This window comes from Tachypleus tridentatus, chromosome 7 (assembly GCF_004210375.1).
Source record: "Tachypleus tridentatus isolate NWPU-2018 chromosome 7, ASM421037v1, whole genome shotgun sequence".
NCBI classification, from domain to species: Eukaryota; Metazoa; Arthropoda; class Merostomata; order Xiphosura; family Limulidae; genus Tachypleus; species Tachypleus tridentatus.
This window is the reverse complement of record NC_134831.1, coordinates 177,863,307-177,935,395: the sequence shown is the minus strand read 5'-3', so window position 1 is coordinate 177,935,395 and position 72,089 is coordinate 177,863,307. Positions and strand designations below refer to the sequence as shown.

Below are 72,089 nucleotides of genomic sequence, written 5' to 3'. Positions count from 1 at the left end.
TAATACCTGTTCATCAGAACTTCAAGTAAGTGTAAGGAATTTCTGATAATAACTGTTCTTTAGAACCTGAAGTAAGTGTAGGGAAGTACTGATAATACCTGTTCATCAGAACCTGAAATAAGAACCTGAAGTGAAGTGTAGGGAAGTACTGATAATACCTGTTCATCAGAACCTGAAGTAAGTGTAGGGAAGTACTGATAATACCTGTTCATCAGAACCTGAAGTAAGTGTAAGTAAGTACTGATAATATGTTCATCAGAACCTGAAGTAAGTGTAAGGAAATACTGATAATACCTGTTCATCAGAACCTGAAGTAAGTGTAGGGACATACTGATAATACCTGTTCATCAGAACCTGAAGTAAGAGTAGGGAAATACTGATAATACCTTTTCATCAGAACCTGAAGTAAGTGTAGGGAAATACTGATAATACCTGTTCATCAGAACCTGAAGTAAGTGTAAGGGAAGTACTGATAATACCTGTTCATCAGAACCTGAAGTAAGTGTAGGGAAGTACTGATAATACCTGTTCATCAGAACCTGAAGTAAGTGTAGGGAAATACTGATAATACCTGTTCATCAGAACCTGAAGTAAGTGTAGGGAAGTACTGATAATACCTGTTCATCAGAACCTGAAGTAAGTGTAGGGAAATACTGATAATACCTGTTCATCAGAACCTGAAGTAAGTGTAGGGAAGTACTGATAATACCTGTTCATCAGAACCTGAAGTAAGTGTAGGAAAAATACTGATAATACCTGTTCATCAGAACCTGAAGTAAGTGTAGGAAATACTGATAATACCTGTTCATCAGAACCTGAAAGTAAGTGTAGGAAAATACTGATAATACCTGTTCATCAGAACCTGAAGTAAGTGTAAGGAAATACTGATAATACCTGTTCATCAGAAACTGAAGTAAGTGTAGGGAAGTACTGATAATACCTGGTCATCAGAACCTGAAGTAAGTGTAGGGAAGTACTGATAATACCTGTTCATCAGAACCTGAAGTAAGTGTAGGAAATACTGATAATATGTGTTCATCAGAACCTGAAGTAAGTGTAGGGAAATACTGATAATACCTGTTCATCAGAACCTGAAGTAAGTGTAGGGAAGTACTGATAATACCTGTTCATCAGAACCTGAAGTAAGTGTAGCGAAATACTGATAATACCTGTTCATCAGAACCTGAAGTAATGTAGGGAAAATACTGATAATACCTGTTCATCAGAACCTGAAGTAAGTGTAGCAAAATACTGATAATAACTGTTCATAAGTACCTGAAGAAAGTGTATGGAAATACTGATTATATCTGTTCATCAGAATATGAAATAAGTGGAAAGAAATACTGATAATACTTGTTCATCAGAACCTGAAGTAAGTGTATGAAAATGCTGATAATACCTGTTCATCAGAACCTGAAGTAAGTGTAGGGAAATACAGATAATACCTGTTCATCAGAATATGAAGTAAGTGTAGGGAAATACTGATAATACCTTTTCCTCAGAACCAGAAGTACGTGTAGGAAAATACTGATAATACCTGTTCATCAGTACCTGAAGAAAGTGTATGGAAATACTGATTATATCTGTTCATCAGAACATGAAGTAAGTGGAAAGAAATACTGATAATACTTGTTCATCAGAACCTGAAGTAAGTGTATGTAAATGTTGATAATACCTGTTCATCAGAACCTGAAGTAAGTGTAGGAAAATACAGATAATAACTGTTCATCAGAATCTGAAGTAAGTGTAAAGAAATACTGATAATACCTTTTCCTCAGAACCTGAAAAACATGTAGGGAAGTACTAAAAATTCCTGTTCATCAGAACCTGAAGTATGTGTACCGAAGTAATGATAATAACTGTTCATCAGAATCTGAAGAAATTGTTGGGAAATACTGATAATACCTGTTCATCAGAACCTGAAGTAAGTGTAGGGGAGTACTGATAATAACTGTTCATCAGAGTCTGAAGTAAGTGTAGCGAGATACTGATAATACCTGTTCATCAAAACCTGAAGTATGTGTAGGAAAATACTGATAATACCTGTTCATCAGTACCTGAAGAATGTGTATGGAAATACTGATTATATCTGATCATCAGAACCTGAAGAAAGTGGAGAGAAATACTGATAATAATTGTTCATCCGAACTTGAAGTAAGTGTAGGGAAATACTGATAATATCTGTTCATCAGAACCTGAAGTAAGTGTCAGGAAATACTGATAATACCTGTTCATCAGAACCTGAAGTAAGTGTATGGAAGTACTATAATACTTGTTCATCAGAACTTGAAGTAAGTGTATGGAAATACTGATAATACCTGTTCATCAGAACCTGAAGTAAGTGTATGGAAATACTGATAATACCTGTTCATCAGGACCTGAAGTTTGTGTACGAAAATACTGATAATACCTGTTCATCAGAACCTTAAATAAGTGTAGGGAAATACTAATAATACCTGTTCATCAGAACCTGATGTATCTGTAAGGAAATACTGATCATACCCGTTCATCTGAAATTGAAGGTGCAGAGTATACTGATTATACCTGTTCATCATAACCTGAAGTAAGTGTGAGGAAATACTGATAATATCTGTTCATCAGGACCTGAAGTAAATGTAGGGAAGTAATGATAATACCTGTTCATCAGAAACTGAAGTAAGTGAAGGGAAATACTAATAATACCTGTTCATTAGAACCTGAAGTATATGTAAGGAAAATACTGATAATACCTGTTCATCAGAACCTGAAGTAAATGTAGGGAAATACTGATAATCCTGTTCACCAGAACCTGAAGTAAGTGTAGGGAAATATTAATTATACCTGTTCGTCAGAACCTGAAGTATGTGTAAGGAAATACTGATCATACCCGTTCATCAGAAATTGAAGGTGCAAGGCATACTGATAATATCTGTTCATCAGAACCTGAAGTAAATGTGAGGAAATACTGATAATACCTGTTCATCAGAACCTGATGTAAGAGTAGGGAAGTACTGATAATATCTGTTCATCAGAACCTGAAGTAAGGGTAGGAAAGTACTGATAATACCTGTTCATCAGAAACTGAGGTAAGTGAAGGGAAATACTGATAATACCTGTTAATCAGAACCTGAAGTAAGTGTAGGGAAGTACTGATAATACCTGTTTATCAGAACCCTAAATAAGTGTAGGCACATGCTAATAATACCTATTCATCAGAACCTGAAATAAGTGTAGGGAAGTACTGATAATATCTCTTCATCAGAACCTGATGTAAGAATAGGAAAGTACTGATAATACCTGTTCATCAGAACCTGAAGTAAGTGTAGGGGAGTACTGATAATAATTGTTCATTAGAGTCAGAAGTAAGTGTAGCGAAATACTGATAATACCTGTTCATCAGAACCTGAAGTAAGTGTAGGAAAATACTGATAATACCTGTTCATCAGTACCTGAAGAAAGTGTATGGAAATACTGATTATATCTGTTCATCAGAACATGAAGTAAGTGGAGAGAAATACTGATAATACTTGTTTATCAGAAAGTGAAGTTAGTGTAGGGTATTAGTGATAATATCTGCTCATGAGAACCTGAAGTAAGTGTAGGGAAATATTAATAATACCCGTTCATCAGAAACTGAAGTAAGCAAAGGGACGTACTGATAATACCTGTTCATCAGAACCTAAAGAAAGTGTAGCGAAATACTGATAATACCTGTTCATCAGACCCTGAAGTAAGTGTAGGAAAATACTGATAATACCTGTTCATCAGAACCTGAAGTAAGTGTAGGGAAACAATGATTGAACCTGTTCATCAGAACCTGAAGTGAGTGGAGAGAAATACTGATAATACTTGTTCATCCGAACTTGAAGTAAGTGTAGGGAAATACTGATAATATCTGTTCATGAGAACCTGAAATAAGTGTCAGGAAATACTGATAATACCTGTTCATCAGAACCTGAAGTAAGTGTATGGAAGTACTGATAATACCTGTTCATCAGAACTTGAAGTAAGTGTAGGGAAATACTGATAATACCTGTTCATCAGAACCTGAAGTAAGTGTATGGAAATACTGATAATACCTGTTCATCAGAACCTGAAGTAAGTGTAAGGAAAATACTGATAATACCTGTTTATCAGAACCTGAAATATGTGTAGGGAAATACTAATAATACCTGTTCATCAGAACCTAATGTAAAGGAAATACTGATAATACCTGTTCATCAGAAATAAGGTGCAGAGTATACTGATTATACCTGTTCATCAGAAACTGAAGTATATGTAAGGAAAATACTGATAATACCTGTTCATCAGAACCTGAAGTAAATGTAGGGAAATACTGATAATCCTGTTCATCAGAACCTGATAAAATGTAGGGAAGTACTGATAATACCTGTTCATCAGAACCTGAAGTAAGTGTAGGGAAATACTGATAATACCTGTTCATCAGAACCTGAAGTAAGTGTAGGGAAGTACTGATAATACCTGTTCATCAGAACCTGAAGTATGAGTAGGAAATACTGATAATAACTGTTCATCAGAACCTGAAGTAAGTGTAGGAAATACTGATAATACCTGTTCATCAGAACATGAAGTAAGTGTAGGAAAATACTGATAATACCTGTTCATCAGTACCTGAAGAAAGTGTATGGAAATACTGATTATATCTGTTCATCAGAACCTGAAGTAAGTGTAGAGAAATACTGATAATACTTGTTTATCAGAAAGTGAAGTTAGTGTAGGGAATTACTGATAATATCTGTTCATGAGAACCTGAAGTAAGTGTAGGGAAATAATGATTATACCTGTTCATCAGAATCTGAAATAAGTGAAGTTGAGTACTGAAAATAACTGTTCATCAGAACCTGAAGTAAGTGTAGGAAAATACTGATAATACCTGTTCATCAGATCCTGAAGTAAGTGTAGGAAAATACTGATAATACATGTTCATCAGAACCTGAAGTAAGTGGAAAGAAATACTGATAATACTTGTTCATCAGAACCTGAAGTAAGTGTAGGGAAATACAGATAATACCTGTTCATCAGTACCTGAAGTATGTGTAGGGAAATACTTATAATACCTTTTCCTCAGAACCTGAAATACATGTAGGGAAGTACTAATAATACCTGTTCATCAGAACCTGAAGTATGTGTATCGAAGGAATGATAATAACTGTTCATCAGAATCTGAAGAAATTGTTGGGAAATACTGATAATACCTGTTCATCAGAACCTGAAGTAAGTGTAGGAAAATACTGATAATACCTTTTCATCAGTACCTGAAGAAAGTATATGGAAATACTGATTATATCTGTTCATCAGAACCTGAAGTAAGTGGAGAGAAATACTGATAATACTTGTTGATCAGAACCTGTAATAAGTGAAGGGAAGTATTGATAAAATCTGTTAATCAGAACCTAAAGTAAGTGTAAGGAAGTGTTGATAATACCTGTTCATCAGAACCTGAAGTAAGTTTAGGGAAATACTGATAATACCTGTTCATCAAAACCTAAAGTAAGTGTATAGAAATACGGATAATACCTATTCATCAGAACCTGAAGTAAGTGTAAGAAAATACTGATATATCTGTTTATCAGAACCTGAGGTAAGTGTGGGAAACTACTTTTAATAGTTGTTCATCAGAACCTGAATTAAGTGTAGGGGAGTACTCATAATATCTGTTATTGAGGACATAAGATCAGTGAAGGGAAATACTGATAATACCTGTTGATCAGAACCTGTAATAAGTGAAGGGAAGTACTGATAAAATCTGTTAATCAGAACCTAAAGTAAGTGTAAGGAAGTGTTGATAATACCTGTTCATCAGAACCTGAAGTAAGTTTAGGGAAATACTGATAATACCTGTTCATCAAAACCTTAAGTAAGTGTAGGGAAATACTAATAATATCTGTTCGTCAGAACGTGATGTAAGTTTAGGGAAATACTGATAATACCTGTTCATCAAAACCTGAAGTAAGTGTAGGGAAATACTAATAATATCTGTTCGTCAGAACGTGATGTAGGTGTAGGGAAGTACTGATAATACCTGTTCATCAGAACCTGAAGTAAGTGTACGGAAATACTGATAATACCTGTTCATCAGAACTTGAAGTAAGTGTAGGGACATACTGATGATAACTGTTCATCAGAACCTGAAGTAAGAGTAGGGAAGAACTGATAATAACTGTTCATCATAACCTGAAGTAATTGTTGGGAAATACTGATAATACCTTTTCATCAGAACCTGAAGTAAGTGTATGGAAGTACTGATAATACCTGTTCATCAGAACCTGAAGTAAGTGTATGGAAAAACTGATAATACCTGTTCGTCAGAACCTGAAGTAAGTGTAAAGAAATACTGATCATACACGTTCATCAGAAACTGAAGGTGTCAGGTATACTGATAATAACTGTTCATCAGAACCTGAAGTAAGTGTAGGGGAGTACTGATAATAACTGTTCATCAGAATCTGAAGTAAGTGTAAGAAAGTACTAATAATAACTGTTCATCAGAATCTGAAGTGTAGGGGAGTACTGATAATAACTGTTCATCAGAACTCTAGGTAAATGAAGGGAAATACTGATAATACCTCTTCATCGGAACCTGAAGTAAGTGTAGGGTAATATTGATAATACCTGTTCATCAGAACCTGAAGTAAGTGTAGGGAAGTACTGATAATATCTGTTAATCAGAACCTGAAGTAAGTGTAAGGAAGTACTGATAATACCTGTTCATCAAAACCTGAAGTAAGTGTAGGGAAGTACTGATAATATCTGTTAATCAGAACCTGAAGTAAGTGTAAGGAAGTACTGATAATACCTGTTCATCAAAACCTGAAGTAGGTGTAGGGAAGTACTGATACTATCTGTTAATCAGAACCTGAAGTGAATGTAGCGAATTACTGATAATAATTGTTCATCAGAACCCGAGGTAAGGGTAGGAAAATGCTGATAATAACTGTTCATGAGAACCTGAAGTAAGTGTACGGAAATACTGATAATACTTTTTATCATTACCTGAAGTATGTGTAAGGAAATACTGAAAATACCTGTTTATCAGAACCTGTAGTAAGTGTAGAGAAATACTGATAATACCTGTTCATCAGAATCTGAAGTACATGTAGGGAAATACTGATAATACCTGTTCATCAGAAACTGAAGGTGTAGGGTGGACTGTTAATACCTTTTTTTCACAAACTGAAGTAAGTGTAGGGAAATACTGATAATATCTGTTCATCAGAACCTGAAGTAAATGTAGGGAAGTAATGATAATATCTGTTCATCAGAACTTGATGTAAATGTAGAGAAATACTGAAAATACCTATTCACCATAACCTGAAGTAAGTGTAGGGAAATACTGATTATACCTGTTCTTTAGAACCAGAAATATGTGTAAGGAAATACTGATCATACCCGTTCATCAGAAACTGAAGTTAGTAAAGGAAAATACTGATAACACCTGTTCAATAGACCCTGAAGTAAGTGTCGGGTAATACTGATTATACCTGTTCATCACAACCTGAAGTAAGTTTAGGAAATTACTTAAACTCCTGTTCATCAGAACCTGAAGTAAGTGTAGGGAAATAATGACAATACCTGTTCATTAGAACCTGAAGTAAGTGTAGGGAAATACTGATAATTCCTTTTCATCAGAAAACTGAAGTAAGTGTAGGGAGAAACTGATAATACCTGTTCATCAGAACTTGAAGTAAATGTAGGGAAGTATTGATAATATCTGTTCACCAAAACCTGAAGTAAGTGTATAGAAATACGGATAATACCTATTCATCAGAACCTGAAGTAAGTGTAAGAAAATACTGATAATATCTGTTCATCAGAACCTGAAGTAAGTGTGGGAAACTACTTTTAATACTTGTTCATCAGAACCTGAAGTAAGTGTAGGGGAGTACTTATAATATCTGTTATTGAGGACATAAGATAAGTGAAGGGAAATACTGATAATACCTGTTGATCAGAACCTGTAGTAAGTGAAGGGAAGTACTGATAAAATGTGTTAATCAGAACCTGATGTAAGTGTAAGGAAGTGTTGATAATACCTGTTCATCAGAACCTGAAGTAAGTTTAGGGAAATACTGATAATACCTGTTCATCAAAACCTGAAGTAAGTGTAGGGAAATACTAATAATATCTGTTCATCAGAACGTGATGTAAGTGTAGGGAAGTACTGATAATAACTTTTCATCAGAACCTGAAGTAAGTGTAGAGGAGTACTGATAATAACTGTTCATCAGAATCTGAAGTAAGTGTAGGGAAATGCTGATAATAACTGTTCATAAGAACCTGAAGTAAGTGTACGGAAATACTGATAATACATGTTCATCAGAACTTGAAGTAAGTGTAGGGACATATTGATAATACTTGTTCATCAGAACCTGAAGTAACAGTAGGGAAGTACTGATAATATCTGTTAATCAGAACCTGAAGTAAGTGTAAGGAAATACTGATCATACACGTTCATCCGAAACTGAAGGTGTCAGGTATACTTTTATATGCAAAAACGGCTCGTTTGGGTTGAGAAAATATTTTACCTAGAAGAGCGAGCAACGTTTCGACCTTCTTCGGTCATCGTCAGGTTCACAAAGAAAGAGGTAACTGACCGGAAGCTGACCACATGTTTGAAAGGGTTTGTTTAACTGTGTGTCGAAATGTAGAGGGCAGTATTAGATGTTTGAATCTATAATTTTATTTATTTTATTATATTAATATAGGTATAAAGGCGTTCCTTTATATTGGTTTATTTTGGGTTTGAGTTGTTGTATAAGTAAGGCTTCTTTAATTTTGCGTTTGTTTATGTTTGTTTCTTTATTTAGTATTTGAGTGTTTTCTATGGTTATGTTGTGTTTATTTGACTTGCAGTGTTCGAAAACGTGTGAAGGTGACGTTTTATGTTCTTTGAATCTGGTTTCCATTTTTCTACTTGTTTCTCCAATATAGAAGTCGTGGCAGTTATCACATTGTATTTTATAAATAATGTTGGTGTGGTGTTTGTCAGTGTAGTTTTACATAGTATAGACCTCATTTTGTGCCGGGTTTTGAATAAATTTGGTATTAACTGGAATGTCATATTTTGTTACTAATTTTTGCCAAATGTTGGTTATTTGTTTGCTGATGTCAGGACTATATGGTATACAGCAGTATATGATTTCGTGGTTTTTTGATTCGGAGCTGTATTTACTTTAGTTGGTTGATTTTGCTTTCTGTGTAGGTGTGTGCTTATAATGTTTTCTGCGGTTTGTGGAGGAAACTTATTGATGTTGATGAATTATTGTTTTATTTTGTCTAATTCATCGTTAATTTTATCTGGTGAGCATAGTTTTATGGCTGTGTTTATTTGGTTTCTTAGTATGTTGAGTTTTTGTTTTGTTTCATGTGCTGAGTCCCAAGGAATGTATAGTCCAGTATGGTTGATTTTTCGGTGGATTTCTGTTTTGAATTGTGTGTCAGTTCTTGTAATTTTGAGGTTAAGAAATGATATTTGATTGCTTTCTTCCTGTTCACATGTGAAGTTAATGTTGGGATGTATAGAGTTAATGTGATTGAAAAAGTTAAGTATGTGTTCTGTAGATCTGAATCCCGCAACCGTGTCATCTACATATCTGTACCAGTATAGTGGTGGATGTAATGCTGTGTTAATTGCTTGTGTTTCAACTTGTGTCATAAAAATATTGGCTAGGACTGGTGATACTGGGAATTCTATGAGGGTTGCTAACTGGTTACTGGGAATTTCTATAGTTGGGTTAGGGTCTCGGATATAGAGTTCTAAGGCTATCTTGCAGGCTTCAGTGGTTGGAACTTCTGTAAAGAGGGATATAACATCGAAACTGCCCATTAAGGCTTTATGATTAAGTTGATTTAGATTAGACTTGAAATTAAAAGAGTCTTTGATGAATGAGCTGGCTGATGTTACATATTTGGAGAATGCTCATGCTATGTATTTGCCAAGATTGTAATTAAACGATTCATATGTGGACATTATTGGTCGTAATTGACAATCTGGTTTATGAGGTTTGGGGATGCCGTATATTTGCGGTGTGCGTGAGTCGGTTTTACGTAGGTAGGAATAAAGTGTTTGCGAAATTGTGTTGGCTTTTTTCATTTGTAGTAGTAATTTGTTCAGTTGTGTCTCGTGTGTCTTTGTTGGATTTGTGTTTATTTGTTTAAACTTGTTCGTGTCTGATAGGATGTTATTTATTTTTTGGATGTATTCATTCGTGTTCATTATGACTATAGCGTTACCTTTATCTGCTTTTAGAATTTTTTTGTTTTTGTCTTGTTTTAGGTTTTTAATGGAATTAATGTCTCTTTTTGTAAGGTTGTTTTTTAGTTTTCTGTTTTGTGAAATTATGTTGATGGTTTTGTGAGAAAATTCTTTGAAAAAATCGTTTAAGATGTTATTTTTAGGTGTTTCTGGAAAATATAAATTTGTAATTTTACCTGGGAAGTTTAGCTGTTGGATGTCAATAAAATTATCTAAGTTGTCTTCTTTCTGTTGGTTGTGTTTGGTTGTTTCCTTGTTTTTCTTCTCTGTAGAAAGTATCACAAGTCTCCTGGCTAGGTCTTCTAAACATGTTTTGATTTCCATGGTTGGAATATACCTAGGTGCTATTGCGAAGTTGAGTCCTTTGTTAAGTAGTTGTTTCTCGTCTGTGTTTAATTGACGGTCGGATCTGTTAATTATGAGGTTAGTCAACGGTTTGTAGTTTTGGTGTCTTTTCTGTTGTTTGCATCTTAGTTTTTCTAGTTTTTTTGTTGTGGCAGATCTTTTTGTCTCTGTCGTTCTTAGTATTGATTTGGTTTATGTTTCGTTGTATAAGTCCGTAAATCTCTGGTTTAATGCAGCATGCCAGTTGATGGTCTAGGTTCATTTTTTGTTTTTGTAAGTCATGTAGTTCTTTGTATTTTGTGTTCAACATGGCTTTAAGTAGTTTTTTCTGTAAATTTTGGATAATGTTTGTGTATGTATTAACATTTTTTGAAAATTTACCTTTACAAAATTAGGGGGTTAGTTGTTGTTTTCTACATTGTTGAATAAAATAAATGTCATTTCTTCTATTAATAATTCGTTGGTTTAAATTTTTTAGTTTCTTAACGATCGTGTGAGCGTGTACTGTTAATAGTGGTGTACGGTATACTGGTTCAGACAAAATGTTAACAGGTAAGTACAAATACACTGAGAAAAACACAAAAACTTACACTTCTCTTACAGTCGCCGTGATGAAATAATAATCAGTGATGTCGAGAAACCCACTTGATCAGAAATTTAGATGCAAAAACGGCTCGTTTGGGTTGAGAAAATATTTTACATAGAAGAGCGAACAACGTTTCGACCTTCTTCGGTCATCGTCAGGTTCACAAAGAAAGAGGTAACTGACCGGAAGCTGACCACATGTTTGAAAGCGGTTGTGTAACTATGTGTCGAAATGTAGAGGGCGGTATTATATGTTTGAATCTATAATTTTATTTATTTTATTATATTAATATAGGTATAAAGGCGTTCCTTTATATTGGTTTATTTTGGGTTTAAGTTGTTGTATAAGTAAGGCATCTTTAATTTTGCGTTTGTTTATGTTTGTTTCTTTATTTAGTATTTGAGTGTTTTCTATGGTTATGTTGTGTTTATTTGACTTGCAGTGTTCGAAAACGTGTGAAGGTGACTTCTTATGTTCTTTGAATCTGGTTTCCATTTTTCTACTTGTTTCTCAAATATAGAAGTCGAGGCAGTTATCACATTGTATTTTATAAATAATGTTGGTGTGGTGATTGTCAGTGTAGTTTTTACATAGTATAGACCTCACTTTTGTTTCGGGTTTTTGAATAAATTTGGTATTAACTGGAATGTCATATTTTGTTACTAATTTTTGCCAAATGTTGGTTATTTGTTTGCTGATGTCAGGAATATATGGTATACAGCAGTATATGGTTTCGTGGTTTTTTGATTCTTGTCAGGTATACTGATAATACCTGTTCATGAGAACCTGAAGTAAGTGTAGGAAAGTACTGATAATAACTGTTCATCAGAACGTTAAGTAAGTGTAGGGGAGTACTGATAATACCTGTTCATCAGAACTCTAGGTAAATGAAGGGAAACACTGATAATACCTCTTCATCGGAACCTGAAGTAAGTGTAGGGAAATATTGATAAAACCTGTTCATCAGAACCTGAAGTAAGTGTAGGGAAGTACTGATAATATCTGTTAATCAGAACCTGAAGTAAGTGTAAGGAAGTACTGATAATACCTATTCATCAGAACCTGAAGTAAGTGTAGGGAAATACTAATAATATCTGTTCGTCAGAACGTGATGTAAGTGTAGGGAAGTACTGATAATACCTGTTCATCAGAACGTTAAGTAAGTGTAGGGAAGTACTGATAATACCTGTTCATCAGAACCTGAAGTAAATGAAGGGAAATACTGATAATACCTGTTCATCAGAAACTGAAGGTGTAGGGTGGACAGATAATACCTATTCATCAGAACCTAAAGTAAATGTAGGGAAGTACTGATAATATCTGTGAATCGGAACCTGAAGTAAATGTAGGGAAGTAATGATAATACCTGTTCATCAGAAACTGAAGTAAGTGAAGGGAAATACTAATAATACCTGTTCATCAGAACCTGAAGTAAGTGTAGGGGAGTACTGATAATGAGTGTTCATCAGAATCTGAAGTAAGTGTAGTGAAATACTGATAATACCTGTTCACCAGAACTTGTAGTAAGTGTACGAAAATACTGATAATATCTGTTATTCAGTACGTGAATAAAGTGTATGGAAATACTGATTATATCTCTTCATCAGAACCTGAAGCAAGCGTAGAGAAATACTGATAATAATTGTTCATCAGAACCCGAGGTAAGTGTAGGAAAATGCTGATAATAACTGTTCATGAGAACCTGAAGTAAGTGTACGGAAATACTGATAATACCTTTTCATCAGAACCTGAAGTAAGTTTATGGAAGTACTGATAATACCTGTTCATCAGAACTTGAAGTACGTGTAGGGAAGTACTGATATTACCTGTTTATCAGATCCTGAAGTAAGTGTAAGTAAGTACTGATAATAACAGTTCATCAGAACCTGAAATAAATGTACCTGAGTACTGATAATATGTTCATCAGAACCTGAAGTACGTGTATGGAAGTACTGATAATACCAGTTCATCAGAACCTGAAGAAAGTGTAGGGAAGAACTGATAATAACTGTTCATCATAACCTGAAGTAATTGTTGGGAAATACTGATAATACCTTTTCATCAGAACCTGAAGTAAGTGTATGGAAGTACTGATAATACCTGTTCATCAGAACCTGAAGTAAGTGTAAAGAAAAACTGATAACACCTGTTCATCATTACCTGAAGTAAGTGTAGAGAAGTACTGATAATACCTGTTCATCAGAATTTTTGGTAATTGAATAAAATATTGATAATACCTGTTCATCAGAACCTCAAGTAAGTGTAGAGAAGTATGGATAATACCTGTTCATAAGAACCTTAAAGTAAGTGTAGGAAAATACTAATAATACTTTTTTATCAGAACCTGCAGTAAGTGAAGGGAAATACTGATAATTTCTGTTCATCAGAAACTGCAGTAAGTGTAGGGAAGTACTGATAATACCTGTTCATGAGAACCTGAAGTACGTGTAGGGAAGTACTGCTAATACCTGTTCATCATATCCTGAAGTAAGTGTAAGTAAGTACTGATAATAACTGTTCATCAGATCCTGAAATAAGTGTACGTGAGTACTGATAATATGTTGATCAGAACCTGAGGTAAAAGAAAACAAATACTGATAATACCTGTTCATCAGAACCTGAAGTAAGTGTAGGGACATTCTGATAATACCTGTTCATCAGAACCTGAAGTAAGTGTAGGGAAATACTTATAATACCTTTTCATCAGAACCTGAAATACATGTAGGGAAGTACTAATAATACTTGTTCATCAGAACCTGAAGTAAGTATAGGGAAGAACTGATAATAATTGTTCATCAGAACCTGAAGTAATTGTTGGGAAATACTGATAATACCTGTTCATCAGAACCTGAAGTAAGTGAATTGAAATACTGATACTACCTGTTCATCAGAACCTGAAGTATGTGTAGGGAAATACTATAAATACCTGTTCATCAGAACCTGAAGTAAGTGTAGGGAAATACTGATAATACCTGTTCATCAGAACCTGAACTAAGTGTTGGGAAATAGTGATAATACCTTTTCATCAGAACCTGAAGTAAGTGTATGAAACTACTCTTAATACTTGTTCATCAGAACCTGAAGTAAGTGTATGAAACTCCTCTTAATACTTGTTCATCATTACCTGAAGTAAGTGTAGCGGAGTACTCATAATATATGTTATTGAGGACATGAGATAAGTGAAGGAAATTACTGATAATACCTGTTGATCAGAACCTGAAGTAAGTGTAAGGAAGTATTGATAATACCAGTTCATCAGAACCTGAAGTAAGTTTAGGGAAATACTGGTAATACCTGTTCATCAAAATGTGTAGGGAAGTACTGATAATATTTGTTAATCAGAACCTGAAGTAAGTGTAAGGAAATAATGATAATACCTGTTAATCAGAACCTAAAGTAAGTGTAGGGAAATACTGATAATATATGTTCGTCAGAACGTAATGTAAGTGTAGGGAAGTACTGATAATACCTGTTCATCAGAACCTGAAGTAAGTGTAAGAAAGTACTGATAATAACTGTTCATCAGAACCTGAAGTAAGTGTAGGGAAATACTAATTATACTTGTTCGTCAGAATCTGAAGTATGTGTAAAAAAATACTGATAATACCTGTTCATCAGAAACTGAAGTAAAGTAAGGAAATACTGTTAACACCTGTTCATAGACCCTGAAGTAAGTGTCGGGAAATACTGATTATACCTGTTCATCAGAACCTGAATAAGTGTAGGGAAGTACTGATAATACCTGTTCATCAGAACCTGAAGTAAGTGTAGGGAAGTTCTGATAATACCTGTTCATCAGAAACTGAAGGGTGTACTTATAATACCTATTCATCAGTAAAGTACTGATAATACCTGTTTATGAGAACCTTAAATAAGTGTAGGCACATACTAATAATACGTGTACTTATAATACCTGTTCATCAGAACCTGAAGTAAGTGTAGGGAAGTACTGATAATACCTGTTCATCAGAACCTGAAATAAGTGTAGGGAACCTGAAGTAATAATAATAATACCTGTTCATCAGAACCTGAAGGAAGTGTAGGGGACTACTGATAATATGTGTTCATCAGAACCTGAAGATAAGTGAAAGGAAATACTGATAATACCTGTTCATCAGAACCTGAAGTAAGTGTAGGGAAATACTGATAATACCTGTTCATCAGAACCTGAAGTAAGTGTAGGGAAATACTGATAATACCTGTTCATCAGAACCTGAAGTAAGTGTAGGGAAATACTGATAATACCTGTTCATCAGAACCTGAAGGAAGTGTAGGGAAATACTGATAATACCTGTTCATCAGAACCTGAAGTAAGTGTAAGGAAATACTGATAATACCTGTTCATCAGAACCTGAAGTAAGTGTAGGGAAGTACTGATAATACCTGTTCATCAGAACCTGAAGTAAGTGTAGGGAAATACTGATAATACCTGTTCATCAGAACCTGAAGTAAGTGTAGGGAAATACTGATAATACCTGTTCATCAGAACCTGAAGTAAGTGTAAGGAAATACTGATAATACCTGTTCATCAGAACCTGAAATAAGTGTAGTAGAAGTACTGATAATACCTGTTCATCAGAACCTGAAGTAAGTGTAAAGAAGTACTGATAATAACTGTTCATCAGAACCTAAAGAAAGTGTAGAAAATACTGATAATACCTCTTCATCAGTACCTTAAGTAAAGGTAAAGAAATACTGATAATATCTGTTCATCAGAACCTGAAGTAAGTGTAGGGAAATACTGATAATACCTGTTCATCAGAACCTGAAGTAAGTGTAAGGGAATACTACTGATAATACCTGTTCATCAGAACCTGAAATAAGTGTAGGGAAGTACTGATAATACCTGTTCATCAGAACCTGAAGTAAATGTAGGGAAATACTGATAATACCTGTTCATCAGAACCTGAAGTAAGTGTAGGGAAGTACTGATAATACCTGTTCATCAGAACCTGAAATAAGTGTAAGGAAATACTGATAATACCTGTTCATCAGAACCTGAAGTAAGTGTAGGGAAATACTAAAAATACCTATTCATCAGAACTTGAAGTAAATGTAGGGAAGTATTGATAATACCTGTTCACCAGAACCTGAAGTAAGTGTATAGAAATACGGATAATATCTGTTCATCAGAAACTGAAGTAAGTGTAGGAAACTACTCTTAATACTTGTTCATCAGAACCTGAAGTGAGTGCAAAGGAGTATTTATAATATCTGTTATTGAGGACATGAGATAAGTGAAGGGAAGTACTGATAATATCTGTTAATCAGAACCTGAAGTAAGTGTAAGGAAGTACTGATAATACCTGTTCATCAGAATCTGAAGTTAGTGTAGGGAAATACTGATAATACCTGTTCATCAGAACCTGAAGTAAGTGTAGGGAAATACTGATAATACCTGTTCATCAGAACCTGAAGTAAGTGTAGGGAAGTACTGATAATACCTGTTCATCAGAACCTGAAGTAAGTGTAGGGAAGTACTGATAATACCTGTTCATCAGAACCTGAAGTAAGTGTAGAGAAATACTGATAATACCTGTTCATCAGAACCTGAAGTAAGTGTAGGGAAAATACTGATAATACCTGTTCATCAGAACCTGAAGTAAGTGTAGGGAAATACTGATAATACCTGTTCATCAGAACCTGAAGTAAGTGTAAGGAAAATACTGATAATACCTGTTCATCAGAACCTGAAGTAAGTGTAGGGAAGTACTGATAATACCTGGTAATCAGAACCTGAAGTAAGTGTAGGGAAGTACTGATAATACCTGGTAATCAGAACCTGAAGTAAGTGTAGGGAAAATACTACTGATAATACCTGTTCATCAGAACCTGAAGTAAGTGTAGGGAAGTACTGATAATACCTGTTCATCAGAACCTGAAGTAAGTGTAAAGGGAAATACTGATAATACCTACTCATCAGAACCTGAAGTAAGTGTAGCGAAATACTGATAATACATGTTCATCAAAACCTGAAGTAAGTGTAGGAAAATACTGATAATATCTGTTCATCAGAACATGAAGTAAGTGTAGCAAAATACTGATAATAACTGTTCATAAGTACCTGAAGAAAGTGTATGGAAATACTGATAATATCTGTTCATCAGAATCTGAAGTAAGTGGAAAGAAATACTGATAATACTTGTTCATCAGAACCTGAAGTAAGTGTATGAAAATGTTCTGATAATACCAGTACATCAGAACGTAAAGTAAGTGTAGGGAAATACAGATAATACCTGTTCATCAGAATATGAAGTAAGTGTAGGGAAATACTGATAATACCTTTTCCTCAGAACCAGAAGTACGTGTAGGAAAATACTGATAATACCTGTTCATCAGAACCTGAAGTAAGTGTATGGAAATACTGATTATATCTGATCATCATAACATGAAGTAAGTGGAAAGAAATACTGATAATACTTGTTCATCAGAACCTGAAGTAAGTGTATGTAAATGTTGATAATACCTGTTCATCAGAACCTGAAGTAAGTGTAGGAAAATACCTACTGATTATATCTGTTCATCAGAACCTGAAGTAAGTGTAGGGAAATACTGATAATACCTGTTCCTCAGAACCTGAAAAACATGTAGGGAAGTACTAAAAATTCCCTGTTCATCAGAACCTGAAGTATGTGTACCGAAGTAATGATAATAACTGTTCATCAGAATCTTAAGTAATTGTAGTGAAGTACTGATAATACCTGTTGATCAGAACCTAAAGTAAGTGTAGGGGAGTACTGATAATAACTGTTCATCAGAGTCTGAAGTAAGTGTAGCGAGATACTGATAATACCTGTTCATCAAAACCTGAAGTAAGTGTAGGAAAATACTGATAATACCTGTTCATCAGTACCTGAAGAAAGTGTATGGAAATACTGATTATATCTGATTATCAGAACCTGAAGTAAGTGGAGAGAAATACTGATAATAATTGTTCATCCGAACTTGAAGTAAGTGTAGGGAAATACTGATAATATCTGTTCATGAGAACCTGAAATAAGTGTAAGTGGAAATACTGATAATACCTGTTCATCAGAACCTGAAGTAAGTGTATGGAAATACTATTAATACTTGTTCATCAGAACTTGAAGTAAGTGTAGGGAAATACTGATAATACCTGTTCATCAGAACCTGAAGTAAGTGTATGGAAATACTGATAATACCTGTTCATCAGAACCTGAAGTAAGTGTAGGAAAATACTGATAATACCTGTTCATCAGAACCTGAAGTAAGTGTAGGGACATACTGATAATACCTGTTCATCAGAACCTGAAGTAATGTAAGGAAATACTGATAATACCTGTTCATCAGAACCTGAGAGTATACTGATAATACCTGTTATCAGAACCTGAAGTAAGTGTGAGGAAATACTGATAATACCTGTTCATCAGAACCTGAAGTATAAATGTAAGGAAAATACTGATAATACCTGTTCATCAGAACCTGAAGTAAATGTAGGGAAATACTGATAATACCTGTTCATTAGAACATGAAGTATATGTAAGGAAAATACTGATAATACCTGTTCATCAGAACCTGAAGTAAGTGTAGGGAAATACTGATAATACCTCTTCATCAGAAGTTGAAGTAAATGTAGGGAAGTAATGATAATACCTGTTGATCAGAACCTGAAGTAAGTGTAGGGAAATACTGATAATACCTGTTCATCAGAACCTGAAGTAAGTGTATGGAAGTACTGATAATACCTGTTCATCAGAACCTGAAGTAAGTGTAGGGAAGTACTGATAATACCTGTTCATCAGAACCTGAAGTAAGTGTAGGGAAATACTGATAATACCTTTTCATCAGAACCTGAAGTAAGTGTATGGAAGTACTGATAATACCTGTTCATCAGAATCTGAAGTAAGTGTAGAGAAGTACTGATAATACCTGTTCATCAGAATTTTTGGTAATTGAATGAAATACTGATAATACCTGTTCATCAGAACCTGAAGTAAGTGTAGGAAATACTGATAATACCTGTTCATCAGAACCTGAAGTAAGTGAAGGGAAATACTGATAATACCTGTTCATCAGAAACTGAAGTAAGTGTAGGGAAGTACTGATAATACCTGTTCATCAGAACCTGAAGTAAGTGTAGGGAAGTACTGATAATACCTGTTCATCAGAACCTGAAGTAAGTGTAAGGAAGTACTGATAATACCTGTTCATCAGAACCTGAAATAAGTGTACGTGAGTACTGATAATATGTTGATCAGAACCTGAGGTAAGAGAAAGGAAATACTGATAATACCTGTTCATCAGAACCTGAAGTAAGTGCAGGGACATACTGATAATACCTGTTCATCAGAACCTGAAGTAAGTGTAGGGAAATACTGATAATACCTGTTCATCAGAACCTGAAATAAGTGTAGGGAAAATAACTGATAATACCTGTTCATCAGAACCTGAAGTAAGTGTTGGGAAATACTGATAATACCTGTTCATCAGAACCTGAAGTAAGTGAATTGAAATACTGATACTACCTGTTCATCAGAACCTGAAGTATGTGTAGAGAAATACTAGAAATACCTTTTAATCAGAACCTGAAGTAAGTGTAGGGAAATAGTGATAATACCTTTTCATCAGAACCTGAAGTAAGTGTATGAAACTACTGATAATACCTGTTCATCAGAACCTGAAGTAAGTGTAGCGGAGTACACATATAATATGTTATTGAGGACATGAGATAAGTGAAGGAAATTACTGATAATACCTGTTCATCAGAACCTGAAGTAAGTTTAGGGAAATACTGATAATACCTGTTCATCAAAATCTGAAGTAAGTGTAGGGACGTACTGATAATATCTGTTAATCAGAACCTAAAGTAAGTATAGGGAAATACTGATAATACCTTTTCATCAGAACCTGAAATACATGTAAGGAAGTACTAATAATTCCTGTTCATTAGAACCTGAAGTACGTGTAGGGAAGTACTGCTAATACCTGTTCATCAGATCCTGAAGTAAGTGTAAGTAAGTACTGATAATAACTGTTCATCAGAACCTGAAGTAAGTGTAGGGAAATACTAATTATACTTGTTCGTCAGAATCTGAAGTATGTGTAAAAAAATACTGATAATACCTGTTCATCAGAAACTGAAGTAAAGTAAGGGAAATACTGTTAACACCTGTTCAATAGACACCGAAGTAAGTGTCGGAAAATACTGATTATACCTGTTCATCAGAACCTGAAGTAAGTGTAGGGAAGTACTGATAATACCTGGTAATCAGAACCTGAAGTAAGTGTAGGGAAGTTCTGATAATACCTGTTCATCAGAAACTGAAGGTAAAGGGTGTACTTATAATACCTACTCATCAGAACGTGAAGTAAGTGTAGGGAAGTACTGATAATACCTGTTTATGAGAACCTTAAATAAGTGTAGGGTAATACTAAAAATACCTATTCATCAGAACCTGAAGGAAGTGTAGGGGACTACTCATAATATGTGTTATTGAGGACATGAGATAAGTGAAAGGAAATACTGATAATACCTGTTCATCAGAATCTGAAGTAAGTGAAAGGAAATACTGATAATACCTGTTCATCAGAATCTGAAGTAAGTGTAGGGAAACACTGATAATACCTGTTCATCAGAAACTGAAGTATGTGTACGGAAATACTAATAATACCTGTTCATCAGAACCTGAAGTAAGAAAAGGAAATACTGATAATACTTGTTCATCAGAACCTAAAGTAATTGTAGTGAAGTACTGATAATACCTGTTCATCAGAACCTGAAGTAAGTGTAGGGAAGTACTGATAATACCTGTTCATCAGAAATTGAAGTAAGTGTAAGGAAATACTGATAATACCTGTTCATCAGAACCTGAAGTATGTGTAGGAATATACTGATAATACCTGTTCATCAGAACCTGAAGAAAGTGTAAGGAAATACTGATAATACCTGTGCATCAGAACCTGAAATAAGTGTAGAGAAATACTGATAATACCTGTTCATCAGAACGTGATAAATGTAAAGAAATACTGATAATATCCTGTTCATCAGAACCTGAAGTAAGTGTATGGAAAATACTGATAATACCTGTTCATCAGAACCTGAAGTAAGTGTAAGGAAATACTAGTAATACTTGTTAATCAGAACTTAAAGTATGTTTAAGGAAATAATGATAATACCTGTTCATCAGAACCTGAAGTAAGTGTATGGAAATACTAATAATACCTGTTCATCAGAACCTGAAGTAAGTGTAGGAAAATACTGATAATACCTGTTCATCAGAACCTGAAATAAGTGTAGGGAAGCACTGATAATACCTGTTCATCAGAACCTGAAGTATGTGTAAGGAAATACTGATAATACCTGTTCATCAGAAACTGAAGGTGTAAGGAAATACTGATAATACCTGTTCATCAGAACCTGAAGTAAGTGTGAGGGAAATACTGATAATACTTGTTCATCAGAACCTGAAGTAAGTGTATGGAAGTACTGATAATACCTGTTCATCAGAACCTGAAGTAAGTGTAGGGAAATACTGATAATACCTGTTCATCAGAACCTGAAGTAAATGTAAGGAAAATACTGATAATACCTGTTCATCAGAACCTGAAGTAAATGTAGGGAAATACTGATAATCCTGTTCACCAGAACCTGAAGTAAGTGTAGGGAAATATTAATTATACCTGTTCGTCAGAACCTGAAGTATGTGTAAGGAAATACTGATAATACCTGTTCATCAGAATCTGAAGTAAGTGTAGGAATACTGATAATACTTGTTCATCAGAACCTGAAGTAAGTGTGAGGAAATACTGATAATACCTGTTCATCAGAACCTGATGTAAGAGTAGGGAAGTACTGATAATATCTGTTCATCAGAACCTGAAGTAAGGGTAGGAAAGTACTGATAATACCTGTTCATCAGAAACTGAGGTAAGTGAAGGGAAATACTGATAATACCTGTTAATCAGAACCTGAAGTAAGTGTAGGGAAGTACTGATAATACCTGTTTATCAGAACCTGAAGTAAGTGTAGGCAAATACTGATAATACCTCTTCATCAGAACCTGAAGTAAATGTAGGGAAGTACTGATAATACCTGTTCATCAGAACCTGATGTAAGAATGTAGAAAGTACTGATAATACCTGTTCATCAGAACCTGAAGTAAGTGTAGGGGAAATACTGATAATACCTGTTCATCAGAACCTGAAGTAAGTGTAAAAAAATACTGATAATACCTGTTCATCAGAACCTGAAGTAAGTGTAGGAAAATACTGATAATATCTGTTCATCAGAACCTGAAGAAAGTGTATGGAAATACTGATAATACCTGTTCATCAGAACCTGAAGTAAGTGTAGGGAAATACTGATAATACTTGTTCATCAGAACCTGAAGTATGTGTAGGGTATTAATGATAATAACTGTTCATCAGAACCTGAAGTAAGTGTAGTGAAGTATTGATAATACCTGTTGATCAGAACCTGAAGTAAGTGTAGGGACGTACTGATAATACCTGTTCATCAGAACCTGAAGTAAGTGTAGCGAAATACTGATAATACCTGTTCATCAAAACCTGAAGTATGTGTAGGAAAATACTGATAATACCTGTTCATCAGTACCTGAAGAAAGTGTATGGAAATACTGATTATATCTGATCATCAGAACCTGAAGTAAGTGGAGAGAAATACTGATAATAATTGTTCATCCGAACTTGAAGTAAGTGTAGGGAAATACTGATAATATCTGTTCATGAGAACCTGAAATAAGTGTCAGGAAATACTGATAATACCTTTTCATCAGAACCTGAAGTAAGTGTATGGAAGTACTATTAATACTTGTTTATCAGAACTTGAAGTAAGTGTAGGGAAATGCTGATAATACATGTTCATCAGAACCTGAAGTAAGTGTATGGAAATAATTATAATACCTGTTCATCAGGACCTGAAGTTTGTGTACGAAAATACTCATAATACCTGTTTACCAGAACCTTAAATAAGTGTAGGGACATACTAATAATACCTGTTCGTCAGAACCTAATGTATGTGTAAGGAAATACTGATCATACCCGTTCATCTGAAATTGAAGGTGCAGAGTATACTGATTATACCTGTTCATCATAAACTGAAGTAAGTGTGAGGAAATACTGATAATATCTGTTCATCAGAACCTGAAGTATATGTAAGGAAAATACTGATAATACCTGTTCATCAGAACCTGAAGTAAATGTAGGGAAATACTGATAATCCTGTTCACCAGAACCTGATATAAATGTAGGGAAGTACTGATGATACCTGTTCACCAGAACCTGAAGTAAGTGTAGGGAAATACTTATTATACCTGTTCATCAGAACCTGATGTAAGTTTAGGGAAGTACTGATAATATCTGTTCATCAGAACCTGAAGTATGAGTAGGAAAGTACTGATAATAACTGTTCATCAGAGTCAGAAGTAAGTGTAGCGAAATACTGATAATACCTGTTCATCAGAACATGAAGTAAGTGTAGGAAAATACTGATAATACCTGTTCATCAGTACCTGAAGAAAGTGTATGGAAATACTGATTATATATTTTCATCAGAACATGAAGTAAGTGGAAAGAAATACTGATAATACTTGTTTATCAGAAAGTGAAGTTAGTGTAGGGAATTACTGATAATATCTGTTCATGAGAACCTGAAGTAAGTGTAGGGAAATATTAATAATACCTGTTCATCAGAACCTGAAAAAGTGTAGCGAAATACTGATAATACCTGTTCATCAGACCCTGAAGTGTAGGAAAATACTGATAATACCTGTTCATCAGAACCTGAAGTAAGTGTAGGGAAATAATGATTATACCTGTTCATCAGAATCTGAAATAAGTGAAGTTGAGTACTGAAAATAACTGTTCATCAGAGTCTGAAGTAAGTGTAGCAAAATACTGATAATACCTGTTCATCAGATCCTGAAGTAAGTGTAGGAAAATACTGATAATACTTGTTCATCAGAACCTGAAGTAAGTGGAAAGAAATACTGATAATACTTGTTCATCAGAACCTGAAGTAAGTGTAGGGAAATACAGATAATACCTGTTCATCAGAACCTGAAGTATGTGTAGGGAAATACTGATAATACCTGTTCATCAGAACCTGAAGTAAGTGTAGGGAAATACTTATAATACCTTTTCCTCAGAACCTGAAATACATGTAGGGAAGTACTAATAATACCTGTTCATCAGAACCTGAAGTATATGTACCGAAGTAATGATAATAACTGTTCATCAGAATCTGAAGAAATTGTTGGGAAATACTGATAATACCTGTTCATCAGAATCTGAAGTAAGTGTAGGAAAATACTGATAATACCTGTTCATCAGTACCTGAAGAAAGTATATGGAAATACTGATTATATCTGTTCATCAGAACCTGAAGTAAGTGGAGAGAAATACTGATAATACTTGTTCATCAGAACTTGAAGTAAGTGTAGGGAAATACTGATAATATCTGTTCATGAGAACCTGAAATAAGTGTAAGGAAATACTTATAATACATTTTCATCAGAACCTGAAGTAAGTGTATGGAAGTACTATTAATACTTGTTCATCAGAACCTGAAGTAAGTGTAGGGAAATCCTGATAATACATGTTCATCAGAACCTGAAGTAAGTGTAGGGAAATACTGATAATACCCGTTTATCAGAAACTGAAAGTGTATGGTATTCTGATAATACCTGTGCATCAGAACCTGAAGTATGTGTATGGAAATACTCATAATACCTGTTTACCAGAACCTTAAATAAGTGTAGGGACATACTAATAATACCTATTCATCAGAACCTGATGTATGTGTAAGGAAATACTGATCATACCCGTTCATCTGAAATTGGAGGTGCAGAGTATACTGATTATACCTGTTCATCATAACCTGAAGTAAATGTAGGGAAGTAATGATAATACCTGTTCATTAGAACCTGATATAAATGTAGGGAAGTACTGATGATACCTGTTCACCAGAACCTGAAGTAAGTGTAGGGAAATACTGATTATACCTGTTCATCAGAAATTGAATGTGTAGGGTATACTGATAATACCTGTTCATCAGAACCTGAAGTAAATGTAGGGAAGTAATGATAATACCTGTTCATCAGAACCTGATATAAATGTAGGGAAATACTGATAATACCTGTTCATCAGAATCTGAAGTGTGTGTAGCGAAATAGTGATAATACCTGTTTATCAGAACCTCAAGTTTGTGTACGGAAATAATTATAATACCTGTTTATCAGAACCTGAAGTTTGTGTAAGGAAATACTAATAATTCCTGTTCATTCATCGGAATCTGATGTTAGTGTAGGGAAATACTGATAATACCTGTTCATCAGAGACCCACCTAATAATATACTCCGTTGTTATAATAAATTCGTAATAAAAAAAGAAGAGTGAAACGTTTGTTGGCATGGAAACACTACTTGCTATGGTGACATTTTATGTAACAGAACATTGGCATGAAATCACTACTTGCCAAAGTAACACTTGTTTGTATAAAAACACTTAATATTATTGTGTCACTTGTTTGTCTTATGCTATGTTACCTTTATCATAACTATTGAAATGCAAGTTTAATACCAGTATTATAAGAGTTGGTAATATAATTAGCGATACGGTGAAATGAACTTGAAAATAATACATTATACATATTTGAAGATTTTTTTGTGTTTTATTTACCGAGTTTTTACATCATTCTACATAAATACGAATCATGGTGGAGTATTTTACAGATAGTTAAATCCATTAAATCTGATCTCATATTTTATTCTTGAACTACTATAGGCGAGGACTAACAGTCCTTTATTAAGTACCTTTTTATATGTACACTTTAATACCCTTGTCATAATAATACACTTAAGCATGCTAAGCAGGAGTGTCAGGGTTTTGCTCGTTTTGAAGTTAATCTACAAAATTCACGTCATATTTGTACAAATAAAATGGTAGTTACCTTAACCAGAATTACGTGGTTGGTTGGTTTTTTTTTGGGGGGGCGGGGTAAGGATGTATTATTTTGCAATTGTTCTTATTAATGTTACACAAAAAGATATGTTACATGACCTTTGACACGAAGTTACACGAAAACTCTGTAGCACTGATATGTGCGACAATAAATACCAAGTGAAGTGTTATATCACTCTAAGATACACATGCATCTGGTGGTTAAGTCAAAATCTTATGCGACGTCATTCTAAGTGATAGATAGATCTGGTGGTTATGACAAGATACTTGTGTGACATCGTTCTAAGATACTCATGGTTCTGATGGTTTGGTCAAGAAACCTATGTGACATCATTTTCAGATACATACAAATCTGATGGTGTGATCCAGAAAAGTATGTTGAGCTCTTGTTCTGAAACCTTTTGGATGATAAATAAAGAGGTCTCACCGTGCTGAGCAGCAGCACGTGGAAAACATTCAGATACTGATCAGGAACTGGGATCCTCCTGCGTGAAGTCAGTTCTGTATGAAGTTGATAACGACTTGATACAGCACTGAGCCCATAAAGTCAGGAAAACAAATTTCCTACCATACAAATGACTCATGAATATCATACGAATGACTCGTGTGAGTTGTAAGTCAAAGTACTCTTTTTCTGAATGACTGAGCAGGGTCGCTGAAGATCTAATGCTGTTTCTATGCTTTTTCTCTGTGGGTTTCGAAGAAGACAGTCTGTAGCGTAATAGACGAATGCACTTTCTTGCCTCATGGTGGCATTAACGGTACTGCATCGGAGGCATAGGAGTTCCTTGAATGTTCGTCGAAAGTCATGATGGAAGGTGACGTAGATGATCGGGTTCATCATAGAGTTAATGTATCCAAGCCAGAGAACCAGACTTCGAACCGGAGGGGAAACACTGAAGACGTTTTCATCAACGGCCCGAAGGAGAGCTAACACGAAGAACGGTAGCCAACAAACGGTGAAAGCAGACATGATAATTCCCAGTGTAATTGAAGCTTTCCTTTCTTTCCACATGGAAGACTTGCTTTTGGTTTGACTTCTCGGGAGGTCTCCGACGCCCAAGAGGTTTCCAGTGGTATTCCGAGAAGGTTCTTGCGTATTAGAGCCAGAGAGAATATTGTTTTCTGTAACAATTGATACGGAACAGACCTTTCGAACGAGTAGAGGCCCTTCTGACTGACAGTAGCCATTTTCATTCCTCCAAGCGCTACGCTGAGCGTACACGAGAGATTTATGCTCTGCTTCTACTACGCGCTTAGCTGCAACGTAAATCTTCAGGTACACAAATATCATGACCAGAAGTGGAATGTAGAAGGAGCCAAGAGTGGCGTACAGCTGATAGCCGAAGTTTTGGCTCACTTCACAAGTGGGTTTGGTTTCACTTCCGTGTTCGTTTCCCAGAACTATTAAAGGTGGTACGCTAATGAGACACGACAACACCCACACAGCAGCAATACAGAGCCAGATTCTGCGGGAAGTTCTGCGGACCCCATACGTGAGTGGTTTGGTTATGGCCAGATAACGATCTACACTAATCATACACAGGTTCAAGATGGAAGCAGTGCAACTGGTGACGTCAAATGCCACCCACATGTCACAAACTTCAGGACCAAGAGTCCAGCTGCCGGTTAACTCATAATGAAGAGCAAAGGGCATGACGAGGAGAGATACACACAGATCCGAAACCGCCAACGAAACCAACAGGAAGTTCGACGGTTGACGCAACTTCTTTACTAAGTAGACTGAGATACACACTAAAGCGTTTCCAATGGCTGTGGCGATAATCATAAAACTAAGCAGAAGCAAAAGAGCAATGAAAGAAGAAACAGAGTATGGAACTAACGTGGTAGAGTCTTGAGTCACGTGGGGCTCAGAAGAAGAGTTGTCCTCCGACGTCCATTCCAAATCAATATTTGCCACAGTATAGTTCAAAGAAGGAGACATTGATGTTTTTTTTTTTAAACTGTCTCTCCGAGAACTGTTCTCTTGATGGAAGCTGAAAAAGAAAGAAAACACAAGACTGAAGACTTTTACCGATACTGCAAATATTTTCTTTTCATATATTCTATATTTTGGAGGCGGAAATTTAGAAAAAAAAAGACAAGAAACACATCCCAAATCAGCTAGTATGGGTATTAACACTTCTATTGATAAGTCATCTTCAGGTTAACAAAAAGAGAGTTTGCAACTCACTGTTACTGGGCGCGCGTTCTGGTATCTAGGAGTTTTGCTATAGCTATGTTATGTTTATTTAATTTGTAGTGTTCTGAAACGTATGAAAGTGTTTTTTTTTTTTTGTTCTTTGAATCTGGTTTCTATCTTTCTGCTTGTTTCTCCAATATAGAAGTCGTGGCAGTTATCACATTGCATTTTATCAATACTTTCACACATTTTTGAATACTGCAAATCAAATGAACACAACATAACCATAGAAAACACCCAGATGTAAAGTAGGGAAACAAATATAAACAAACACAAAATCAAATAAACCCTACTTATACAGCAACTAAAACTAAAATTAAACCAATATAAAGGAACACCTGTATACGTATTGTTTCTTTGTTTTTGAATTTCGCACAAAGCTACTTGAGGGCTATCTGTTCTAGCCGTCCCTAATTTGGCGGTGTAAAACTAGAGAGATTATACGTATCTTAATAAATAACCTAATATCCAGCTGCATCGCCCCCTACAATCACGTGCCCGTTTATACTCTCGTCCCTCAGACGTGCGCCCAGCAACAGTCAGTTGCCAATTCTCTTTGTTAACCTGAAGATGACCTAGGAAGACCGAAACTGCTTATCAATAAAAGTGTTAATACCCATACCAACCGTTCTGAGATACATTTTTATTTCAAGTGGGTTTCTCGTCATCAACAAACAAAATCATCCAATGGAAAGCGGGATTTTACAAAATACAACAACAACTCATTCTATAGGAAGAAAGAATTTAAAAGAAATGTTTTATGTTAAGTTCTGTCTAACAAATGAGATTTCCAATTAAACCGATTGATGTAAAGGAAATGAAACAGAAATGGTTCTAAATAAATCAGATATTAGTCCAAAGGACACATTGGAATAAAAGTCTGAGGGTTATTGTTATGTAAAAAAAAGGAAATAAATATATGGTAACATTGGGAATGTTCACACGTCATCTTTCAAACACTTGTCTACAAGTCGACTTTTCCAGAAAATACTGTTCCATGAAGTCCTATTAACTCAGCAGATAGCCCAATGTGGCTTTGCTATAAGAAAACACACACACACACCCATAAAGTCAGATACCAAACAATTTATTTGTGGTCTTCGTCCCAAGCTATTGTATGGGCTGTTTACACTCTGTTCACGGCTGGGTTGAATCCCGGATTTTTACATTGTATGTCCGTAAGCTTACTGCTGACCCACAGAGGGAGCATTTAGTTGATGCAAATATACGGACTCAATGAGAAAAGTGGACTTTTCCTTGATACTATGGATATGCACATAATGAAAAGGCCTGGCGTGGTCTGGTGGTTAGAGCGTTCGACTGATAAACTGCAGGTCACAAGTTCGCGTTCCGTTATCGACTAGCTGCATTATCACTAGTTTACTGCTTCAAAATTAGTGACGGCTGACACAGATAGCCCTCGAATAGCAGTGTACCAAATCAAACATAGTATTTTAAAGACAACAAATGCTACGAAGCACAAAGAGAAGTTTTTTAATATCCAACTCAGTACTATAACTCTTTTACAATATAGTACCAAATAGTGTTGATTACTGTCCATTATGAACTGGACAGGTCCGTAACATTTTTACAAGGCACTGTTCTCTGGTTTATCAACTGACCAAACTCAACACCAGGTTAGGTGATAACAAAAATCCTCCCAGTGGTACAGCGGGATGTCTATGAACGTACAATGCTAGAATCCGAATTTCGATATCCGTGATGGGCAGAGCACAGATAGCTCATTATGTAGCTTTTCGCTTAAACTAACAACAAACAAACTAACAATAAATTATAATAACAATGTAAAAGAATACGACCCTACACTATCGTGTATTTTCCACCAAATGTAAATTAAGATTGTCTATGTAGCGAGAGAGCGTCTTATAAGCTCATGTTTTAAATGAAAAGCACATAAAATAAAATGTTGATTCAGCACTGTGCATTCGTCAATTATCTTTTCTCTGAAGGCTCATTCGAAGCACGTAATCCATTCAGTAATGTTTATAACATTAAGAATTAGTATTATCATGCTCCCACCGCAAGGCCTAAGTTAATGCCCCCTGTTGACTTTTCGCTAAACTATTTATGCGCAAAATTATTTCTAGGTCATTGACTTTGTTGGTGACGGGACTTCTGACAAGATATGGATCACACAAAAATATCTAAAGAAATATATACCATAAATATCGTAATTAGTTCTACTCTAAAATTGTTTACTTCTTCTGTATAGAAAATACCCAGATTTTTAGGTAGCTGTTCACAATGGAAGTTGGATCACAAAAATAAACCATCCTAAAATCACTTAATGTGACTTAATACGTTGACTTCACCCCTAGTGGAGGATATGAAAACAAGACTGTAATGGGAAGGTAAACAGTTGGATAACAATAAATGCTTCAAACAAGGTAAACAAAACGCTTTGCAAAAGAGTTTGGTTAGGTAACCCTCGTTAACAGTGAACTATCTCAAAGTGCTTGAGTCTTGGGTCTCGTTTGAAAACATGATATCTAGTGTGGAAATACGAATGTTCCAATGAAACAAAGGACTAGTTTAAGACAGTGTAACAAAATTTACTTGAAGAGCCTATTTGTATACAAAGTAAAGCAGCCATCCTTTGGAATTTATTTAAAAAACAACAAAAACATAAATTCACACGAGTGCGCTAGTTTAGAAACCACATGATTAGTACTGGTGAATCAAAGCACAGTTGTGCGAGAAGAAATGCAGTGTTGTATTTGGTGTTATGTAAACATTTTTACATGACATATTAAGAGCACTTGGCGTAGCTTTTGATTTCATTAGTTCTGGAAAAGTAAACATGAAAGATTTGTAGCTTTAGTTGAAAAAAATTTGTTTATCAGTTAACAGCACGCATTTTCTTGATTATTCACCAACAGCTTAACTTTCCCGGACAATGGGAGTTAGCCAAAATGTCAAAATCCGGAAGATGGTAAACGGAAGTTGTCCGAAATGTTTATAAAGACAGGAAGCGGAAGTTAGTCAAAATGTCAAGATTCGGAAGATGGTAAACGAAAGTTGTTTAAAATGTTGAGGTTATAAAAAGGGGAAGAAGAAGTTAATCAAAATGTCAATATTCGGAAGATGGGTAAACGAAAGTTGTCCGAAACGTCGAGGTTATAAAGACAGGAAGCGGAAGTTAGTAAAATATAAAGATCAGGAAGATAATAAACTTAAGTTGTCCGAAACGTCGAGGTCTTTAAAACATGAAACGAAAGTTGCTCAGTAAATCCAGCTTTTGAAAACTCGTAATAAATCTATTCAACACATTGAAGTCCAGAGGATGAGAAAGGAAGTTACCCCAAATATTGAGTCCTCAATACGAAAAACGAGAGTTAAATGAAACGTCGAGATGAATGAACTGTTACAACCACAGGCCGTTGCTATCCTTAAAGAAACTTCGCCAGGTTTTATAGATATACAGCCTAAACCTTTTTATCATTATTACAGCACTTTACATTACGCTTTTAAAAGCTTTGTGAGAAATATAATGTTATTTAAAACAGTAAGGCCTCGTAAAGGTTCAAGTAGGACGTACACGTTGGTTATTCATAAGTGATCCATGTATTGTTCCCGTATAAAGAAAGTTAAAAACATATTAGCATGTTGAACTGGAGCATATACATTTTTATCTTATTTCACGTTTGTTTGTAACCCAGCAGGTTGGTTAGGGACGCACGAGTCATGATATGAGGATTGCGGGTTCGCACCAATAATCCTCGCCCTTTCAGCCGTAGGGCATTATAATTGACGGTTAATCCCACTATTCGCTCATAAAAGAGTTGGTGGTGTGTGTTGATGACTAGTTGCCTTCACCCTAGTCTATGCTGTTAAATTAGGGGCGGCTAGCGTAGAGAGCTCTAGTGTAGCTTTTCGCGAAATTCAAAAACAGACATTTCTTTGTTCTTTAGAGCAAAGCCACCTTGGGCTATCTATTGTGTACACCGTGGGGAAATCAAATTCCGAATTTTAGTGTTGTGAATGCATAAACTTTCTGCTGTTAAAGTAACTTTACATACATATAGCCTTATCTTTCGTTGCGGGGTGCCTGAACTGCTGCTTTACGTTCACAAAGCTCTAGACGGTAGACACTAAACTTCGACGTACCAGGGCTATCTGCCCTAGCCCTCTATAATGTAACAGTTTAAGATTAGGGGGGAGGTAGCTAGTCATGACCACCCACCGCCAACTCTTTGGCTACTCTTTTACCAACTAATAGTGGGATTGATCGTACATCATTACGCCCTCACAGCTGAAAAAGCGACCGTGTTGGGTGTGACAGGGATTCGAATCCGCTACCCTCAGATTAAGAGATGAGCGTCTTACCCACCTGGCCATGCCAGACCCACTACTGTTGTAAGTATTCTAACTAGTATAAGTTTGATGTTATTCCCAAAATCTAGAAATTGTTATGAACCTTTAAGCTGGAAGCAGGGACAGATGTTTATAACTTTTGTTGTTATTGGTTACCTTATTTTTCGTGTTTTTCCATTGATTGGCTAGTATAATTTAATTTAACAGCCAACCCCTTGTTGCGACAGGCGCTGGTGCCCCCCAGTGGCTCAGTGGTATGTTTACGGACTTACAACGCTAAAATCCGGGTTTCGATACCCGTGGTGGGCAGAGCACAGATAGCCCATTGTGTAACTTTGTGCTTAATTCAAAACAATAAAACAACAACAGGCGCTGATGTGAAATATCCACGACAACAGGAGAGTAGGAAACATAGGTTACTCTTGGTATAAGAAATAATAAGATATTTTACTATAAATACATTAAAAACAACTTATTGAGTATCGAACCATGAAAACCTATTTCAGTAGTTTCATTTATTTATATATAAATATAGTTTTTACACACATATATATAAAAAGGAAAGCACACAACCCATGTGTGAAAAATATTATTAATTTCAGATCTGCTTTTTATGGTTGTCTTGTAAGTGTGGAGAAAATGTAACGTCATCAAGAGTTATTTCGTAATTGGCTCACAGCTTCCAAAATTAACGATTTTAAAGAAATAAAAGCCTTAAAACATAGGATAAATAAATATATATGTAAAAACGGCTGGTTTGGGTTGAGAATTATTTTATGTGGAGGAGCGAACAACGTTTCGACCTTCTGCGGTCATCGTGCTATTTTAAGAAGTTAAAAAGAAAAACCTCGCAATTTTTCGGTTATATAGTAAACAACTTAAGTTATATCTTCCTCCAGTAAAGAAAAAGTCACAAACTATGCATGGCTCGTGCATGTGTGTAAAATTTTGAAATCTAAATTAAAAATTCGATTTATAGATTGTATGTTCTCGTGTTTCAGATTGAGTTCGGAACAAATTCAGCTTTCGTGTTTGAAATTATATGAAGAGAAATGATAAATTTGATCAGTGATGACGAGAAAACCCACTTGTAAAGAAAAATATATACCCCCTTCAAACATGTGGTCAGCTATCGGTCAGTTACTTCTTTCTTTCTTTGTAGACCTGACGATGACAGAAGAAGATCGAAACGTTGTTCGCTCCTCTACATAAATATTTTCTCAACCCAAACGAGCCGTTTCTACATATATATTTTTCTCGTCATCACCGATTATAGGGTAAATAAAAACGTATATCAGAAGTAAATATTATATTTTGTGACAGTGTGCGTGTTTTCTTATAGCAAAGCCACATCAGTCTATTTGCTGTGTCAACCGAGGGGACTCAAACTCCTGATTTTTGCATTGTAAATTCGTAGACTTGCCCTACCGCTTTTATGACTGTCTTTGTGTTGTCGAAGGTTTTTTTTTGTAGAGTCTGTGTATAACGTCATCACACGATAAGAAAAATTAACTTTCAAGATTCAAGTCCTTCGTGTAAATAATAGTTTCGAAACTCAGTAAAAAAACAAAAAAATGAAAACTGAATTTAAGGTCACGTGAAAGCGAAGCAACCATGTCTGGCAGGAATATCTCGTCTTTCTTACACAGAGTTTGTTAGATATGTGACTGCATTGTAAATCATATTCCAAAAGTTTTTTTATTGAGTTAAAAGTTACGTCATCAAATACATCTGTGTCGTCATCTATTATGTCTCCAAGACACTTTAAAGGTATAAGTAACCATAACAAAACGCTTACCATAAAGTCGTTATTTCTTTCAATAGCCTTGTCAGAGTTGATAAAGCGATAGGTAACGATGACTGGCAACTTTCTTTTTAGTTTGTGACTTCAAAATTAGAAAACACAATCGTCACAGCAAGATAACTTTCCAATATATTTGTATAAAAGCTGATAAACAAAACTTACTTCTTTAAACGCATTGATGCTTTAAAATATTCGAAAAATTTACGTTTTACAAAAGAACTGTTGGAATTCCAGTAGATAACTAAAACATTTGTGTCTAGAACTGGTTCAAGAAGTCCTAGGAGTGAACTAAAATACTTGTGTGAAGAAGTGGTTCATGAAGTTCCAGGAGTGAACTAAAATACTTGTATGAAGAAGTGGTTCATGAAGTTCTAGGAGTGAACTAAAATACTTGTGTGAAGAAGTGGTTCATGAAGTTCTAGGAGTGAACTAAAATACTTGTGTGAAGAAGTGGTTCATGAAGTTCTAGGAGTGAACTAAAATACTTGTATGAAGAAGTGGTTCATGAAGTTCTAGGAGTGAACTAAAATACTTTGGTGAAGAAGTGGTTCATGAAGTTCTAGGAGTGAACTAAAATACTTGTGTGAAGAAGTGGTTCATGAAGTTGTAGGTGTGAACTAAAATACTTGTGTGAAGAAGTGGTTCATGAAGTTCTAGGAGTGAACTAAAATACTTGTGTTAAGAAGTGGTTCATGAAGTTCTGGGAGTGAACTAAAATACTTGTGTGAAGAAGTTGTTCATGAAGTTCTAGGAGTGAACTAAAATACTTGTGTGAAGAAGTGGTTCATGATGTTCTAGGAGTGAACTAAAATACTTGTGTGAAGAAGTTGTTCATGAAGTTCTAGGAGTGAACTAAAATACTTGTGTGAAGAAGTGGTTCATGAAGTTCTAGGAGTGAACTAAAATACTTGTGTGAAGAAGTGGTTCATGAAGTTCTAGGAGTGAACTAAAATACTTGTATGAAGAAGTGGTTCATGAAGTTCTAGGAGTGAACTAAAATACTTTGGTGAAGAAGTGGTTCATGAAGTTCTAGGAGTGAACTAAAATACTTGTGTGAAGAAGTTGTTCATGAAGCTCTAGGAGTGAACTAAAATACTTGTGTGAAGAAGTGGTTCATGAAGTTCTAGGAGTGAACTAAAATACTTGTATGAAGAAGTTGTTCATGAAGTTCTAGGAGTGAACTAAAATACTTGTGTGAAGAAGTTGTTCATGAAGTTCTAGGAGTGAACTAAAATACTTGTGTGAAGAAGTTGTTCATGAAGTTCTAGGAGTGAACTAAAATACTTGTGTGAAGAAGTTGTTCATGAAGTTCTAGGAGTGAACTAAAATACTTGTGTGAAGAAGTGGTTCATGAAGTTCTAGGAGTGAACTAAAATACTTGTGTGAAGAAGTTGTTCATGAAGTTCTAGGAGTGAACTAAAATACTTGTGTGAAGAAGTTGTTCATGAAGTTCTAGGAGTGAACTAAAATACTTGTGTGAAGAAGTTGATCATGAAGTTCTAGGAGTGAACTAAAATACTTGTGTGAAGAAGTGGTTCATGATGTTCTAGGAGTGAACTAAAATATTTATCCTCAGCCAAAGATAGTCGAAACAATCAACTCTGCAATTAACAACAATATGTGACAAGAACAAATAATATTATAGTTTCCAGATTTATCTTTTCTCTGCGTGTCGATTAACTGACGCTTTCAATCTGATTAATCAAATGCTAAAGTTCACACGTGATACATTCGATCTTTCAGGTCCCCAATTTCCACGTGGTGTTATATTTACGTCATTGTATTATAGCTGCAAGAAAAGCCAAGGGTAACAATTAAAACGCAACGAGGAAGGTAAACAACATTTATATAGGTTACTAAAATCGACAATGTGGTAACAATCAAAACTACTACCAGATTACTTGGAGCTGTAATCTGTATGTTATATAGTCTCTGTATCCATTTATTGTCTTGAATAATGATATAATTCATTAGTCATTTACTGAAGAGAATTCTAATCGATAAATTCTTCTAAAGCTAAGAGAAAACAGTTGTTTGTACTTTAGGGCTTCATTCTCTGTTAAGCTATTATACAAATATACCTCCAGCCACTTCGATGTTGTAGTATGTTTAACAATCCGCTTTGTATGGTACGTTTGTGAGACAAAATCAACGAACCTTAAATATTCAATATTACGAAACCGAATACCTCAAGAAATGTGTTGGAATCGGAACAGAAAATAATCCCTCACCAGGTCTATTTTTGCCTTAAACAACAAACAAAAGCAAAGCAAAAAAAAACAAAACAAAGTCGGTGGGTCAGAGCAAATGAGATCAGATTTCATTTGTGAATCGTGTCTTACACAGACCATTTCTTAAGTAACCCATTTAAGGTAACTCTATGTAACTTCAGTTAACTTATCTACATAAACTAAAATAAAATATTCATCCCAGACCTAATTATTCATATAACTATAAAGTTTTTTTTCTTAAACTCATTTAAATTTACTGACCCACAACATCGAAAGGCCAATCACCCTCTAAGAAAAATAAAACTGTCTTAGCTGAAGATGACTCCTACCGTGACAACATTTATACTTGTGTTCCATAGACCTACTGTTAAGTATTAAAAAAAGTTGATACGTCAATATTATAATTCTTCTTACCATTTGAAACGCCTCACTAAGATCCCTCCCTCTGATTCTTGTATTATATTTTCAAGATAAAACAGTTTCAGATATCTTGACCTCTCTTCTTACGACAGCTGCTCCATTCCAGGTACCATTCTATTAATCGTTTTCTGAACCATTTCCACTAATTTGATGTATTTATTTGGGTAAGAAACCCAATGCCAAATACAATATCCCAAATGTGACCAAACCAGTACAATGAAATTATAACTTCTCAATACTTATATTTAATATATCTATAAATACAATCTGAAATCTTAGTTGCTCTACCACTAGCAACAGCAAATTACTTGGATAATTTTACAGACTGACCAACCATTACATCAAGATCCCTTTCTTTAATAAAATTACCAAGGTTACTCCTATCCAAATGATCTTGAATTAATTTATTATAATTTAAACCCATCTACCATTTATTTACCCAACTCACTAAATGATCTAAATCCATTTGTAAATCAGCAGCATTCTCTTCACAGCCAACAACATCCAACATCTTTATATCATCTACAAATTTAAGTAATTCATAGTACACTCCTTCATCTACGTCATTGACGTAAATAAAAAAGATTAGGGATTCTAAGACTGATCCCTGAGGTACACCACGTGTGACGTTTATCCAGTATGACTGAACTCCACTTGTAAGAGCCTTCTAGTTTCTTCCATCGACCCACTCTTCTATCTAATTTGCTAACTTATCGCACTCAGTTATAGAGACATTTTTTTTACAATCCTATTTAATTAAGCACAAAGCTGCACAATGGGCTATCTGTGCTCTGCCCACCACGGGTATCGAAACCCGGATTTTAGCGTTGTAAGTCCGCAGACATACCGCTGAGCCACCTGGGACCCTTAAAAATCCAGATTCACCGAAACTACACCGTTACCCTCGTCTACACAAGTAGTAATATTTTCAAAGAATGTCAAATGCTTTATAAGGCAAGACTTTCCAAGAGTGACAACCATGTTAATTACCAACATTACCTAACTTTAAATCCTTTGGCAGCTGCCAATTATTCAATTATTGGGCTATTCTTTTACAAAAACAAAAGTAAGACTTATTCAATTATTGGGCTATTCTTTTACAAAAACAAAAGTAAGACAGGACATGTCATCATAACGTCCCCGTGTCTGAAAGGGAGAGTATGTTTAGAGACGGGATTCGAACTTACGACCCACTTTACTTGTAATTTAATTAGCTCATTAAATGGTTTTATAATTTCACCTTACCTTGTATCTGCGCCTGATACACGTTACGTCACCTAACAAGAGGTTACTGTGTTCAGTGATCAAAGAGCGTTTGCTACGCGAGGACTCCTGATTACTGCCAAAGCCAATATTTCGTAAATATTGCGCCTGTAGTTTAAGCGCGACGCTTATGGGATTTCTTTCTCATTACACTGAGTAAAGTCGGATACTCATGGGGTATATGGGAAATATGATTCAATTTTCTTTACCTGATAATTCATCCAATGTTCTCCTGATAAATACGGCAGTATAAAGTTTAAGCAGCACATCGAGTTGGTTGGAAATAGCTTCACACTCTGATAATAAAAAAAAGGTGCCCCGGCATGGCCAGGTGGGTTAAGGCGTTCGACTCGTGATCTGAGAGTCGCGGGTTCGAATCCCCGCCGCACCAAACATGCTCGCCCTTTCAGTCGTGGGGGCGTTATAATGTGACGGTCAATCCCACTATTCATTTATAAAAGAGTAGCCCAAGAATTGGCGATAGGTGATGATGACTAGCTGCCTTCCCTCTAGCCTTACAATGTTAAATTAGGGACGGCTAGCGGAGATAGCCCTTGAGTAGCTTTGCGCGAAATTCAAAACAAACAAACAATAAACAAAGGTTTCTAAACCTATTGGCATATTGGTTTCTTTGAATCACGCACAAGCATCAGAACAGCGACCTCAATTCTAGTAAAGAGGGGGGGATACACGATCCACTTCGCTCTCCCCCTGAAAGTTTACAATTCCCCAACTTTAAAGGAGGTTTTAGCTCCAATTTAGTGACTCCCTGTAAAACAGTCGTTAAAATGAATTTGGTAGTATATTTGGAATCAAGCGCAATGCTACCTAGTAGACTATTTGCGCTCTGCTCACTACGGATATCGAAACCTGGTTTTTAGCAATGTGAGTTCGCATACATACCGCTATACCACTGGGGAGAAATTTTGTACTCGAGGAAAGAAAATAGATAAAGAAGTTAAAGGGAAAATCATATTAAGTACCTGTTTATTTTCACATTATCTATGGATAATATTTTGTTTTGGTCCTCTTGTTTCATTAAGAATATTATTATAATTACAAACGCTTTCCGAAGAACACATTCATATGGTATTTGGTTCCACAATATGTTCGTATAAGCTATATGTACTGTATCCTCTGTGAGAATCGAACTCTGAATTCCAACGTTATAAGCCACTATGCCAACAGCTCAGCCATTATGGTGGAAAGAGAGAGAAAAATAATTAAAACAGTATTAGGGATATTATTCTTATAAGTGCAAGGGGTCATACATAGGTCGTGTCACAGGAATTGAGCCATAAATTTTAAAATTACTAGCTAGATGGCTAAGCCCATGGAAGATAATAATGGAAATTACATTCTATCAGGTTGTCAGAGACAACCCTGGTCACATTTTTGTTCTCCGTGCACGGAAAATGTTTGTTTTTTTAATTTTGCATAAAGCTACACGAGGGCTATCTGCGCTACCCATCCCTAATTTAGCAGCGTAGATTATCACCACACACTTCCAATTCTTGGGTTACTCTTTTACCAACAAATAGTGAGATTGACCGTAACATTATAACGCTCCCACGGCTGAAAGGGCGAGCATGTTTGGTGCGGCGGGGATTCGAACCCGCGACCCTCAGATTACGAGTCGAACGCCTTAACCCAATGTATAGAAAAAGTAGCTTTTATTATTGTCATGTGTGTCGAATCTAAGTATATATAGTAACTTTAGAGTGGTATTAATATCTGTGTAAACTAAAAGTTTAAAAAAAGTGAAAATTAAAATCATATATCAACCAACCTGAAGATCCGTACTTGCTGTTATGTGTACTGTAATTCCGTATTAGCTGTACTAATAAACCTACAGATACATATTAGTTGTACTGATAGGTCTGCAGAAAGATTTTAGCTGCACTGATAGGCCTGCAGATCCGTATTAATTGCTGAAAGTACAAATTCATGACTGTTATAACTGTTAATTAGCTTAAGCGATCACATAAGCTTAATTATTAATTAACTGCTGATTTTATTTAATCATTGTTTACCATTAATTACCAGTTAGATATTTGTTTAGTAACAGCTTATTAATGGCAAGTCTAGTAGACCTGTCATCAATAATGAAACTATTCTATACAAATATGAATTTGTAAGTGGTAGTTCTCAAAGAACCATTGACTGTTTATCAAAAGAAAGAAGGGGTTATTGTTTGAGATATTGAGTTTGAAATACAGTTAAACTGGAACAGTGTTTCTTGAGTAGTAAATGAATATCACACTTCTTGTTAGAACTCAAATTTCAATGAAGAACAAAATCCACGAAGAGTGGTTAACAGTAATTTGTTTGTTTGGACATCTTACGTTTTTTTTTTGGTTGGGCCTATTTGGAGCACTGGAGCATTTGTAACTACATAAAATTCAACGTCATCGATTTCTTAAAAAAAAAAAAAAAGACAGACTCAAAAGATCTACACAGAGCCAGTCCGTCGTTTGAATTGTTTGAGAGAACCGACTCGAATAGATATCGATTTAGGGTAGAAGGCTGTTAGAAGTCATATAAAAATAATTTAATATTTCGATTAATTTATAATGAAGTATAAATTTAAACTTAGAAGAATGTATACTTCTAACAGTTATATTCAGATCAGAAACTATTTATCGAAAGTGTTTAGTTGTTTTTTATTTCGCTAGGCTGCGCTCCTTACATACCACTTTAACGAATTTAAGATATTGATTTTACAATTTATGGTTGTAGGTAATAATTCGAAAAAAAAATCTGTGGTAAATATTTTAAGAAAAGGAATTCAACGGAAAAGTATCTATCGTGAAAGATGTAAAGTTCGAGTGAGGTCAGTTTTTTTATGGCAGAACTAGCAGGATAGATGGAAACTGGTAACAGTGTATCATTCAGCTGCTGCCAAAACCAGAAAATAACCTAAACTGTAGCACTGACTGTTACCAAGAATTAAAGATAATCTACACCGTAAAAAAACCTGATGATGAATATAGTTTCATATGACATAAACCTAATGATGAATATAGTTACATACAATCATTAACCTGATGATGAATACAGTTGCACGAGATATAAACCTAATCATGAGGATAGTTACATGTAACACAAATCTGATGATCAATAAGTTACATGTGACATAAACCTGACGACAAATATAGTTACACGTGACATAAACCTAATGATTCGTATAACTACATATAACATAAACATGATGATGAATACAGTTACATGTGATATAAATCTGATGATGAATTTGGTTACATATAACATAAACCTAATGATGGGTATAGTTTCATGTGACATAACCTGATGATGAATATAGTTACATGTAATCGTAAACCTGATGATAAATATAATTATATGTGATATACACTTGATGATGAATATAGTTACATGTAACTTAAATCTGATGATGAATATAGTTACATGTGATATAAACCTGATTTGAATATATTGCATTGAAACACAAATGTGATTATAAATATAATTACAAGTGAATGAAACCTGATAACGAATGTATTTACATGTGACATAAAACTGATGATGAATATATTTATATGTAACATAAAACTGTGATACATATAGTCACATGTGACACGAATCTTAATATGAATATAGTAACAAGTGAAATAAATCTGATGGTGAATATTGGTACACGTACCACAAAGCAGATAATGAACATAGTTGTATGTGACATAAATCTGATGATGTATATAGTTTGATATGAGACAAATCTGATGATGAATATAGTTACATATAAGATAAATCTGATGATGAATATAGTTACATGTGACACAAACCACATGAGGAATATATAGTTACACTAACATGAACCTGATGATGAATATACTTACATACAAGATAACTCTGATGATTAGTACAGTTACATGTGAGATAAACCTGATGAAGAATATACTTACAATTGACATTAACCAAATGATGATATTGTTACATGAAACATAAACCTGATCATTAATATAGTTACATGTGTCATAAACCTAATGGTTGGTATAATTACATATCACATAAACCTGATGATGACATAATTACATAAAAAATAAATCTGATGATGAATATATTTACATGAAACATAAATATGATGATCAATATAGTTACATGTGAGATAAACGTGATGAGGAGTATAGTTAAACGTGGCATAAACCTTATGATTGGTATAACTACATATAATGTAAACCTGATGATGAATATAGCTACATGTAAAATAATCCTGATGATGAATGTAGTTACATGTAACATAAACCTGATGACGGATATAGTTACATGTGAGATAAACCTGAAGATGAATATAGTTATATGTCAAATAAGTCTGTAGAAGAATATAGTTACATGTGACATACTCCTAATGATGAATTCAGACAAATGTAATATATACTTGATGATGGATATAATTACATGTAACATAAAACTGATGATGAATATAGTTACACGTAACATAAATCTGGTGATGAATATAGCTACATGTAACATAAACGTGATGATGGGTATATTATTTGTTACGTAATCCTGATTATGAATATACTTGCATGTGACATAAACCTTATGATGAATAGAGTTATATACGACGTAAACCGGAAAATGAATATAGTTACATGTAACATAAACCTAATGTGAATATAGTTACACGTGACATAAATATGATGGTGAATATAGTTACATGTAATACAAACTATAAACCTGAAGATAAATGTAGTTACATGTGACATAAACATCATGTGAATGTAGTTATATGTAACATAAATCTGGTGCATATAGTTATGTGTAACATTAACCTGATGATGAATATAGTTACGTGTGACAATACCCTGATGATGAATACAGTTGAATGTAATATAAACCTGATGATGGATATAGTTACGTGTGACAATACCCTGATGATGAATACAGTTGAATGTAATATAAACCTGATGATGGATATAGTTACATGTAACATAAATCTGATGATTAATATAGTTACATGTGACATAAACCTAATAATAGGTATAATTAAATGTCGCATAAACCTGATGATAAACATAGTTACATATAAGTTAAACCTGATGGTGAATATAGTTACATTTGACACAAACCTTATGATGAATATAGTTACATAGAAGATAGATCTCATTATAAATAGAGTTACATAGAAGATAAATCTGATGATGAATATAGTTGCATGGAGCATAAACCTGATGGTGAATATAGTTAAATATATCATAAATCTGGTGATGAATATAGTTACATGTGACATAAAAATGATGATAAATATAGTTAAATATGACATGAACCTGATGATAAATATACTTACATAAACATGAAGTTGATGATGAAAATAGTTAAATATAACATAAATCTGATGATGAATATAGTTACATGTAACATAAATTTGATGATGAATATAGTTACATGTGAGATAAACCTCATGACGAATATAGTTACACGTGACATAAACATAATAATTGTTATAATTGCGTATAACGTAAACCTGATGATTCATATAGTTACATATAACATAAGCCTGATGATGAATAGTCACATAAAAGATAAACTTGATGATGAATATAGTTACATGAAAGGCAAATGTGATAATGAATATAGTTACGTGTGAGATAAACCTGATGATAAATATAGTTACGTGTGACATAATCCTAGTAGTGGATATAGTTATATGTAACCTAAATCGTATTTTGAATATAGTTACATGTGACATAATCTTAGCACTGAATATAGTTATATGTAACCTAAATCTTGTGGTGAATATAGTTACACGTGACACATTATTTTTAAGCCTAATGTCGTTCCAAGATTTTATTGTTTTTATTTGGAAAGAGTTTTTTTGTTTGTTTTTAACGTCACATGAAGCTACATGAGTGCTATCTGCGCTGTCTGTTCCTAGATTAGCACTGTAAGATTATATAGAAAGCAACTAGTCATTAACACACACTGCTGGCTCTAGGGCTACCCATTTTACCAATAGTGGGATTGACATTAACATTATTGCGCCCCAGCTGCTGAAATGGTGAGCATGTTTTGGGAGAAGGCAGTTTGGACTCGCAGTCTTCGATTGCGAGTCAAGCGTCATAAGCACTTGACCTTATCAGAGGTTAATTGCTAGTATTCTTCACAAATGTTATTATTACCGTGATAGAGAGCATCGTTATAATAACATCACTTCTAACAAAATCCATTCTCAGGGTATTTTCAGTTTAAATTAGGCGTACGCCTTAAGTATTTTAATATATTAATTTGATATTGGTAAAAACAAATGTATACATCATAAAAGTGTGACAAATTTGATTCTATTTTCATTATTATTTCTCTTTTTTCTTTTTCTGTAGGGCCCCGGCATGGCCAGGTTGGTTAAGGCGTTCGACAAGTAGTCTGAGGGTTGCGCGTTCGAATCCCGGTCGCACCAAACATGCTCACCATTTCAGCCGTGGGAGCGTTATAATGTGACGGTCAATCCCACTGTTTGTAAAAAGGGTAGCCCAAGAGTTGGCGGTGGGTGGTAATGACTAGCTGCCTTCCCTCTAGCCTTACACTGCTAAATTAGGGACGGCTAGTACAGGTAGCCTTCGAGTAGCTTTGTGCGAAATTCACAAAAGAAACAAACCAACGATCTTTTTCAGTATACATATATATAATTTGATTTATTCGTTGGATGTGGGTTGGTTGAGTAGTAGAAATCTCACTTTCGCCGCTGTCGCGATATTACAATATACTACACTGAAATGTGGGCGTATTATTGGAGCAACAGTCAATCCCTTAACGTGACAGGTGAGCTGGTCAGTAGTTCAAACTTTAGGAAGAAGGTAGATAGCCATAAATACAATTAGTTCCACAAATTCTCTAATACACCCTTATGGTCTAAAAACCACTTTAACTTAATCAAGAAATTCGAGTGATAAATAGATAATTAAAAGTGCGTTGGTTTAAATTTTGCCGTTATAAAAATCGGCTACCTTTCTTTGTTTAACACATAAATTATGAAATTCGATTTTCGTAATGAAGCTAGAGTGACAAGTAAATTTAAATTAAAACTGTTTTTTCAAGGGAAAAAACGAAAAGTTGGCTTCAGGTCAAAAATATTACGAAAGATATTTTTATTATTTATAATTTTTTTTCGATTTGTCTTTTATTTTTTATTTTTTTGCAAGCATAAAAATCAAATTACGATTAGCGACTAAAACAAATTTTTAAAATACTTTTTTTTCCCCGGAACTGATTAGAAGAACCTACCACTAGAGGGCATTGTATAATTTAATGTCATGTATTAAATGGAGTAAAAGAAACTTTGAAACACTAGAGAATTATCATTAGAGATCGTCGTATGGTTTATTGTAAAAGATTAAATTAATCGAAATAAAACTTGGAATTCTCGAAACATTTGCAGCTGGGGCGACCTAATTCATGCTGTAATACGCCAGTCCTTTACGCAGTAAGTTTAAGTATGTTAGTTAAGACTCACTACAAGTTACAGTCAAATTAAAGTTTGCAGTCTAATATCAGGCTGCGGATAGGAAGGCCCAAAGTTATTTAATCCAAAACCTTTGTTACTGATTAGTTTCCTTTCCTCTGACCAGTAATTCAAAATTAGGAACATAGAGGTCTCTGACCTGGCCATTTAGAGTAAATGTCAAATAACCTACCGTCTAGGTTAGAAATACCAATAATTACAGAGACAAATTATTTTTAAGCCTGGCATCCTTCAAGAAACATTTCATTGATTTTATTTTCAAAAATAAGTTATATTTGAAGTTAGGCACAAAGCGACACAATGGTCTATCTGTGCTCTGCCCAACACGTGTATCGCAACCCGGATTCTAGCGTTGTAAGTCCGCGTTGTGCCACTGTGGTATCCTTCAGAGATCTTATGATGATCGAATCCAGAGGTGGCTGTGCTATACGGGGCCCGTACCCTAATTCTATATAATAGTGCCCAGTTTCGTATACTGCACATTTTCTTACAACGTCTTATCTCTCCTGTTTTTCTTTTTTAGATCACAAAAGACAACTGAGAAAACCTCGTCTCCGTAGAAAAGCAAAACCCACGAGGTGACCATGGAAAGAAAAAGTGGAGGGCGTGGTATTCTAGTGCGGGCCAAACAGTGAATCCGAGGGTCTATGGTTTGTTTCTTTCGCATAAAAATTGTGTTCTTTAGTTTGGGGCCATGGCAGCGTTATAAGTGTGGTCAAATCACAAAATTCAATTATATTGGTCCATGAGTTGGCGGCGGGTGATGTTAACTAGCTGCCGCTTTTCTAGTCTATCAGTCTAAAATTAGGGACCGATATTGCAGCTAGCTTTTATGTATCTGGGCTAATATCGAAACAAGACCAGAAAATATGATATAAATCGAACGTACTTAAAACTGATACGATTTTCGTATTGTGGGAGTAAAATATACTCTAGACCTGTGTATATACATATACGTTTTGAGTATATCCAGCGACCGAACGTAGTGCTCCATCTTTATTTTCTCGAAATATTTGTGTTTATGAAACAAAATAGAAAAAAACCAAAGAGGACAAGGTTTAGGTAAGGAAAGTACAACCCCATATATCATGAAACAAGTTTAATATTTATTTGATTGATTGAACAAAAACGAAATTCAATTTTCAAGGGTTTTAGCCTTCAGACTTAGCCACGGAGGCTCGGCATGGCCAAGCGTGTTAAGGCGTTCGACTCGTAATCCGAGGGTCGCGGGTTCGAATCCCGATCGCACTAAACATGCTCGCCCTTTCAGTCGTGAGGGCGTTATAATGTTTCAGTCAATCCCACTATTCGTTGGTGAAAGAGTAGCCCAAGAGTTGGCAGTGGATGGTGATGACTAGCTACCTTCCCTCTAGTCTTACACTGGTAAATTAGGGACGGCTAACGCAGATAGCCCTCGAGTAGTTTTGCGCGAAATTGAAAAATTCAAAAGAAACTTAGCCACGATGTGACGTATGCTTTGTGTTAAATAAGCTTAGTTACAAGAACATAAATCATTCCTTAATATCATTCTAACTGAAGAAATAAATATCTCACTTTTTTAAAGCAAGAATAAGGTATTGAAGCTAGGTTTGGTTTTTGGAATTTCGCACAAAGCTACTCGAGGGCTATCTGTGCTAGCCGTCCCTAATTTAGCAGTGTAAGACTCTTGCCAACTCTTGGGCTACTCTTTTACCATCGAATAGTGGGATTGACCGTCACATTATAACGCCCCCACGGCTGGGAGAGCGAGCATGTTTGGCGCGACTCGGGTGCGAACTCGCGACCCGCAGATTACGAAGCGCACGCCTTAACGCGCTAGCTAGCTCATGCCGGGCCCCCGGTATTGAAGCTAATTAATGGTAGAGAATAAAATAATTATTGTAATTTTTTTACTTTACAAACTGTATGCAAATTCACTCATATGTTTTTTTCTCTGTCTCGTCAAAAACAGTTATGACTCCTTCTCTCCTGGAAACCTCTCGAAACATTGTTCGGATTGTTGACGAAAGTTTTAAGGCTTGTTCATCTGAGCGACCATTATTATAAACATTCTGAAAACCGAGAATATCACCCTGGGATCGTTTGGAACAAAATACAAAAAGAGAAACAAACAGAAAGGAAGTTAATAGATTTCGATGCAATGTCGTACTTTAGTACTACCAGAGTTCTAGAATGTTACCAACACAACGTAGCTTCTTTCAAATGGCCTATCAGTCTTACTTTGGGTCACTTAAGAATTTAGAGAAAATAGAGTCGACAGTGGGTGAGCTAAAGAGATAAAGTGGTAGATGTCAGCATTTATCTTCCTAAGAATCTTTTCATGGGATCCTTGTCCTCTCTTTGGTCTAATGTTCCTTCTAGGTTATTGGCACTTTTCTATCAAACCGTACCGTATGTTGCAGCTAGACAAAATGGTTTTAAAAGAAATATTGTAAACTTGTATGGAGACTTAACTCAACTGTTATGTCTCCGGTATGACTGAGAATGGAATTACATTCGTGAAATGGATCTTTAGTTTTAATTTTTTACAAAATGTTCAACCTTAATAATGAGGACTATTTATAAACTGTTAAACCCAAATAACGAGGATTCTACAAAACCTGTTAACCGCAAATAACGAATACTATCTATAATCTGTGAAACCCAAATAACAAGGACTATCTATAATCTGTGAAACCCAAATAACGAGGAGTATTCATAACCTGTTAAACCCAAATAACGAGGATTGTCTAGAACCTGTTAATCCCAAATAAAGAGTGCTGTTCACAAACTGTTAAACCCAAATAACGAGGATTATACAAAACATGTTAACCCCAAATAACGAATACTATCTATAACCTATTAAACATAAATAACGAGGACTATTCAAAATCTGATAAACACAAATAACGAGGACTATCTATAATCTCTAAAATCCAAATAACAAAGAGTATTCATAATCTGTTAAACCCAAATAACGAGGATTGTCTAGAACCTGTTAATATTAAATAACGAGGACTATTCAAAATCTGATAAATCCACATAACGTTGACTATTCAAAATCTGATAAATCCACATAACGAGGACTATTCAAAATCTGATAAATCCACATAACGAGGACTATTCAAAATCTGATAAATCCACATAACGAGGACTATTCAAAATCTGATAAACCCAAATAACGAGGACTGTCTACAACCTATTAATATTAAATGACGAGGATTGTTCACAAACTATTAAACTCAAATAACGAGAATTATACAAAACCTGTTAACCCCAAATAACGAATATTTATAGCCTATTAAACCCAGTTAACGAGGACTATCTATAACCTGTTAAACCCAAGCCTGGTACGTTGATCACTGTGTTCCACGAACACATCGACCACTTAGTCATTGATAAATACCCCTCACACCTACACCAATACGTAAAGACGGTTTCATTACTGGACAGTTCTAAACATATAGTGTTCTTATGGTACCGGTATGATGGAATTCACGAATGTTATTTTGTGCACTCACTTTGATGCCAAATTAATTGAAAACAAAAGTAACTAAAGACTAGATAAGCCTAATGGCTTGAGTTTGAATTTTAACTTCGCACAAAGCCGTATCCAGTTTAGCAGTGACGGGCTAGACGGAACACAACTAGTCAATATTATTCATTGTCAAACGCTTGGCTATTCTTTTTATCAACCACTAGGGGGATTGACGCCTCCACGGCTGAAAGGACAAGCATGCTTGGTGATGGAAATTAACAAAATATCTCGATTAGTAGGTCAGGATAGGCTTAACGTTGAGGACTCCTAATAAAGCTGTTGTGTACAATTAGTTATCAGATTCGAATGTAATATGATATAACAATATGTAAAAAAAAAGTTTTTAAAGGAACTCTAGATACTTAAATACAGTTATTGAAAAGATGGTTTGACAAAAACGTATTAGACGTTTATCTCTTCTTTGTTTTGTTTTTTTGAAATTTCGCATAAATCTACGAAAGGCTCTCTCCATGGTCATCCCTAATTTAGCAGTGTAAGACTTTAAAGAAGGCAGCTAGTCATTACCACCTGGCGGTGCCGGGCCTTTTTTATCTTTTACCCATAAAACAGTTTATTAATCTACATATCAGAATGTGTATGATAGTTAATAAACAGTGATTTGAGCGTACTCTAGAATAATGCTTTATGAGCTTTTTAGAGGCACAAAGTCAGCCCTAATTTTAAACAAAAAACGAACTACTCACCTAATATCAGAACGTACTATTTTCTAACACTTACTTGTTACTGGGAAAGAAATGACTGTTTGTTGGGTTTTGTTTTTCTGACACAACTGAGGAATATTTGGTGCGATTATTGTCCATTTGGGGGAAAGAGAACACTGGTGGATCTATTCTGGCAGAAGATAAATCAAGAAGTGTGTATATACGGTGTATATGTAAGCAGAAAGTTAAAACTAGATTAATCACAAGTTCTACTATTTTTACATTAATCTTTCAGCCTCTCATCAACATCAGCTTCACAAAACACAGTTGAGAACTCCTGCTATGGACGAGTGGATACTCTCATGGCTTGGTTTGTTTTGAATTTCGCGCAAAACTACACGAGGGCTATCTGCGCTACCCGTCTCTAATTTAGAAGTGTAAGACTAGAGGGAAGGCAGCTAGTCATCACCACCTCCCGCCACCTCTTGAGCTACTCTTTTACCAACGAACAGTGGGTTTGACCGTCACGTTATAACACCCTCACTGCTGAAAGGGCGAGCATGTTTGGTGTGATGGGGATTCGAACCCGGGGCCCTCAGATTACGAGTCGAGTGCCTTAACCACCTGGCCATGCCGAGCCGATAGTCTCAAGTATTTCATTTGAAGAAAACTAAAACAACAACAACAATAAATAAGGGTGGGAATGCTTCAAATCGTCCTTGAAACCAAAAAACAAAACACAAAATTCAGAAAGTGTCAGATAATTCTGTTTGTTCTTTAAGATGCCACGAAGAAAACAAAATGGCTGCTTAACTAATAACAAAAATAATATCTACCTATTAGTCGGCTTAGTAAGACTGAGGAGCGCGCGTCACGTGACAAGATAACGACCACTTTGAGCAAGCTTTCGGAAGCTTTGATCAAACAAGAATCCGAACTTATCCATAATGGATTTTCGCTACTGAATCAAATCTGATCATGCTACAGTTTTAAGAATTAAAGGTGATCAGATTAGGTTAGATGAATAAAAAAGTGAATTTTGTTTGGCGAATAGAATACGAATGTTCTCTGAAATTATATAAATTCATTGTTTTGCACCTTATTTGGACGTGTAGATGATATTTTAGTGATTTTCTACAGTTTAGAATAATACGGTTACAAATGCAACGCGATGTACGCTAATACTTTTAATATCGTATTTGGTTGTATTTTTCAGAATTTCGCGCAAAGCTACATAGTTTTATCTACCCACAGTTGTATTATAGATTCTGCGAGTAACAAACGTTCACTAAATAAGGCCAGGCTACTGGATTACATATTCTGTGTTTAACAAATGTACAGTAAACAAGGTCAGTTTGCTGGATTATAGACACGATGCATCAAGCAATTACATTAAACAAGGATAAGCCACTGGATGTTGGATTACAGATAGACAAACTTATTTTAGTTCAGCTTACTTCCGCAAGTTATATATTTAGTTTATGCTTATAATAATTTTTTTTCGACAGGAACTTCTTTTCTTCTGTGTCCACTACGGTAATCGAGTCCCAAATTCAATCGAAGACTTACCGCTGTCTTGTTTATATTATAAGGTAAGAAATTTTATCTTGTCTGCTCCACTAATAGTTTGTGTTTTTCTTGTGGATTCCTTCATAAATCTGACAGAACCTCGCCCCTCATACTGATATATATATACACACATATAGTACATAACGCTGTTATTGAAGGTAATCTTCTCTAACGCAATATGGAAATTCCAAACTTACAATAACGAACGCCTTTTTCTTTTTTCGAACTTATACCTTATTATTCCAAGATTATATAAATTCTGGATACGTGATTAGTCCCTAAACTCCTGTATTATGAAACCTGCTATTGTTAGTTAAATTTTAATTTCATTATATTCAAACCGTTAAACATTTATTGTGATAAATAATCATTATTATTTACCACATAAATCTATTTAAAATCGTCTAATTTTTTTTTCTCTTTTATGCATTGTTCACTGGGTTCGTGCCTTATGTGTGAGCACGAATATTCGATTTCAATGGTTTTGTCACGGACATATTTCATTTTATTACATGTTCGGTCGTTAAGTAGTTTAGTTTCATGACTTTTCTAGATACATATTAATTTAATCTAGTTTTCCATTTGCTCGAAGTAAAAACTAAAACATAATGTCCACTAAAAGTCTTGATCTACACTTCAACAACGTCTTTTGAGATAAATATATTAATATGTAAGACCCCCCTCCTACTTCAAAGACACATACTATTGGCTGGCCTATATATAAACAGAATGGAGGATAGAATTACGTATAATTTTCCTGTTAAGCCTTATTGATGATGCAATTGAAGATTCGATATAACTAGTCGAAAATATCAATATCGGTTTTAGCTAAAGGCGATATAATCGATATTCAACCTTCGGAGTATTAATGTTTATTGATTAGTTTAATAGATGGATCTGTTGTTTAAAACTGTACTATACCAGTGTGTTTGATTTTTGTACGTGTATATTTCATACAACGACGATATTTACAAAGGAGTTTAGGATGTTTCGCGCGGTCGCTCAAAAGTAAGCTGAAGGCTTAGAACGTTCAAATTCGGAAATAGATCTCTGCATAGGGCACAGCACAAACAGATCATTGTGTGACTTTGAGGCTAGTAACAAACTAATTAACTAACTGATAGAAATAGTTAGGATATTCTGACCTCTATGAAGGCCTCAGCGTTTAGACCGATACAATACAGAATATTAGACGCCAGTCACGAATATTTTTAATAAATATCAGATGACATGACTATGTTGTGAAGCTAAGCAAACCACGGTAATCAAGGGTTGTGTCTTTAACTCTTTTCTTATCGGACAGGCCCGGCATGGCCAAGCGTGTTAAAGCGTGGGACTCGTAATCTGAGGGTCACGGGTTCGCATCCCGTCGCGCCAAACAGGCTCGCCCTCCCAGTGGGGGCGTTATAATGTCACGGTCAATCCCACTATTCGTTGGTAAAAGAGTAGCCCAAGAACTGGTGGTGATGACTAGCTACCTTTCCTCTAGTCTTACACTGCTAAATTAGGGGCGGCTAGTACAGATAGTCCTCGAGTAGCTTTGTGCGAAGTTTAAAAATTAAATAAACAAAAACAAAACTTATCGGACAACTTATTTGCTGTTTTTCAGACATCTTTACTTGGCTCAGAGAGAGGAGGTCGGATTAACACAGAAGTCTTCAGAGCCTTTCCCAAGGCCCACAGACAGCTACGGGTTCCAAAATGTTTTTACTCTCTGTACACACACACATATTAGATGTTTTCTCAGTTCAGCTCTTTAAGACAGAATCAATATTATAAGCACAAATAAGTGATTATATCGTGTACCACGTGACAGATCTTCATGATTACGTCAGTTCCACTTCATCACGATAATTAATTGTTTTGATAAACCAGTTTGTGTCCTCACGTTTAAATGATTCACACAAAAGAAGAGAGCAATTCTGATTCAGCTTTTGTACGATCTCTAAGAAGTCATCCTCTCGAGAAACTTTTAGCCTTAAGTCATCAATTTTTATTTTTTATTCTATTTTTTTCTTTCTTTCTTCATTTAAGGCTCCACTGTTGTTGTGAATGGGATTTGCTGGGTGAGCAGATATGTTCGTGCTCATTTGTCGGTCGTGTTAGTTCGATTGCGAACCCAAGACGAAGACGAACAGGTACTCCAGGGTGAAAGCAACAATGGCTCATTGACAAGATGTTAAGCCTACTTTATCTACTCAGTATGCTAAATGGAACATTTCTGAATAAAGCTGATTAATCAAAAATATATATAAAATGTGATAGAAGCAAAAGGCATCGAGATCAAATTGTTTCTTCTAGTGGTAACAGAACGTCAAACTATAATTTCTGGTTTACGATTTTTACATATTTCGCCAAGTTTGCGTTAACCAAATGTTTAACAAAAAGCCATTTCTAAAAAAAAAAAAGTTCTAGTCTCACCTTGTTTGCACACAAAATCTCCAGTGTTTGTTTGTTTTTGAATTTCGAGCAAAGCTACACGAGGGCTATCTGCGCTACCCGTCTCTAATTTAGAAGTGTAAGACTAGAGGGAAGGCAGCTAGTCATCATCAACAACCGCCAACTCTTGGGCTACTCTTTTACCAATGTCACATTAACCCCCCCCCCACGGCTAAAAGGGCGAGCATGTTTCATGTGACGGGGATTCGAACCGGCGATCCTCAGATTACGAGTGGAGTGCCTTATCCACCTGGTCATGCCGGGCCTTCATAAAGGGGAAAACTTACCTCGTTTGTTTGTTTTTTGAATTACACGCAAAGCTGCACGAGGGATATCTGCGCTAGCCGTTCCTAATTTAACAGTGTAAGACTAGAAGGAAGGCGACTAGTCATCACTATTTACTGCCAGCTCTTGAGCTACTCTTTAAACAACGAATAGTGGAATTGAATGTCGTATTATAATGCCCCCACGGCTGAAAGAGAAGAGTATGTTCAGTATGACAGGAATTCGAACCTGAGATTCTCAGATTACGAGTCGAGCCCTATAACCACCTGGCCATGCCGGGTTGACTTACCTGGCTCTGGTGGTTCAGCGGTAAGTGTGAGGGCTTATAAGGCTAAAATTGAGTTTCGATACCCGCAAACAACATAACACGAATCGTTTGTTCGTCATGAAGCTTTGTGCTTGAAATAAAGATAAACAACCTTTTTATTCCTTTCAGCAAAGCTACATCAAAAGTTTTTTCGAATAAAGATACCTGACCACTATTCCAAGCTTACAGTCTAGAGAGAAGGAAACCTTTTAATAACACCCGCCGTAATTACTTTCTTTCTAAATGTCAGTAGCATTTCTCGTTGCGACAACAAGACACTAACCAAGAGAGCCCCTGCATCGTCAAGTGGTGACGTTCGAGTTGCAATCTGAGGGTCGCGGGTTCGAATCCATGTTTCACCAAACATTGTCTCCCTTTCAGCCGTGAAGACATTATGATCTGAAGAGTTGGGGTGATGAGTGGTGATGAATAGTTAGTTACTTTCCCTCTGGTCTTTAAGTTTAGGAACGAAATTCGAAACGAACTCTAACCAAGAATCTTCCGATTCACAGTCATGTTATACAAATTGATTGGCCACGCCCATTTATTACTTGTGGAGCTTGAGCGAACTTTATTTGATAGCATCACGTGACTACCATGGAAACTTCTATGGTTTCTTTAAGTGCCTCTTTTTCCATTACTAACTTTTTTTTAAATTTTCTCTGATTATAATTTGACATCAGGTCAGACTTCCTACGTTTATGCAGATTTGGTTTGTTTATTTTAGAAAAAAGTCGTATTGAGCTGTCGGTTGTACTCGCCACAGGGAATCGAATTCCGGATTTTAGCGTTGCATGTCCAAATCTTGTCCTGTTATTTTGAGACTTTGGTTTCCTTGCTTGTTTTTCAGTTCAAGGCTACGTGATGGGTTATCTGTGTTGTACTCACCAACGTATAAAACATCCAATTTTTATTTTTATAACTAACAGCTTGAGGCTAATCCTTCAGGAGATGTAATTCTTTATAGCCTGTAACAGGCTATAAAAGAAAATAAAAGCTTTGAAGCAAGTAACAAGTAGAAACAAATAAAATTTACTAAGAGATCTATTTCGTTACTTGCGCCTACCAGAACAACAAACGACTGTTCTGAGCCAATTTCAGTATCTGCAGAAGTATTGGTCCAATTCATTCAAATCCGCGCAAGCTACTCCTGAAACGACGTTAAAACTTTATTTATATACTCATATAAGCTTGTTAGAAAACAAATACACGTCTTATATCATGTTTTGTTTGTCAACTTATTGGGTAAAAGAGAAACTACGTTGCTTTCAAACCTTAATAGACTAAAGAAAATCTTATCAGGTATACACGTATTTCAACATTCTAACAGTTTTCAGATACGGCCACATGAGCAACACGAGCACGAAATCGCAGTACGTATCACAATATGTGTAAAAATAAGTTCACCATCACCTTTAAATGATCAATAGGAATTTTTTTTACAAACTTCAAAAGGGTATAGCATTGTAAAAACATGTTTCAGATTCAATGTAGGTGGTTTTGGTGTTGATTGATCAAAATGTTTAGGGCAGTAGTTCTTAACCTGGGTTCAATCGAACCCCAGGGGTTCGGTGAGTCAGTCTCAGGGGTTCGGCGGAGGTCAGTGTCCCTTTCGTTCACCCAACTCGTATAAATCGTGACGTCATGGTCCATTTGGCCATCACTGGCTGCGGCTGATCACGTCACATCACTTCGTATTAATTTCTGTGCTGAAGGGAACTTCGTGCGCTTAGCAGACGACTTGTGACTGTAGTAATCGAGCATCATTTTTGATTTTTTCTAATCTTTCAATCCCTTCATACTAACTATCTCGAGCAAAAACAGAAAGTGGTCGGACGAATACGTACAATATGGATTCACGTGTATAGCGTCCTCAATGCATGATTTCCAATGCCAAGTTGAGCAATTCTAGTCTAGCACCGGCAAAACTAAGACAACACTCCCTAAAGCTGCATGGAGATGGGAAATACAAGAACACAATGCTTGCTGAATTCAAGGTAAAGAGAGCCAGGTTCCATGAAAAGGCTACTTTGCTTGTTCTCGGCTTTGTACCCATCGACAAACCGATCCTCACAGCATCATACGAAGTTGCGTACTTGATCACAAAGCAGGGCAAACCACACACCATTGGTGAAGAACTCGTAAAACCAGCTGCGTTGAAGATGGCGAACATCATGCTGGGAAAAGCTGCTGAAAATAAGTTATCCCAAATTTCTCTTTCAAATGACACCATCAGCAGCAGAATAGATGACATGAGTGGTGACATCTTGGCTCAAGTAGTTGCAGATTTGATTTCAGGCCCAGCAAAATTCAGCCTTCAACTCAACAAGATCACCGACGTTTCCAGTCTAAGCCAGCTTGTTGTATCCGTGCGCTATGTGAAGAACGACGAGATAAAAGAAGATTTTTTATTTTGTTAGCCTCTTACAACAACAGCTAAGGCAGCAGACGTGAAGAAACTTGTGGATGACTTCTTCAGAGACAACGATCTTTCGTGGGATATGGTTTCTGCAGTTTGTTTGGACGGAGCTCCAGTCATGCCGGGACGAAACTCTGGTTTTGGTGCGCTGGTGAAAGCCGATGCACCACACATCATTGTAACTCACTGTGTTCTGCACAGGCATGTGTTGGCAACACAAACCTTGCCTTCAAAACTGGCAGAAGTATTAAAATTGTAGTGAAATGTGTGAACTTTGTGCGAAATAGTGCCCTGAAGCACCGCATCTTCAAAGAGCTGTGTAATGAAATGGGCTCTAAATTCGAGGTACTTCTGTACCATTCTAACGTTCGGTGGTTATCCCGGAGAAAGGTGCTGAATCGTGTTTTTGCCATGCGTGTGGAATTAGACCTGTTTTTGTGAGAGCACCAACATTGTCATGCAGATTACTTCGAAAAATCTGAGTTCATTCTCATTTTGGCGTACATGGCCGATATCTTCAATGCTCCCAATCATCTCAATCAACAGATGCATGGCGGTGGAGTCAACATCATCGAAGCGGAAGAAAACCTGAAGGCTTTTCAAAAAAAAGCTACCGTTATGGAAACGACGAACAGAGAATGATAACTTCGTAAACTTTTCCTTGCTGGACGAATGTGTAAGTAAGATCGAAGATGTGTCTGAAATCGGAGACATTTCTGTACCCGGGAAACTGAAGCAAGCAATTGCTATGCACTTAGATGAGCTCGCAAAGTCTCTCGACGGATACATCCCCACCAGAGAGTAATATCCAGCATAGGTGAGACAGCTGTTCACGTTTAGTGTTGTGACAGCAGATGTAAATGATAAATACCTCGACGAAAGCATTGAACTTCAGCAGAGCCAGGTTCAACAACAACGCTCTCAACGTTTTGGTGTCACCAAATCGTAGCGTACCCTCTTATTGCTAAGAAAGCCCTTGAGATACTCATACCGTTTGTTACAACGTATTTTTGCGAGCAATCCTTTTCGAGTATGGTAGACATAAAAACGAAGAAAAGGAACAGACTTTGTTGCGAAAATGATATGAGAGTGGCACTTGCCAAGGTGAAGCCGCGCATTTCTGAACTTGTCTCTGAAAGGCAACATCAAAAGTCACATTGATTTGCAGTAAATATTCATTGAATTATGTTTTTGTTTTTGTGCGAAATTCATGTTTTGTTCGTTTTGTTCTTTGAACACAGTGATATTGTGTGCAACTGATGCATGGTTCATTTTGTGCACTAATAAAATATCTACTTACGTTTTGAATTTGAAAAAATCATATTTTATTTTTCCAATTACGAAGGTTTCAGTGAATGCAAGTACGAAACTTCCGGGGTTCAATACCTCCAACAAGGTTAAGAACCCCTGGTCTAGAGGGATAATAATCTTTTACAAAACAGTTTAAACCATCAGAACTTTGAAGATATTATATTAGGCCTAACAAGGATGCTTAACAGCCGAGAGGATCGTATATGTGGCTTAAGTTTAGAACGTTAGAGAACTAATACTAGGCTTAATCTGAGTGTTTAGAGCCCCAAAGAATGTGTATGTCGCTTAAATTTGAAGTTTAGAATTTCGAGAAACTTATATTAGGCTTAATCTAGATGTTTAGCGCCCCAAAGAAATTATATGTCGCTTAAATTTGGAGTTTAGAATTTGAAGGAACTTATATTGAGTTTAATCTACATGTTTAGAGCCAAGGATCATATATGCTGCTTACATTTGATGTTTTGAGTACTGTGTAAATATAATGATATTATATATACGCTAATAATAAACGTATACATTTGGCATTTTACAATAATATAGTTATTAATGTCTCGATAACTGTCCGATATTTTTTAAGTTAATGTCATTTTAATACGATATTCTGGTTTTTAGGAATTTTTTTAAAGAGAAATATTTGACGTTTAGTGCGCTAGAAAATTTATTTCTAGTTGGATAATTGTAGTTAGTATGATTCAGTTGAAAATATTTCTTGTTGTGTGTTTATTCTATAAAGGGTATAACAAATTATTATGCAGAAAACTAACAAACATTATTTGATCCACAAGGCACGACACTATTGCCTGTGTGAAAGTACAGAGTGGATTCTTCCAGTAGTGGATTTAAGGTTGCGTAGATCTGGTTTTGCAACAACAGGCTATTTATTGATGTTTACATATTTATGGTGTTTTTAACTTTCACCAATTTTTTTTTTATTCTGCTCTGAAATACTGGTTCATTATAAAAGATAGTGACTGTAAAATTAATTTGGTAGACAAAGGTTGTGTACGTTAGGCATTAAACTAATGGTTTCCACTTGTATTTTGTTCCCGATTCCCATCATATCTTATCACCTGATGCATCAAAATAAGCCCATATTCCAAATTAGCCCACATTCCCATTATAATTGGGAACATGTCTCCTTAATTTCCACTTTCCGTCATAAACAGTCCATGCTTAAGGCGTCTCGCTTTAATATGTTTCCCACGCCAAATATTTACAATATTTTAACACAATAATATGGCGTCTGTTGGAAACCTCAGTTGCAGTTAATAATTAACTTCACTGTAGGTGACACAATGAACCTCGTCACGTGTCTAATTCGAAGTGTTTACATGGAACATGCGCTGTGATCCACTTTTCGGATTAGCGAAAAAACAGAAACAAAACCTATCGAAGTCAATTTCGTCACTCTAATTAAAACAACAGTGTTCAACATTAGAGTTACAGTTTCAGAAAAGATAAGGTAGATGACGCTTTTAACGTTTTAGTTTTGGTCAAACATTTTACCCAACACTTTTCAAATTAAAACAAAAATAAGCAATTACTAATCGAAACGAAATACGGTTCAAACTTATATTTTGCTTCAACGGTATAATTTTAAAAATAAAGTATAAAAATTGTTTGTTTAGAAATACAAATACATTTAAGGATACGTTCAATTGGATAACATTATCTAATGATCCATTAGTGTTTTCTAGCATTTGAAAAATAATCTCAAACCCACCCCCACAAAATCTTCAGTGTTCAACACAGATATATGTGAGCGACTCCTTAGGGCGTCAAACACTCTGCGACCCCAGTGAAAAGAGAGACACAGTCTGAATTTCTGTCTGGGTTTGGTTTTGGTTTGGTTTTGGAATTTCGCACAAAGCTGCTCGAGAGCTATCTGTGCTAGCCGTCCCTAATTTAGCAGTGTAAGACTAGAGGGAAGGCAGCTAGTCATCACCACTCACCGCCAACTCTTGGGCTACTCTTTTACCAACGAATAGTGGGATTGACCGTCACATTATAACGCCCCAACGGCTGGGAGGGCGGGCATGTTTGGCGCGACTCGGGCGCGAACCCGCAACCCTCAGATTACCAAGCGCACGCCTTAACGCGCTAGGCCATGTCACGCCCTTCTGTCTGGGACTTCGACAGTTTGTCATCAGCCCTGGTCTTATATTTTATAAATTAGATTTTTCAGACCTGTCAAATATTTGATATTACAGTTTAAATAATACAAGTAAAATCCCTAATTATAGAGCAACTTATGGAGACGCGGTCCTCATATAAATAACATCTTTGTTGTAAGACATGGTTTAACATTATTTAGAAGTTTTCGTGAAAAAAAAAATTGGAATCTTCACAAATGATTCTTTGACTGATTATAACTGTTGGAAAAATTAAATTATTGCAAGTTTAATATCCAGAACAGAAATGATTGAATTGATGTGACAGAGATCTGCGCCGATCTTAGGATGTCCTGTAACGGAACCGAAGTCGTAGACAATTTTTATTCACGTAACAACCAGTAAGGATTCACTCAAGTTGTAACGTCGTATTAACGCGTCTCGAGAACTTTCGTAAACAATAAAACAACTAATGACACCAGGCCTCCATGTTTTGTTTGTTTGTTAATTTCGCACAAAGGTGCACGAGGGTTACTTGCACTAGTCGTTCCGAATATAACAGTGTAAGACTAGAAGGAAGGCAACTAATTATTACTTACCACCGCCAACTCTTGAGCTCCTCTTTTAACAACGAATAGTGAGATTGACCGTTGCGTTATAGCGCCCCCATGACTGAAAGGTGTGAGCATGTTCGATGTGAAGGGGATTCGAACCCGAGACTCTCAGATTACGAGTTAAGCGCTCCTATGTTGAATTATTGTAACTACACGTATGGAACAGTACTGTTTAACGTAATAGACATGAGTATTAACTTGTTCAGTGCCGTAGACGAGATAACTCGTCCAAGCCGATCGGTAACACAGTGCCACGGACGAGTTAATTCGTTCTCAATAATACGTAACTTCGACGCTAGATGTCAGCACCATACATGCATTTGACCTACTTACAAATTGTTTCACTTTCGATCCAAAATGGCGTCACGAAAAAAGTTGCAAAATGAAGAAGCATTAGAGTTGTATTGTAGCAGCTGAAATACTTGGCAGTCAACAGGTTGATGTTTCATGAAATGGAAAGAAATGTTGGCAGATAGAAATTAAAAAGGGAGAGACAGGGAAAATACAGTTAAACTATAATCATTAAAATTAAGCATCGATTAAAGTTTAAATAACACGTATATATAAACCACCGGTAATAAAAACATTAATTATGGTTTAGTACTGTATTAATATGTGCTTTGCCTGCCCATGAATCCCACTACTGACTTAGCGGTAAGTCTTGAGGCTTATTACGCCATAGATCGGATTTCGATACTCGTTGGGGGCAAAGCACAAGCAGTCAATTGTGTAGTGTTACGTTTGACAACAAACAAAACAAATTGTGCTTATGGTGGCTAATTCGTCATTTAAACATAGAAACAAACTGTTCGTTGTTTCAATTAATAATAAATACTTAATTCAGTATTTTATAATAACAAAATTAAGACGAGAAAGGCTTAGTTCAAAATATCAAATTAAATGAAAACTAATTTTTAAAACAAATTCACAGAGAGAAATATTAGCTTCAGAACGAAAAACCAACATTGCTGATGACTAGGATGAGATGAATATATACCTTGAAGACTTGAGAACAAAATATCTGAACTCGGTAACAGGCAAACGTCAAACTGTTGGAAGAGAAGTGCTTGAGGCTACACGATTAAGATACAATATAGATGGGGTCTCTTGTGTATTGAAAAGACAATCACGTGGCATGGAATTTAGGTTATTAAATAGTTTGTCGAGTAAAGCGTTATTGGTTCCGGAACTGGATAAAGTAATATCCTTTTCTGACAGAGAATTATGAATGATCAATAATCAACGCCAAAGTAGCGTTTTGGAAAACAAACTAGCCATTATGACGTCATCCTCCTATTAGTTGAAAGCCCTTCAGTGATAATTTTTTCTTACAAAACTAGCAATATGACAACGGTTTTCTTTCTACGGGCAGGGCACAGATAACCCATTGTATAGTAACTGTGAGTTAAGTTAATAACAACATGTTTTAAAATATTATAGCTTGAGAGTATTGGATTATTTGTTTGTAGTTAAGCACAAAGCTACACAAACAGCTATCTGTGCTCTGGCCACCACTGATATAAAAACCCGGTTTCTAGCGGTATAAACCCACAAACATAGCACTGTCCCACTGGCGAAAGAATTGGTATATTTATAACGTTTTCACAAAGATTATTGTAGATAACTCCTAGTGTTAAACTGACACGTTAGGAGACACGTAGTTAGTCAACATTACCAACCGCCAACACTCAGGACACTCTTGTATGATCGAACATAACTTTACGGCCCTAAAGAGCAGAACGTACTTTCTTGCAAGATAGGGTTTCGAACCATAAATTCTCAGGCTCATATGTTATGTAACGTAAAAATATTTACACAGAAAAATCTACATCTGGAATGAATGATAAAAAGAAAGAGAAACAACAAACCTTCAAGTCGACCGCAGTTTTCTGAAAATAAACATTAAGAAGAATTCCTTCTCCGAAGCTAGCCTTAAGAAAGATACGTTAATTTTAAATATGATAGGGGTTGAGCGTGGCTCTTTCTTGGCTGTATGTTCTAAGGTCCAAGGTTAAAGCTACAGTTGTGCGTTGAAAAAGTGACGACCAATAGCATTACAAGTTTTTTTAAAAAACAGACAAAACTCTTATGGCGGAAAGTTCTGTTTACGGACTACACTTCTTCTGGTCAGTAGTTTAACTTATGAATGGCTATAGCCAAATTCTGGGGTCTCAGACGTGCAGTTCAGGTAAAAAAAACCAGTATCAGTTACGTGCAATTAATTTAAGATTATTTTTAAGTGTTTTGTTGACCTCAGAAGTCATGACAATGTTTTAACTATTGTATTTATACCAATTTACTTAGAATCTAAATTATATTTAATATGTTAACGTATCTTCTATAAACGGCTCATCTGTACGAAATTGTAGACACAATATTCTAAATGCGTTCCGTCCACTGCGAGAAATCGAACCCCGACCTTTAGCGTTGTAAGTCCTTAAACTTACCACTGACTCACTATATATGTGTGTGTAAATTCTCAAACAAAGCCACAATAGGCTATCTACTGTTTTCACTAAGGGAATCGAATCTCGGACTTTAGCGTTGTAAGTACCCATCTACTGAAGGGGGAACCAAAACGTTAGGTAATTGAAATTTCATTTCGTGTCTCTTTAAGTTATGTAGTTCCAGTCTCAAAATTTACTCAGCAGATTAAGAAATGTCAGAAACTGACGTTGCAATATTGTTTTTAATTTATTCAACAGCCATTTTAATAAAAGTTAGTACTGCGAATTCAACAATTTCTCTCAATCTAATCATAAAATGGCACGAGCAACAATTTTTAAAAAATTCTTTTCGTATTTCAACTGACTCACAGAAGAAAAAAAACAACATTTCTTTTTATCGTTTTCCATTCAATAGTGTTCTACAAAAAATGAAAAAACATATTGACGATACAAAAGTATATACATTTTGTACTGACGACGACGAAGAAAGCCTATCGAACCGAATGTGTAATTTCTCGTAGACTTCACATTCATTCCTGCTAAAAGAACAGCTTTTATCGCCAGTTGTTCTATAATTCAGAACCTGAGGCCTGGGACGCATACATTACGCATGAACCCCGGTGAGATTTAGACGTAATGATTTTTTTCATCGTTTTTACTGTCGATTGTTAGGCCTAGTTAACTCGTTTTCATTGTGCGTACATGTGATTTTTGTTTTGTTTTCTTAACTCTTTGTTTTCCTTCTTCACGGTTCTGATTATAAAACTTTCTTTGTTTTATTGGAGTGTAAGAAGAGTTTCAGACAATAGACTTCTAACTGAATCATGTTTCAGTTTTAGTTTTGTTTTTTTCTTGTATAAAGCACGTAGTCTTTATTTTTCATTTTGTAAGACCTATATCATCAGTCAAGTCCGAAAGATGTAGGTAAGTGGTAATCTCGAAGGCTGAAAATGCTAAAATTTAGGGTTAAATTCTTGTGGTTGACATGGACTACGAATTCCTCTTATATGCTCCACCGATTATTCAGTAGAATGTTCAAGGGGATATAACGCTAAAAAACGGATTTCGATACCCACTGTCGGCAGTCACAGATAACCCATCATATAGGTTTGCACTTAGCAACAAAACGAAAAAATAAACACTTCTCTTTTAGTGGCGAAGTAAAACGCTTTACTAACATATTATTCTATACTAATTTGTCCTCCACTCGCCTAACTGCACGTCTAAGGGCTTATAATACTAAAATCAATACACATAGCCTATAGTGTAGCATTGTGCTTAATAACAAATAATCTATTATTATTGTACGATATTCAATTGTGGTAAATTTGTGTATATGCATCAAAATTCGAACCTTTCTCTGCTAGAAGATGTATATATTTTTTTATATTTACGATATACCTAACCGGTTTGATGGTTACTCTTCAGTATAGTGTGTGTATGTGTGATTTCTTATAGCAAAGCCACATCGGGCTATCTGCTGAGTACACCGAAGGGAATCGAAATCCTGATTTTAGCATTGTAAATCCATACACTTACCACTGTACTAGCGGGGGACTTCTTCAGTATAGAGGCTATAAAAAACACTTTAAAATCGATATAAAACATGTAATTCATATTTTTATAAGTTCCCCCAGTGGCTCAGCGGTATGTCTGCGGACGTACAACGCTAAAAATCGGGTTTCGAGCACAGATAAGCCCATTGTGTATCTTTGTGTTTAATTCAAAACAACATGTTTTTATTTAGTGTTTTCATTTCATGTTACTTAAAAGTTAAACGTTAAAAACCAGATAACAAAATTAGTTCTTATTTTTAACGTTTTTAACCGAAACCTGAATTAAAAACTATTTTTCATATTGATGATAAACGTAATAATATCAAATTTAAAACAGAAGCAAAACCAAAGGACTTATTTATTACGTCACCTCTCACTGGTGAAGCGGTATGTATGCGTATTTACAACGCTAGGGGCCGGTTTTCGATAAGGGTGAAGGGCAAAACACAGACAACCCATGGTTTAGCTTTGTGTTTAAACTACAAGCAAACAAATCATTTATTAAGCGATTCACCCTTTAATGGCTTCCAATTAAAATCCAGAGAAGCGTTAAATCGGTTAATAAAATCCTTAACAATAAATTAGAAAAAAAAAAAAACAGTGAGAGAAGATTGATTTATAACACAGCAAATTAATTTTAGCTTTAAATTATTGGCCCAGCGTCGGCAGGTGATTTGGGCGATTGAGTCGCAATCTGAGAGTCGCGGATTCGAATCTCCGTCCCACCAAACATGCTCGTCCTTTCATCCGTGGGGACATTATAAAGTGAGAATCAATCCCACAATTCGTTGGTAAAAGAGTAGCCCAAGAGTTAGCGGTGAGTGGTTATGACTAGCTGCCTTCCTTCTAGTCTTACAGTGCTAAATGAGGGACGGCTAGTGCAGATAGCTCTCTTGTAGGCTATTAACTTTTCACAATCGAAGTAAAATGGTTTTAAAATATCTAATTAACTGCTCACCTGTTGCCTACGACAATAATACCACGTGACAACTATAAAAAGTTTGTTAAGCAGAGATATTCAAATCTTTTTCTCTTTTTAAGCATTTTTGTTTTTCTGTATTTTACTTTGTATCAATTTGACAATACGTAAAGTTTTCCCAATTCATTTTGACTTGCATTAAATTTCATGTTCTGCTCAGCAAGTATACCTCCAAAACTCGATTTCTAGTCTGTTGGTTTTAACAGTCTTTATACAAAGAGCACATCTTATTTAACATTTTCTCCTAATGAATGCTGTTATCAAGATGTTTTTATGTAATCTTCCTCTATATTATTTATAAAAAATGCTCCCCCAGTGACACAGCGGCGTGTTTGTTTGTTTTTTGGAATTTCGCACAAAGCTACTCGAGGGCTATCTGTGCTAGCCATCCCTAATTTAGCAGTGTAAGACTAGAGGGAAGGCAGCTAGGCACCATCACCCACCGCCAACTCTTGGGCTACTCTTTTACCAACGAATAATGGGATTAACCGTTACATTATAACGCCCCCACGGCTGAAAGGGCAAGCATGTTTGGCGCGACCGGAATGCGAACCCGCGACCTCAGATTACGAGTCGCACGCCTTAACACGCTTGGCCATGCCAGGCCAGGCACAGCGGCTTGTCTGTAGATTTAAAGCGCTGAAATTCGGGTTTCGATACCCGTGGTGAGTAGAAAACAGATAGTCCAGTGTTGCTTTGTGCTTAATTTCAAAATAAACTTTTCAAATTATGTTAAATTTTTCTACTGTTTATTATAGCTATGAAAGCGACTGTATAAAGAAAACCTTGATATAGAAAGAGTTATGGAAATAGACATGACTCATTATTGTTATACAATGTCATTGTGAAGTGAAACAGTTTCCAATAATAAGAAGAAACGAAACCATGCAACCAAGCTTGTCGCCGACACATGTAGTCTTGTCGTAAACAAGTTATTTGCGCTTCGTTCACCAAGCAAGAAGAAATAACTGGTTTTAAAATATTTATAATAAGACTTACTTTAATTAAAGTTCTCACTCTACAAGACAAATAACAAATAATAGCTTTAGTAATAATATTTATTTTAAAGAAGGAAGTTTAGTAATAAACTAAAGTTCTCACTCTACAAGACAAATAATACATTTAGTAATAAACTAAAGTTCTCACTCTACAAGACAAATAATACATTTAAACTAAAGTTCTCACTCTACAAGACAAATAATAAACTAAAAAGTTCTCACTCTACAAGACAAATAATACATTTAGTAATAAACTAAAGTTCTCACTCTACAAGACAAATAATACATTTAGTAATAAACTAAAGTTCTTACTCTACAAGACAAATAATACATTTAGTAATAAACTAAAGTTCTTACTCTACAAGACAAATAATACATTTAGTAATAAACTAAAGTTCTTACTCTACAAGACAAATAATACATTTAGTAATAAACTAAAGTTCTCACTCTACAAGACAAATAATACATTTAGTAATAAACTAAAGTTCTCACTCTACAAGACAAATAATACATTTAGTAATAAACTAAAGTTCTCACTCTACAAGACAAATAATACATTTAGTAATAAACTAAAGTTCTCACTCTACAAGACAAATAATACATTTAGTAATAAACTAAAGTTCTCACTCTACAAGACAAATAATACATTTAGTAATAAACTAAAGTTCTCACTCTACAAGACAAATAATACATTTAGTAATAAACTAAAGTTCTTACTCTACAAGACAAATAATACATTTAGTAATAAACTAAAGTTCTCACTCTACAAGACAAATAATACATTTAGTAATAAACTAAAGTTCTTACTCTACAAGACAAATAATACATTTAGTAATAAACTAAAGTTCTTACTCTACAAGACAAATAATACATTTAGTAATAAACTAAAGTTCTTACTCTACAAGACAAATAATACATTTAGTAATAAACTAAAGTTCTCACTCTACAAGACAAATAATACATTTAGTAATAAACTAAAGTTCTTACTCTACAAGACAAATAATACATTTAGTAATAAACTAAAGTTCTCACTCTACAAGACAAATAATACATTTAGTAATAAACTAAAGTTCTCACTCTACAAGACAAATAATACATTTAGTAATAAACTAAAGTTCTCACTCTACAAGACAAATAATACATTTAGTAATAAACTAAAGTTCTCACTCTACAAGACAAATAATACATTTAGTAATAAACTAAAGTTCTCACTCTACAAGACAAATAATACATTTAGTAATAAACTAAAGTTCTCACTCTACAAGACAAATAATACATTTAGTAATAAACTAAAGTTCTCACTCTACAAGACAAATAATACATTTAGTAATAAACTAAAGTTCTCACTCTACAAGACAAATAATACATTTAGTAATAAACTAAAGTTCTCACTCTACAAGACAAATAATACATTTAGTAATAAACTAAAGTTCTCACTCTACAAGACAAATAATACATTTAGTAATAAACTAAAGTTCTTACTCTACAAGACAAATAATACATTTAGTAATAAACTAAAGTTCTCACTCTACAAGACAAATAATACATTTAGTAATAAACTAAAGTTCTCACTCTACAAGACAAATAATACATTTAGTAATAAACTAAAGTTCTCACTCTACAAGACAAATAATACATTTAGTAATAAACTAAAGTTCTCACTCTACAAGACAAATAATACATTTAGTAATAAACTAAAGTTCTCACTCTACAAGACAAATAATACATTTAGTAATAAACTAAAGTTCTCACTCTACAAGACAAATAATACATTTAGTAATAAACTAAAGTTCTCACTCTACAAGACAAATAATACATTTAGTAATAAACTAAAGTTCTTACTCTACAAGACAAATAATACATTTAGTAATAAACTAAAGTTCTCACTCTACAAGACAAATAATACATTTAGTAATAAACTAAAGTTCTCACTCTACAAGACAAATAATACATTTAGTAATAAACTAAAGTTCTCACTCTACAAGACAAATAATACATTTAGTAATAAACTAAAGTTCTCACTCTACAAGACAAATAATACATTTAGTAATAAACTAAAGTTCTCACTCTACAAGACAAATAATACATTTAGTAATAAACTAAAGTTCTCACTCTACAAGACAAATAATACATTTAGTAATAAACTAAAGTTCTCACTCTACAAGACAAATAATACATTTAGTAATAAACTAAAGTTCTTACTCTACAAGACAAATAATACATTTAGTAATAAACTAAAGTTCTCACTCTACAAGACAAATAATACATTTAGTAATAAACTAAAGTTCTCACTCTACAAGACAAATAATACATTTAGTAATAAACTAAAGTTCTCACTCTACAAGACAAATAATACATTTAGTAATAAACTAAAGTTCTTACTCTACAAGACAAATAATACATTTAGTAATAAACTAAAGTTCTTACTCTACAAGACAAATAATACATTTAGTAATAAACTAAAGTTCTCACTCTACAAGACAAATAATACATTTAGTAATAAACTAAAGTTCTCACTCTACAAGACAAATAATACATTTAGTAATAAACTAAAGTTCTCACTCTACAAGACAAATAATACATTTAGTAATAAACTAAAGTTCTCACTCTACAAGACAAATAATACATTTAGTAATAAACTAAAGTTCTCACTCTACAAGACAAATAATACATTTAGTAATAAACTAAAGTTCTCACTCTACAAGACAAATACATACATTTAGTAATAAACTAAAGTTCTCACTCTACAAGACAAATAATACATTTAGTAATAAACTAAAGTTCTCACTCTACAAGACAAATAATACATTTAGTAATAAACTAAAGTTCTCACTCTACAAGACAAATAATACATTTAGTAATAAACTAAAGTTCTCACTCTACAAGACAAATAATACATTTAGTAATAAACTAAAGTTCTCACTCTACAAGACAAATAATACATTTAGTAATAAACTAAAGTTCTCACTCTACAAGACAAATAATACATTTAGTAATAAACTAAAGTTCTCACTCTACAAGACAAATAATACATTTAGTAATAAACTAAAGTTCTCACTCTACAAGACAAATAATACATTTAGTAATAAACTAAAGTTCTCACTCTACAAGACAAATAATACATTTAGTAATAAACTAAAGTTCTCACTCTACAAGACAAATAATACATTTAGTAATAAACTAAAGTTCTCACTCTACAAGACAAATAATACATTTAGTAATAAACTAAAGTTCTTACTCTACAAGACAAATAATACATTTAGTAATAAACTAAAGTTCTTACTCTACAAGACAAATAATACATTTAGTAATAAACTAAAGTTCTTACTCTACAAGACAAATAATACATTTAGTAATAAACTAAAGTTCTTACTCTACAAGACAAATAATACATTTAGTAATAAACTAAAGTTCTCACTCTACAAGACAAATAATACATTTAGTAATAAACTAAAGTTCTCACTCTACAAGACAAATAATACATTTAGTAATAAACTAAAGTTCTCACTCTACAAGACAAATAATACATTTAGTAATAAACTAAAGTTCTCACTCTACAAGACAAATAATACATTTAGTAATAAACTAAAGTTCTCACTCTACAAGACAAATAATACATTTAGTAATAAACTAAAGTTCTCACTCTACAAGACAAATAATACATTTAGTAATAAACTAAAGTTCTCACTCTACAAGACAAATAATACATTTAGTAATAAACTAAAGTTCTCACTCTACAAGACAAATAATACATTTAGTAATAAACTAAAGTTCTTACTCTACAAGACAAATAATACATTTAGTAATAAACTAAAGTTCTTACTCTACAAGACAAATAATACATTTAGTAATAAACTAAAGTTCTCACTCTACAAGACAAATAATACATTTAGTAATAAACTAAAGTTCTAAAGTTCTTTACTAATACAAGACAAATAATACATTTAGTAATAAACTAAAGTTCTCACTCTACAAGACAAATAATACATTTAGTAATAAACTAAAGTTCTCACTCTACAAGACAAATAATACATTTAGTAATAAACTAAAGTTCTCACTCTACAAGACAAATAATACATTTAGTAATAAACTAAAGTTCTCACTCTACAAGACAAATAATACATTTAGTAATAAACTAAAGTTCTCACTCTACAAGACAAATAATACATTTAGTAATAAACTAAAGTTCTCACTCTACAAGACAAATAATACATTTAGTAATAAACTAAAGTTCTCTACAAGACAAATACTTTAGTAATAAACTACAAGACAAATAATACATTTAGTAATAAACTAAAGTTCTTACTCTACAACACAAATAAGACATTTAGTAATAAACTAAAGTTCTTACTCTACTGAGTAATAAACTAAAGTTCTCACTCTACAAGACAAATAATACATTTAGTAATTAACTAAAGTTCTCACTCCACAAGACAAATAATACATTTAGTAATAAACTAAAGTTCTCACTCTACAAGACAAATAATACATTTAGTAATAAACTAAAGTTCTCACTCTACAAGACAAATAATACATTTAGTAATAAACTAAAGTTCTCACTCTACAAGACAAATAATACATTTAGTAATAAACTAAAGTTCTCACTCTACAAGACAAATAATACATTTAGTAATAAACTAAAGTTCTCACTCTACAAGACAAATAATACATTTAGTAATAAACTAAAGTTCTTACTCTACAAGACAAATAATACATTTAGTAATAAACTAAAGTTCTCACTCTACAAGACAAATAATACATTTAGTAATAAACTAAAGTTCTCACTCTACAAGACAAATAATACATTTAGTAATAAACTAAAGTTCTCACTCTACAAGACAAATAATACATTTAGTAATAAACTAAAGTTCTCACTCTACAAGACAAATAATACATTTAGTAATAAACTAAAGTTCTCACTCTACAAGACAAATAATACATTTAGTAATAAACTAAAGTTCTCACTCTACAAGACAAATAATACATTTAGTAATAAACTAAAGTTCTCACTCTACAAGA

The 72,089-nt window shown here is 34.7% G+C and overlaps 1 protein-coding gene across 3 annotated transcripts; it reads right to left on the bottom strand.

Annotated features, from left to right (window-relative positions):
- Positions 1-25,816: 25,816 nt before the first annotated feature.
- Positions 25,817-50,234, bottom strand: LOC143257361 (5-hydroxytryptamine receptor 1-like). Of its 3 annotated transcripts, none has more exons than XM_076515921.1 (2): positions 50,112-50,234; positions 25,817-28,123 (listed from the first exon to the last, which is right to left on the bottom strand). In XM_076515921.1, the coding sequence occupies exons 1-2, from the start codon at positions 50,192-50,194 to the stop codon at positions 26,716-26,718; spliced, it is 1,491 nt and encodes a 496-aa protein (XP_076372036.1). In that variant the 5' UTR covers positions 50,195-50,234; the 3' UTR covers positions 25,817-26,715. The 3 variants fall into 3 exon arrangements, with proteins under 3 accessions (XP_076372036.1, XP_076372038.1, XP_076372037.1); XM_076515923.1 differs by lacking the exon at positions 50,112-50,234 and adding an exon at positions 40,172-40,399; XM_076515922.1 differs by lacking the exon at positions 50,112-50,234 and adding an exon at positions 34,463-34,739.
- Positions 50,235-72,089: the final 21,855 nt, after the last annotated feature.

Coding starts and splice junctions, on each gene's coding strand:
- LOC143257361 (XM_076515921.1), bottom strand. CDS start 50,194: ATGGACAATAATCGCACCAAATATTCCTCAGTTGTGTCAGAAAAACAA. Junction 28,124..50,111: donor CATTTCTTTCCCAGTAACAA/GTAAGTGTTAGA, acceptor TTTCTTTTTCAG/CTTCCATCAAGAGAACAGTT.